We start from the raw sequence: 72,089 nt of genomic DNA, 5'->3' as shown, positions 1-72,089 counted from the left end.
ACTCCCCCTTTAACTCCGCAAAATTTACCGGAATAAATTTAAAACAAATGTTGTAGTTAGTAGTTAGTTTATTTTGAAAGATGTGCAGATCAGGGGATGGCGATTAATCTGATTATTTAAAGAAGCAAACACCCCCTAAAAATGATGTGACTAACAATTTCCATTAAGCTTATAAACAATGGTGGAAACTTGAGATGGTGTTTCCTTAACTTGACCCAATTAGAATAAAGAAGAAAAGCATTAAGTAGGTGTCACTTTCAGATAGGAAATACTAACTTAAGAAGTTGGTGAAGCCTCTACTTCAATAACTCAAGAGACCAACTTTTTCAATAGTTATTAAATTGTGGATGTAGTTTTTTTATTATTATATATTTTATCGACATTTTTATAGTTATTTTATTTTAATAAATTAAAAATTAATATTTTTATTAATTTTAATTTAATATATATATATAATTTTATATTTGATATACTAAAAAAAATATTAAATAGAAACTATTTTTAGTGACAAAAATAATTATTTGTTACATTAACTATTAGATACTATTTTAGAGAGTAAAAAAGTTATTGATAACTAAATTAATTTCTATTATTGATAAATAGTTTCTTTATTGGTGTATCTAATTAACTACCCAAATTTTAACTACCAATAATACTAATTTTGAAAATATTTATCAATAATAGAAACTAATTTAGATACCAATAATTTTTTTACTTTCTAAACTAGTATTTAATTTAGTCAATATAACAAGTAATTATTTTTGTCTCTAAAATTAGTTTCTATTTAATGATTTACTTGTAGTATATCAAATATAAAATAATATATATATATATAAATGTATATTAAATTAAAACTAATTAATAAAAAAAATAAATTTTAATTTATTAAAATAAAATAACTATAATAATATATACAATTAATTTCTATTTAATAATTTTTCTAGTAGGGATATATAATCTATAATTTGAAAGAAAATAATGGTTTTTTTGACCATGATGGGGTTATTTTTTTTTTGTTTTTACCAAAATGCGGTCCGTTTAAAAAAAATTACAAATTTAGGCACGACTTCTGCCACGTCATAATTTTTTTAATTTTTTTTAATTTATTGTTTATATATTGGGTAGTAAGTTATGTAATGTTAAAAATTAATTTGATACATAATTTTCTAAGAGTGTTAGTTTTAAGGAACAAAAAATTGGATAATCGTTTGTTACCCTCCCAAATGAATTTAGTAACATGCTTATTTTGAAGGCGCAATAAAGACATATCACAAGGTAGATAACGTCTGGATGCCATAAAAAAAATGCTTCTATAATTACTGTAATTATTTTCAAATAATTAATTAATTGTAAATAATTATATATATATTTTAAATAAGTCAAATAATACCGTAATTATTTTCAAATAATTAAATAATTTAAAAATAATTATATATATTTTAAGTAAGTCAAATAATATAAATAATTTGACTAATGTAGCAAATCACAAATAACAAAGTTATAAACAAATCATAAATTATGATTTTTTTTGTCTGAATTAATAATTATTTTTATCACAAATCAAATAATACATTTTTCGTAAACCTGTTTTTTGTTCCTTAAAACTAACACTCTTAGAAAATTATGTATTAAATTAATTTTTAACATTACATAACTTACTACCCAATATATAAACAATAAAATTAAAAAAAAATATGGCGTGACAGAAGTCGTGCCAAGTTGACACGACTTCTGTATGATAGGGCAAAAGTCGTGCCAAGTTGGCACGACTTCAATATGACGGGGCAGAAGTCGTGCTAAGTTGGCACGACTTCAGTATAACAGGACAGAAGTCGTGTCAAGTTGACACGACTTTAGTATGACAGGGCAGAAGTCGTGCCAAGTTGGTACGACTTTAGTATGACATGGCAGAAGTCGTGCCTAATTGGTACGACTTCTGCATATGAAATCGTCCCAATTAGATACGACTTGCCTAAATTTGTAATTTTTTTAAAACGGACCCCATTTTGATAAAAACAAAAAAAAAATAACTCCATCATGGTCAAAAAATTGAAAATAATATTAAAAAAATATAAATAATATAAAATACAAAGAAAATGTAACTATTTTATAGAGTAATATAAGCCCTTATTTTTAATGAATAAATAATTTATCTTTATTTTTTCTTTATTAGTATATACATAACAAAAGAATATTTAAAAAATTTAAAATATAACGGGGAGAATGCTAAATACAAATAGAAAAACACTTCTCAAGTCTAAACGCAAACACAACCAATCATCATTCCAAACATAAACAAGTGAAGTAGGCAAACCAATTTTGAAATGTACTAAATCTTTATAAGTATAACCTTAGGACAAGTGTTTGAACTCCACCGAATTATCTTTACCTCAACGAAAACAACACTTGTGTTCTTATGCTTCCTCACAAACACCTTCTCAGTCACCATTTCCAGAAAATAAGTTAGGCATTACGATTTTTTAATAGATAATTGTCACCAACACAAGCATTACAGGTGCATGCAGTTCATAAGTTCACAGACCACCAAAATCACCAACACGCTCGGACCAAACCGGTTAGGACTCGCAACCTTCAAACACAGAAATCGAGCTAAATATATAATTAATTTAATTTTGTATGTAGTAAATTATGAAATAATTACACAAATTTAATCCAAATAAAACCGTGTTAAACAAATTAATTAAACGCAACAATTATTAATTACTATTAATGGACCAAAATAATCGATTATTAATAATGACTTGAGATTATGATGATCTTTTAAGTAATCCAAACCCATTAACATATTCAATTATATTTAATCATAAAGAATTATTTGTCAAAGTTGGGTTGTTGAAAAAGTTTTACATTATCCATTATAGCTTAAGATAAACTATTATATCCAAAAACATGTGATAAAAATTTGTAAAGAAAATAAATATTTAAAACTTAACATAACCGATTAAGTTCATAACTTAAAAAAACTTATTTTGAATCACATTGATTATTTTTTGACATAATTGATTATTTGTGAATTCGATAAAAAATAGTAACGTTAGAGCAATTATAAATAATTTATTATAAACTTATCACAATTTATTATATCATTAAATGCCCATAAAAGGTAGAAAATTGTTTTAAATAAGTTCTTCTCAGGAGAATATTAGAAGACAAATTATAGTTTATAACGTGTTCATACTTCAATAACAAAGAACATGAAGATGAATCCTACACATGGACATCTTGAAAATCAGCACGTTTCATGCTCTGCAAACATATTACTATGCTATCAAAACTAATGAAAAATAATTAAAGCCTTGAAAGGTTGTGATAGAAAAAAAAAGGGAAAAGTTATCAGAATATAATTATAGTTATATGAATTCCTTCTCATTTATGGGCATCTTTTGTTTCCTTCATATATATAATTTCATCCATTTATCAAATATTATTCTTCTTATATGAAACTAAAATGGTTAAATTTAAAGAATAGAAGACAAAAAAATGGAGATAATTATATTACGTTCTTGTAACATATATATTTACCAACATAAAATATATAGTATTGTACGGTTTCAATAAAAAAGTTTGGTAATCTATTAGAAATATGTCAATTTTTTTTATCACTTGTGTATCATGTAATTGTGTGGATGTACCTATTGTATGACCAAAAGTTGTAAAGTGACATGAGATAGTCTAAACTATTTTTTATAACGATTAAAATATCTTCCAAATACTCTAACTTATTCATTTTATTCTTTATTGATAAAAAAATTAAATAAAATATTACTTTTTTATTCTAATGTTATATTTATTTATCATTTATAATACCAAATATTACTAACTTTTTAACTTACATTTCTAACAAATGCTACAAATTTATTTTTTATTATTATTTTTCTAAAGTTGATGACCATACATGCACTACAATAAAGATATGAAATTGAAACCAATTTTAGAGACAAAAAATAATTAGTTGCTAATTGGATTCTAAATGAGTCTGGTCGTTTTACTCTTAAATTGGCTAGGACTTTTTTCTTGGAACCAGGAGTTCCAGGTGGTTGGGGTAAATTCATTTGGTCTTCATCTATTCCGCCTTCCAAAACTCTAGTACTCTGGAAATTTTTTCACGGGCGACTTCCTACAGATCAACATATTCAGAATAAGGGTTTGCATATATGTTCTATGTTTTCGCTTTGTGAAAAGCAAGAGGAATCTATTCAACATCTATTTTTTGAATGTTCTAACGCATTGCATATTTGGAGTTGGGTACGAAAATTTTTTCTTACTTCTCATTTCTCTAATAAGGACGATCTACTTTCTTTTATTAAGAGTGATGGTAGTCCTTTGGTTAAATTGATTAAGCTTGCGGTGATAACCTTTTCTATATGGATGATATGGCGTATGAGGAATTATGCTAGATTTCAGGATAAGATTGGGGTTTCTAAGGCTATTTCGATAATTAAAGATTTAACTTGTCTAGTGGGAAATTCGTCTAAAGCTTCAATGAAAAATGATATGTTGGACTTCAACGTGATTAAGTTTTTCGGTATTAAGACTCGTAGTGGTAAAGTTCTTCGTCCTCTTCCTATTAGATAAGAATTTCCTTCACCAGGCTGGGTCAAAATTAATACTGATGGGGCTGCTAGGGGGTATCCTGGTCTTGCTACTTGTGGAGGTATTTTTCGTGGGAGTATAGGAGAATTTATTGGTGCTTTTTCAGCGTTTCTTGAAGTTCAAACTACTTTGGTTGCTGAGTTTATGGAGTTATACATGCTATGGAGGAAGCTCAAAAAATGGGACTTACTAATGTATGGCTTGAATGTGATTCTGCCTTGGTTTGTGCTGCGTTTACTGCTAGGACTAATGTTCCGTGGATGCTTCAGAATCGATGGAATACTTGTCTTAATTTTTGTGGGACAATCAGGTTTAGGGTAACTCATATTTTTCGTGAAGGCAATGCGTGTGCTGATAAGTTGGCTAATTTAGGATTTATTCATAGAGAATCTTTTCATTGGTATAATAGACTCCCAGCTAGTCTGTTCTTAGAATTCTTTATGAATAGGTATAATCTACCTATGTATCGTTTGTGTTAACATATGGGTTTTGGTCTAGTCCCCCCATATTTTTGTATTTTCTTTCTTTTTTCTTTTTTTAATAATATTTTTTTTCATGTGATGGCAGATGATTGTTGTTACTTGAGGTGTCAGCTTAGCTGAGATGTCAAGTTGCATAGTGATGCCTAACACGAAAACTTTATAAAAATAAAAAAAAAAAAAAAAAAATTAAAGACCATTTTAGAAACTAAAAAAAAATTGGTTTCTAAATTAGTTTATATTATTGTTAAATGGTTTCTAAATTAGTATCTAATCAGTTACCCAGATTTTAACTACCAATTATTTAGTTTCTAAATTTGGTAGCAAAAACTTTGGTTGTTAATTAGATACCAATTTAGAAACCATTTAATAATAATAGAAACTACTTTAGAAACATTTTTTTTTATTCTCTAAATGGTCTCTAATTTAGTCACTTTGACAACTAATTATTTTTTATCTCTAAAAAGTGGTTTTTATTTCATGATTTTGTTGTAGTGATATTACATATGATTATAATTTTAATTATTTTTTAAATTAACAAGTAATAAATTATTGTTGAATTTAAAATATTTCTTTAATATAATTTGTCCATAAATTTCTATTACTATATTTTATAATAAATATAACAAGTTTATATATATATATATATATAAACTTGTTATATTTATTATATATATTTATTAGGTTTTGACTAATATATATTTCCATTCATTTATGGTGTCCTACTATCTCTTTTTCCTTAAAATAATATTTTTAATATAATTTTATCTTTTTTTTTCTTAAAACTAATATTTGTTAACATCATTATCTTAAATCATAGTTACTTTTAATATATAATAATAATAGTAATAATAATAAGTCAAGTGTTCAATATAAGGATGTATTTTATTTATTAAAGAGTTTTTTTCTAACATTTTTTAATGACAATGTGGTCTAAAAAGGTTATATCTTTTATTATTCTTATAAAAATTATATTAAATAAATAATTAAGTATTTTGTTATGACAATTAAATAAAAATATATGTTTTTTATATTTATCATATTTTTCATGGAAGAATATTATTATTTATCTTTTAAGTTTATACAAAATTCTTCTCAAGTATAATATTATTTTAACATAATTGATATATATATATATATATATAATTGATATATATATATATATATAATTGATATATATATATATATATATATATATATATGAGATTTTCGTATCCTTATCAATAATTTATTTTATTAATTTATTTTGATTCTTTTGTTATTTGATTCTCTCATTTCATTTTTTTATATTTTTTTTAATTCTATTATCTAAGAATCAAATAAAACTTCTCACTCCCCTCTTTATAAAAAAAAAAAACTTCTTACTTTTCTCTCTTAATTGTCATTTCTTAAAATTATCAATTATAATATTAACTTTAACGTTTAGAGCTTCTCCCTTCTCTCACATCCTTTTCTCTTAGAGACGCACATTCTATTCTAAATTTATTTTTCTCTTTTTTGACGTTCTCATATCTTTTTTTTTTCTTCTATTTTTATGGTTTTGTTCCAATTGTTTCATCTTTTTTTTTTATATGTATTGTGTTTTTGTATATAGAGTTCAAAATCGATTATGATAACAATAGAAGAACTCAAAACTCACCGCATTACAACACCCAACTAGTAGAAATCTAAAATTGTAGAGTAAGCAAAATGTGTCCACAATGATGACAAAACACTTCTTTCTTTCTTTTTTCTATATTTACCAATATTCAATTAATTTATTTTTTTATTATTAATAGTTTGACATAATTAATCTAGAGGAAAACCGTTGTCGTAATTCTCATCGTTTTCCTCCAATCTCAAAGAGTAAGTTTTTTTATAGTGTATAATAATAATAATAATATTATAACAATAACAACAAATTCATAAAGAGGATTTTCCTCTTAAACTTTTTGGTATACACATCTATTTCTCAATTTTATCCTTATAATAGTATGGAGCCTAAATATTTGGTGATTGATTTATATTGCGTTAATCTTGAAAGATATCACTTCTTAATCTCCTTTATCTTTCTCCATAATAATCAATTCTACTAATAATTAACCAAAATAAATCACTCACAAGATATTGATGCATTCTTTTATATTATTAGGTAAATTCCTACACCTTAGAATATGTGATATACATCCGATTTTTTTTAAAATACCTTTCATTTCATTTAAAAAAAGATACATTTAAAAAAAAATAGGAATACAATTAAAAAAATGATAATTTTTGTGTGTATATTATGTATTATAGTTCTTTTTAATAAACAGAAATACACATATGATAGTGATAAAAATAAAAAATACGGATATATAATAATGACAAAAATAAAAAAAATACGAATACACATGTTAATATTTAAAAAATACAAATAAACATAAGTTTACGATGAACTAAAATATTATTATATGAATTTATAGTTCATTTTAATAAATACAAATACACATATGATAATGATAAAACTAATATTTAAAAAATACATAAACACATAAATTTATGATGAATTAAAATGTTTGAGTATGAATTTATAATTCATTTTAATAAATGCAAGTACATATATGATAATGACAAAAATAAAAAAATGGATACGTAGTAATGATAGAAATAAAAAATGTGGCCTACATAATAATAATAATAAATAAAAATACACATTAATATAAAAATTAAAAAATATAAATACACTGCCTAACTCATCCCATACAACCAGCTCTAATCTCTAGTCGATGTGGGATCTCCAACACACCCCTCACGCCGAGACTACCAACTCGTGCGTGAGACTATATATTATGGGTGGTCCGATTGCGGCCCGATAGCGGGTGACACGATAGGCCCAACACAAACACTCGCTAGGATAGGCTCGAAATGGCTCTGATACCATATTACGAAGTGGACTTTAAGCCTAACTCAACCCCATAAAACTTAATAGTTGAAATAAAAAATCAAATACATAATAAAAAAAATAAAGATACACATTAATAACAAAAATAAAAATGCGGATACACAGGCACACTCTTGCGCCTATTTTTTTATCGACAATAAAAAATAAATAAATGTGAACCATTTCAAGAGTGGTTCAACCCTTATATAGAACATAAACCTTAAGCCTTTCCCACCCAAACCAAACCGCTCTGCTAGACGCCTATAAACAAACAACCCACCTCACTAAACCTAGTAAACTCACCTAAAAAACAAACACCAAGAAAAAAAGTCAGTACACCATCCTCATACAAACCAGAGGATCGAGACACTAGTAAAAAAAAAAGAAGATTGAGACTTGACTATTATTGTGTAACTTAAATTTAAATAGCTCCTATTATTAACTAAAATTATTAGTACAAGTTGTTTATCAATTATAAATAAAGAAATATAATTTTATAAAATTCTTATTCGTAAGAAAAATAGTTTTGATTACATCATATACTTCTTACTTTTAAGAAAGGTAATTATGAAGCTATTAATAAATATTATGAGGAATAAACATAAGAGGTTTATATAAAAAAATGTTTTTAATACGCATTTAATGTGATATTTAATTTATCCCAGTATAATATTTAATAAAAGTATTTTATTTATTATTCTTCTCACTTGCTAAACTCATTTTGTAAACTTCGTAACAAACCTTGTTTATATTAATTAACATATAGCACCATATCTCATAAATACATAGTGTGAACATAATAAATATACCTTACTAAATGCTTTGAATTATTTAAAACCTAAATATTATGTTTTTTTTTTACTTTTAATGCCATAAATACTTGTTTGCTTGAAACAATAAACATATGTAACAAAAGAAAGCGAGAGAGTCGTGTTTGACTTGAAGAAGTTTGATTTCGGTTTTGTTAAATTGTTTAATCTAAATACTAAAAAAATTATTAAATAAAAATTAATTTTAAAAATAAAATTAATTAATTATTATATTAATTAAATTAGATAAACTAGTGTAAAATGTAAAAATAACGTTTATTTATTTAATACGTTTTTACGGTATGACGTTTTCATTCGAAACGCAATAACATTTTTAAAATTAACTTCATTTTCGAATGTGGCTATTTGTAATAGCCGTATTTTTAAATTAAAATTGTAATAGTTGTATTCTTAAATCATTTTTTACCTTAACTCTGAACTACGTCACTTACGCTTTCATACTTGCTTTCTTCTTTGGCGCTTCACATTTTCTCTCTTTTTATGCTCTGGTGTTCCTCTCTTCTTCTGCGAGCTTCATTGTCTTCTCGTGCCATTGTAAGTTCGTTTCGATCAACTTTCTTTCCTCTTCTCCAATGGTTTATAAATTTTTTTCGTTTTTTTTTTTGCATTGCTCGAAGTACCACTGTTTCATTGCCTTCGTCACTGCTTGTTTGGGTTTTTGCTTTGCTCCGTTGCTGCTGCCGCTATTGTTGCCGGTCTCGCGCCACTCTTCACTATCACTGTTGCCTTCACACACAAGGTTGGTGGTGTTTTAAATTTTTTTGATTTTTTTTAATATTATGAATTTGTTTATTTTTATTTATTATAATTATTATTTTTTAAAATTTATATTATTTTTTTTATAAAAAGCTTTCATGTTAGGCATTACTATGCTACTTGACATCTCAGCTAGACTGACACCTAAAATTTATATTACTTGTATTTTTAGGTTAAAATATAATTATTAAATGATTAGATGGTAGATAGATTTATATTATTTAATATTTATAATTAATTTAATGATTTTTAATTTGTATATTTAGTATTTATTATAATTTGTATTTATTATTAATTTATATTATGTTAGTTGTTAGTTTAAAATAGAATTATCGTGTTGGTATTCAGTCTGAGGATGTTCGACCCTCGACAATTGATACGTGCTGGTATTGAATCTGGGGTGTTCGACCCTTGGCAAACGTGAGATAGAATACTTATTGGAAAACACCTGAATGACTATTACAGAATATATTGGATCGAAGTTGGATTAATTTTGTTCGCATAAGTGATTAGTAAGAAAGAGGAGTAGAATAATTTATATAATTTGCGCAACAAAATGCGAATAATAGTGGTCATGATGGAGCAAAAATTAGGTGTCCGTGCATTAACTGTTTGAAAGGAAGGATACTGGATGTTAAGAAAATCAAGGAGCACCTTTTATGTGATGGGGTTCTTCGATCTTATACAACTTGAACATGACATGGTGAATTATTAAATTTAGCATGTGTTCTCGTAACTAGAGAATATGTGGGGTTCATCATGAATGATGCAGTACATGATGATCGATTGGAGGACATGATTCGTGACGTGAGAGTTGAGCATTTTGCAAAAGCGCATAGACATGGAAGTATGTCAAGCGATGCAGAGACTCTATTGTATCCTGAATCAACTAACTTCACACGGTTGTCAGCGGTGTTAAAATTGATGAATTTGAAGGAAATAAATGGATGGACTAATAATTTTTTTAATCTCTGAAATAATATCTAATTAATAAATATAATAACTAACTATTTTTAGTATTTAAAATTAATTTTTATTTAATAATGTTATAGTAATGATAATTATGATTTCTTTATTTTAAAGCATCAGTCTATCTAATTTTTAAAAACCTATAATTTTGGTTAAACTTTCAAGTATTTATTTAATTATTTTCTTAATTAAATCCTAAACTCAACATATTCATTTATGGTACTGTAAAAACGATTTCTCCAGATTTACATATATTTGTAGTCCCAACAAAAATAAGTAATTTTTAGTTTTAGTTCTTATGATTTCCTTTTAATCTTTCAAAATATTGAAACGTTGTTTTTAGTCTATGGTATTATATGATACTTATTAATAATTTATATTTAGTTTTTTTGAAAGTAATTTTATATCTATCTTATGGTGTCTCTTCATTAATCTTCTTAATATTTTATAAAATAATAATACATTTAATACACAGTTAATATGAAATTAAAGCATATAATACTTTTTATTCAAAGAGTAAATATTTAACACAGATACATTGCAATATAATATAAAATACAGGTTTTATTTATATCCTTAATGTGTTTTACTATGAATACTATGTGTGGTGGGTCATGATGTACATGTTGAGAATTTGTAGTCTATATACACAGAAAGCAAGATGCCATGACACTCAAAGGTATACAGTTTCTGTGATATGTTGTTGACAGCAGTAAAGAAAGTACTTCAAAAAATCTCTGTCTCCCAATTTGAACACATTAATGAATTTTGAAGGTCAATGCACGTGACTATCAGAAAGCCATTCTTCACCTTGCGAAGTTCATAGCAGCAATTGATAATGGCTACTCTTACTAATCAAAACATACACAAATTTAATATCTATACGTGGGACATGTTGCTGAGTTGCCTTCACCATTTTGAACAAGGTTTATCAATGTTTGAAGTAATGACAAAAATTGATCTAAACAAGTTTAGTGGCATAAGAATTTCAAGAGGTGCTGACTTTGGTGGGGTATGTATATATTTTTAGTAATATTGATAAATGGAAAAATAATCATCATTCACAGAAATTCAGAGAAAAGGCATATAAAAAATACAAACAAATGATTGACGCAACTTGATGGCCTTCACATAGCAAAATGATTCCCAAAGTCAATGTTTTCCCTTAATTAATTAACATATTCAATTGAGACCTTAATATGGAATATTTTATAGTATATATTATTTTTAGTCAATCTTTAAGACATACTTAACTGCCATCTAACAATTGTTATAATTAGTTAGCATTGTTAATGACTTTTGTGTACATAAATAATTCTTACCTTGGCAGCTACTTGAATCTATGCAAATTTTAAATGAATTTGATCAAGATTTCATTTTATTTTTTTAGTATTTCTCTAATTTATTCTTTTTGCTTGTAACACCTTTTAGGATTATATAGTTGGCTTTAATTGCAAAAACTTGAATCATATTTTGTTGTTCCTTGAATTTGTATTATGTGATTATTAAGTCGTAATCTTCGTTCAAAGTTTTATGTTTTTCTTAAGTCAATTTTGTCTATATGTTGAGACAATCTAAAATAGATTATAGAAGTTTTTGTTCAACAATCTGCCATTCAGATAACTTACGTCTGAAATCTCGCTTCATATGACTGTAACTATTCATTACATAAATTCTTCAGCCTTGAAAACGATTTACAATATTCAACCTGTGATAAAATCATTTTCAAAATTCAGGAATATCACTATCTACTATTGTTACAATGACTTGATTAATTCAGAAGACATGTGGAGATATTATGTCTCCTTCCAAATCATTAAGGCTGAATAATATTGATTACATTCACAAGGGATTTCAAATTATAACAAAAACTCCCCATATAAATTAATGATTATTAGTTATTAAATATCCCTCATAATTATCTTGTTTGATTTGAAGAGGGGCTAGTATAAGACAAATAAAATAAAAGATAGACAGAAGAATACAAAAAGTGAAGTCTTTGTTTTGATTATTAAAGGTTTGAAAATAAACGCTCTTTGTATTTATAATAATATTTATATTTTAGTTCACACACACACACACACATATATATATATATATATATATATATATATATAAATATTACCCATTTTAATTATTTTCCATTCACTTTCCAATCAGTCAAAACAAATAAAAAAAAGCATGTGTAAGTACTAGATAAGTAATTTTAAATTGCAAAATTAGAACATAAGGATTACAGATGTATAGGACAAACTAAATAATTCAACCTTAATTAAAATTTTGAATATATATATATATATATATATATATATGTATATCTATATATATATATAGATAGAGAGAAAAAGAGATTATATATATAAAGAGAGAGAAAGAAAGAAAGGAGTAAATGTCTGAAAACGTATGTGAAGTAAGAAAGTAAATGATAGAAAAAGAATAAATGTTTAATAAACAATAAATGATATTTAATTAGCGTTTAGTTTTATTTGTTCCTGGTTCAGAATATCTTGCTTTGGTATTAATTTTCACAATTACTTATTTTTTTTATGTAGAAATTATAAATTTAAGACATTTCTTAAGTTCAGTAAATAAAAAAAAAGTGTGCGTAAATTAAAATGGGTGGTGTGTTAAATATGTTAAACCAAGAGAGCCGCCTGAGGGATCAACGTGTAAGCGTGTGCATGAATGTCAATAGGAAAAGTTGAACACAGAGAATGACTTTTTGGTCATTTCACTCTATAGAATAAGTAGGTTTCGCACGGAAGCTCTTAATTTTAAGGTGGTTTTACCATTCCATCTTTCAATTCAAAATTGGTTTTCTCTCCCTCATAAGCAAACACAACCTAAGACAGGTTTTGTTGCATCCTCTTCTGTGCTTCTTCCAGATATACATAGACAGAGGCTTCAACTTCTTGAAGTGGGTGATGCCCTGAGAGGACCGTTTATCCGTAAAAAAAAGAAGAAATTGGTTTGCAGAAAGTCATCATCTAGTTTGAAGAGAGAGAAAGTAGTGTAATAGAAAAAGAGTGTTGTCTTTTGTTGGCTTCTAACTTCGCATTCAATTCCATTCTCACTTCCTCTCTCTCTTCTGTAACTCGCTACATGCTATTCGACTATAACCGCCTCCCTCTTTTACCGTAGAGGAAGGAAATGATCTCAAGAAGGCGGTTTCGCCATTGATGGGGTTTCCGAGAGCTACTTTAAGAGAGAACAACAACAGGAGGCAACATAAACAGCACCAACAGCATCAACCCTTTTAGGTTCTTCTCTTCTCATGGCTTCCAAGACCACCAACCCAGCAACAAATAATCAATTCGAACCACTCCCACCACCTCAGCACCGTCACCCTCATCCTCATCATTATCAGTTTCAACAACACCAACATCATCAAATTCATGACCATCAAATTTCTTTTAGAATGATGCAATCCTCTTCATCATCTTCCTCTATCCCCGGAAACTACCTGTGAGTTTTTTTTTTTGTTTTGTCTTACATTATTCTGCGTTTTTTTTTTGTTTCTTTTGTGGTTCAACGTGTGTGTTTATGTCAGCAGAGGCAAGGATTCCGGGGCTTATGACTTGGGTGAATTGGATCAAGCCTTTTTCCTCTACCTTGATGGACAAGCAGACCCCTCCACTGTTCAAGACCAAAGACGTGAGCTTTCTCGTAAACTCTCTCTCACACGCACGCACACATGGAAATTTCTTTCTTTGTTTTTAGCTTCTAACCTTCTCCAAATTCAAAAGAGGGACTTCTTCCCTCTCACTTTTCGTTCGTTTGTGAGATTCTCCTTGTTGGGTCACACCAAAAGCATGTTTGGCTGATTCGTATCTGCAGCTTCGTACTTCCTTTGACCAAATCCTTGCAGAGAAGGGAGGGGCAGAAGATGGAGCAGATATTTCCATCTCTAAAAAAAAAAGAAAAAAAAAGAATGAAAATTGATCCTCTCTTTCTCTCTCTACATTTATTTTAGTTTAATTGTTTTCTTGTTTTATTCCTTGGAGGTATGAGACCATGACATGTAACAAACCGGTGTCATGATCTCCTTCAAACAAAAACACCACTTGTACTGAAAAGGAAAACGAGTAGGGTATGGGGGTTCCTTCTGCCTTTACTTTCTTTGCTTTCTTTACTTTCTTCCTTTTTTCAGTTTGGATCGAGAGCTACAAATGCATGATAATTCTCGTACCAATTTAAATGCCTCACACCTCTTGTCTTTTGTGATCTCTCTTATTTTCACATTTGGGTCGTCTCTTAATCATTCTGTCCCTCCAAAAAACAGACCCTCTTTCAGTCTTTCATTTCTCTCACCTTCTCTCTGATTATAAATATTAACTTGCTTAGATATATTTACACATAATTTGATGTTGCTGAATTTCGTACATGTATGCGTCTCTGCAGAGAACTCATCATCAGGAATGAGGCCTCCGACTCTCAACATTTTCCCATCTAAGCCTATGCACGTAGAGCCATCATCGTCCAAGTCCAAGGTGTAATCATTATTGATACCTCACTGTCCATTTATATTAGATATATATACTACACTCTCACTCTCTCTTTCTGTTACTATTCCTTGCTTCATACATGGAGATAACTTTGGTCAATATTATTCATTGTAAGTAAATAATGGCACTATATTAATATCTTTTATATATTTATATTTGATTTTGGTAGGCTAACATAGAGTTAGTTTCTCCGCAAACAAGTGGTTCAAAGAGACCATCAGAGCCGTCGATGGAGTTGGCCAACCCTCGAAACGAAGGTGCTTCTGCCCCTCAACCACCCAAAGCTGTCAAGGTACGAACCTAGTGTGTATATATACATATATACGTGTGTGTATGTATATGTATATATGTATGTATATGTATATATCAGAGAGACAAATCTATCTGTTATAAATGACTAGGATATATTCTGAGTTTGGTAGCATCTTTGTAGCCTGAGTTTCTGACCTTAAATATATTCTTATTTTATCTAAAAATTTCTCCAATTAATCACCTATGCGTTTAATATGGCAGCGAGAGAGCAATCGCAAAGGTCCAACGTCAAGTTCTGAACAGGAAGGACCTAAAACACCAGATCCTAAGGTTAACTCTTCAAATTTTTTTCTTTCTTTCTTCCTTATCCATCCTTTTCAAGCTAGTTACTGATTTTTTAAATACGGATGCTAATATATCCGCTTTAAAACGTTGTGCACAGACACTCAGAAGACTTGCTCAGAATAGAGAGGCAGCTAGGAAAAGCAGGCTTAGGAAAAAGGTTAGTGATTCCCAAGGAAGATTATTTTAACTCAACTCTGTTGTTTTACACTCCTTTGGTAAGATTTTCTAAGGCCATGAGCCATTCGGTTTGTCTTCTTTCTCTCTCTCAGGCATATGTTCAACAGCTAGAGTCAAGTAGGGTTAGGCTTAATCAGCTGGAACAAGATCTACAACGTGCTAGAACTCAGGTAAGGGAGAATAAAACCACATATGCTATAACTGGCCATGACATTGCTAAAGTTTTCAAGTTCAAACATCTGTGGTTTTTACAACTTACAAGTAATGCGTGTTTCTATTTTTAGGGCATGTTCTTAGGTGGAGGTGCACTTTTGGGAGGAGAGCAAAGCCTCCCTGTCGCTATGAATACCATTAGCTCGGGTCTCAATCTCTTCCCACTAACAAGATGCTACATGTGCATGCTTTATTCTCTTACACTTTCCAATGTTTTTATTTTGCTGATAAATTTTAAATTAAATTTCAGAGGCTGCAATGTTTGACGTGGAATATGCAAGATGGGTTGAGGAGCACCACCGCATAGTGTGTGAGCTAAGAGCTGCAGTGCAAGAGCATCTTCCTGAGAACGAGCTTAGACTTTTTGTGGACAATTGCTTGGCGCATTATGATCAAGTAATGAACCTCAAGAGCCTAGTGGCAAAAACAGATGTGTTTCATCTGGTTTCTGGCATGTGGAAGACCCCAGCTGAACGTTGTTTTATGTGGATCGGAGGATTCAGGCCTTCTGAACTCATTAAGGTACATCAAATTATTGTAGCCAAATATGGTTCACAAATGCTACCCACGTGTCCTAGAGTCTTGAATCACGTAATGACATATTACGTGTGACAACTAGAAGAAAAAAAAAACACTTATATGTGAAATAGCGAGTGATAACAAGTTTCTCAGTATATTTTCTTTTTTTAAAAAAAGTCCATTTTTTGAAATTTGTGGGGTGATTTTATGATAACTTGGAAGTCTTGCGCGGGGAGAGTGGAAGGAAATTGGGGTGCGTTATTCACGGTATTCATTACAAAAAGTTTGTCTTATAAATGCTTGAACTCCATTTTGTCGGTGGGGTAACAAAAAAAAAACGAAGGGTATGAATTCAATGTCATCAATGGAAAAGATAAAAGAATCATGAAGGTTTCCCGTAGTGGGTAGAATTAGGCTTCATTCTCATATAACGCCATACCTTTAACTCCAATTCATGGTTAGAAGCGAGATGATTGAGAAATTAGCTAGTAAAGAGAAAGGGAGTGGCATGGGTCTTTATCTCTCATTTTCTTCTTTCAGCCTGTTGTTGATGGGAAATGGAGATAAGGTTCACGTTTCCATTTCCATCTCTTTCAATGTTCAACAGTAATCAATTAACAAACAACTTCTCTCTACCATAAAATCGTGTCATTTTATAATATTCTTCATACATTGATGATTATAGTATAACTATATTATATTAGCTTGTTACAACAAGAACCAACTTCTATAATCTACTCTCTTATAGTGATTTAATTTGTGTTTTAGATTATTCTGAGTCAAATTGAGCCTCTGACGGAGCAACAAATATTGGGTATATGTGGATTGCAACAATCGACTCATGAGGCAGAAGAGGCTCTCTCTCAAGGGCTGGAGGCTCTGAATCAATCTCTTTCGGACACAATAGCTTCAGACTCTCTTAGCTATCCTCCCAATATGGCTAACTACATGGGACAAATGGCTGTTGCCATGAACAAGCTCTCAACTCTCGAAGGCTTCGTTAGACAGGTACGTTGCACTACTTTGACTTAACGTGCATCTCCCAAATTTTTAATGTGCGGGTATATATATAGTAATGACATTCATCACACTTCACAATTAATATTAATATTCTCTACAATTGACTTTTTAATATTAATGAAAGAATATGTATTTCTTGCGTTATCTAAAAGAATGTAATATTTTATGCGTGTCAATATCATTACTCTAAAAACAAACATCTTCACCATGGACATTGAATTTGGCATTGGTGATTTGGTGAGGGAGTTTCGTGACCGTTTGATCTTGGTTGATTAGTTTGGTGGTCCCTACGACCATGTTTCCATAACCAAACCATGTTTCCATAACGAATCTCGTGAGGTTAGGTAACAAGAAGAATCTGTTGTTCTTTGGGTAGGGAAACCTGCCCCAACCCCATAAACTACTACTTCTATGCATGTCTCTTTCTTGAGGTTGTTAGATGGAATCTACTAACAAATTATAAAATCTGCAAATCAATTTAGAGGTACATTGGGGACTAATATGTTTATATCTCGAAATGGACTCTTTTTCCTTTAGGATTTCTCTGCTACAACTACTTTGATACATTATATGTACACCGGACACGGCCTAAATAAACATGCACCTTAATAAGGAAAATTACGTGCAACCAAATTGAGTTTTGTGTGTACTAAAGATTATCTCGATAATAGTACTAGTTAAGATTAAATACCCAAATATAAATTTAGCTTGTTTGATATAGTTTAGTACTAACGGATATTAAAAGCATACTTCAAAGTTACCATAATAAGAACAATAAAACATATATATAACTAAGGTGCAGTAAGTGTAATGCTGAAAGTTTAAATTATTTTGAACATTTCATTAACATTGAATGCCAATGTCAAAGGTTAGTGTGTACTAGTGATCATATGCACGTGAAACTAGGCAGATGAGTGGTCCCTCACCAATACAATTGTAATTAAAAGATATCTCTTAGCCCCATATCTGTGTGATGTCATGGTCATAGACGTTTGACTTGAAGACACAACACAGACCCTTTCCCATAACTTCCTTTTTCACTACTTCATACAAACGGACAATGTTGAGTCTAATATGGAGTTGTGTTCGCTTGGTGGACTTTGGGTTTGAAACGGATGCAACATATATGGTGTGGATCAGTTTTGAATGAAATGGAACATATGTTTCTTTTCTAAGTAGGATTTGACATTTGATTTTGGAATTTTATTATAGTTCAATTAAGTTAATAGTATTGGTAATCTGAATTTCTTTGGGAAAAACATTACACTAAACATATTCATTTATGTATGTTTTGTAACTTGTATTCAAGTTACCCAAGTTAGCTCACCACCTCTTAATAGTAATTTCAAGAGAAAAATAGATGGTTAATTAATTACAGGGAAATCAGAATACATCCTAATTGAATCAGATGTAAAACATCAAAACAATGGGAAACCGAAAACCAGAGGAATCTTTTTTTGGTAGATAGACTAAGGATAATGAGTTTTGCAACAACCTTTCCCTAATTCATCTAATCTCACCACTGGTTGTTTGACCACTTTTATTCTCTATTCTAGACTTCTTTTGGCCACAATGCTGACTTAAAATTACTCCTACATGGTCCAGGGTTTACTGTGATCATTATTCTTATCTTGTCACCATAAGAAATCCAATCTTTGAAAATATCGTCTCTGTTGAACAATAATAGTCAGTTAGTCACCCCCTTTGAATAAAATGCACAGACTATATACTAATTTTATAATATAATACTTTGTTGAGTTAATTCACGATCCCGTTACAAATCTTCTACCATCTTCCATGATGGGTTCTTATAAGGTTAAAGGATCCAAATTTTGACTACGAAAATTTCACATGCAGAGGATAAGTGGGTAGAGATTTCAATCTCGTGTCTATTTCTGACCATTATGATTTAATATTTTTTCCCAGTTGAAGTTACATGCAAAGGGTTGATTTTCTACCCACACATATATACATGCGTTTATACATACATTCACACACATACACAAAAATCAGCCCATATACATATTATATTATATGCATAATTCAAAATAACAATCAAAGTTTAAATGCAGTTCTTACTTACACAAGTATTTAACAGTGTTACTTTAGCTTTGTCTCGTGAAAATTATCTCCATTTCAGTAAATCAAATCATGAAATTCAACATTATTTTGTATCAAAAAGTGATTGCAATAAGATTGAGTTTTGTACTTAAAACTTGCAGGCAGATAATCTTCGGCACCAAACCATTCACCGTCTGCATCAGCTCCTAACAACGCGTCAAGCAGCAAGGTGTTTTCTGGCCATAGCCGAGTACTTCCATCGTCTTCGAGCTCTGAGTTCATTGTGGTTGGCACGCCCTCGCGTAGAATAGCAACTGCTACTTCATGCATGCGTGGCATAGTACTCCCTACCTAGCTACCTATATATATATATATATAATATAAAATATAATATATCATAATATGATATGCCCTTAATTTATAGCTTCTTAAATTTTCCTTTAATTATAAATTTAAATGTTCTCTCTTCATTCTGGTACCACCCTCTCTCTTTCACACTGCAGCATTGCGCGGCTGTGTAGATAGACAGATAATTAAATATAGAATTAAATGTTAACAACTATAGCTCTTGAGGTATTTTCTTTCTGCAAATTTCTGAAGGAAGCCGTTTATGTGAAAGAAGAGGTTGGGGCGAATTAATGAAGATCAAAAGAAGTTTTTTTTTTTTGGGTGGAAGTTTTGTTCCTCCGAGATAGAGCGTAAGACAAAGTTTTTGCTTTCCAAAGGTTGCATGCTTAGGCTGTTTTGTCTTTGCCATTGATGAAATCATATACACATTGGTTTAGTCATCAATTTTTATTTTTTTGTTATATTATTTGCTTTATAATATGTTCGATAATCGATTTTCTATGTTTTGCTTCATCCTATGAATCAGTAAATTAGGTGGTCCATTCTTTTATAAGGTTGGTTGTAACAGTCAATTTCAGAAGATAATAAACACGTAGGAGTTGCTTTTTATTTTTTTAAAAAACTTTTAATTCGAAGCGTTAGTTAGTGTTTTGTTGACTTATAAATCGGTTTTGTTAACTATTATTATTCAAAGGGCAATTGTCAAAATATTAGTGATTAAAAAATGTACTAAAAAACTTGAAGTATGTATATCATATAAAGTATTAAACTCAAATGCAGTTTTGTTCTACTTACATATTTGTTTTAAAAAAAATCAAATATACTTGTAATTTTGGTTTCTATATTTTTAACGTGTGATTTTTTAGTTTTTCTTAATGTTACATTTACGTTCCAAGTAGTGTTTGGATAATGATGAACCATGTCCATTAAAAAAAATGTTATATGTAGGTCCTATCATTAGTTAAACATCCAAAATTTAATTAAATTTGATAAAGATAGTTATTCTGACTTTCGGTGTGTGTTAAAATAATATTCAATCAATCACTACATTTAAAGTATTCTTCATCATAGAATTCAAAAGATTAAAAAACACATGGATTCGTATTGGAATCATTTTTCTATTCATAAAGATAATGCAAATGTTTTAAATTTAAGTCTATAGAGATAACATTGTTAGAGTCAATCACAACATCTGAGGTAGTTTTAGATGTTTGGAGTTCTGTTAGCAGTTTTGTTCTTAAAAGAAATCTTAAAGGGTTAAAGGAGAGATGTGTATTCAATAGTTCTTTTTACAGAAACTCGTAAACAGTGAGACTATTAGGTGTACCAAAACATAATCATTCATGAATGAAATAAAGAAAGGGTGTGTAAATGAATTGCATAGTTCCATATTGTATTTCTCAACAAATATTTTCCTATTAATAAATACGAAATAAGTTATGGATCAACAAACCACATGACTCACTCGGTCATTACCTATAGTAAAAGTTGATTGGAAACACAAACAACCCGAGGCATGGATGAACATTGGCTTAAGGACCTATCTATGGTATGTTGTTCAAGCCCTCTCCCAAGGTGCAACAAGAGCTTTTCGAGTGGTACTGGAAATCACAAAACTAGCATACTCTTAAGAAAGAATAACTCAAGACATGAAAAGAAAATGAGTGAATATGTTTTGGAGGAGATGAGAGATACACTTATTTATAAGTAGTGAAGACTTGACATACGCGGTCACATGCTCCCACAATCTCGAAAGATTATGAAAGAAAGGTGTAAACATTTAAGAAAAAAGGGAGACAACATTCGTGTAACGTGGAAGCCAATACATAAGGAAAGAAATAGGGAAATATGAATAAGGCTTTAAACATTTATACTAACCAAAGACAAAAAGAAAATAAATAAATAAACCAAGTGATATAAAGAACCTGGACATCCTTATGACACACGCATGGTGAAATCAACAAGATTTTGAATTTTATTATGCATAGAAAGTCCAAATGAGACTCGCAATTTCATTTCATGCATGCAAGGTCCACCTCTTTTGCTATCCTTTTTTAAAGCATATTGAGAGTCATTGTATATAAATCCTTTGATAGTGTGGAAACTAAGCAATGTGGGAGTATTTTTCCTTTTGTAATGCACTATTAATAAAACCCTACATATTGTAAAAGGCAAAGAAAGAAAATAGAAAATCACGGACCTCATATAAGATGTAATACATCAAAATTGGTATAACAAGTTATTTGAACCAGTCATAAATTAAGAAACTCAGCAAACTTAACACATTGTAGTTCGTATAACAAGTTATATGAACCAAAAACATTAATTGTGTACTAGTAATTATTGAATCACAATACAACTCCACAAATTTCGTTATCGTTATCTTGCATTTACAAGGTCATGTTTTTGCTCGATATTCATGAGTGTTCTAGAGATCTTGGCAAGATCTCATGCAAGCGAACCCACTTGACACTCATATAAGTGATTTCATAAAATGTATGTTGCAAATCATACAACACCCATAAAGGATATGAAAATCATTAAAAAAATTTGTATGAAGTTAAAATTTTGTATATCCCATAAAATTTAACTATAAAGTTTTTCTCTTAATGATACATATCTATCACTTTGACAAATTATAGGAATGAAAAAAAAAATTATTTGAAACGAAAAAGTTATTTAATAATTTTGAAATAAAAATATTTATTCAATTATTTATTTTATTAAATAAATAATTAAATACATAATTTTTTAAAAGATGAATAATTATACTTTTTTTCTTCTGACAAAAATTTACTATTATTATAATAACTATTGAAATAAAAATATATTATTAAATTATAAAAATATTTTTATTAAAAATTCTTATCAAAATAAATAATTTTAAAAAATAATTTGTGTGGAATTTTTTTATTGTGTAGGTTTTTTTTATTGGGAAGAATTATTTGAATTAAGAAAAAAGTAGTTATTTAAAGGGTAAATTTGTAAGAAATAACATTCTTTGCTTTCTTTTCAAATTCAAAATTCTATAAATTTTTTTAGAATTGAAATTTCAAATTTAATATAAGTAATTGTTAAATTTGTTATATATTAATATTATAAAGGATAAAATAGGAAAACAAAATGTATAAAAAAAATGAGAAACCTTTATATACAATTATAGATATTACTATATTAATCTTATTAATATCATTAATAATAATAATAATAATAAAATTATTAATAAAAATAATAATATTATTTTTATTATTCATTAACAATAATAAATAATACTAATAATATCAATAATATTAATAATAATAATAATGATAATGATAATAATAAAAATAATATTAATAATAATAATTTTAGTATAAATGATGATAAAAATAAGAATATTAATAATAATAACTATAATATTAATTATAATGATAATATAATATAATAAAAATATTAATAATATTAATATTAATAATAACTATGATGATAATAATAATAATATTAAAAATATTTAAAATAATATTAATGATATTAATAATATTAAAAATAATATTTATAATATTAATATTAATATTAATAATAAGAATATTATTCATATTTAAAATACTAATAATATCAATATTAAACTATATGACTTTTAAGAAAATTAAGATGAAAGTTTTTATAAAAAAAATTATAATATTATTATGAATGTTGATTTTTATTATTAATAATAGTAATATTATTATTAATAATAAAAGTATTATTAAAATTAATTGTACTGTATAGGTCAAATTGTTGAAGGGTTAAATGTCCGACAATAAAATTAAAAATTAAACAAAAATTAATAAATAATTAAATAGTGAAATATTGTAGTAATGTACATGAAATAAATTCAAATATGTGTAGTATGTTTAGTAAATATAAGGTTAAAAAAATCTCAATTAGGTCTTAAGTCTAATAAAGGATTACTATAAATAGATGATCAATTCAAGAGGTAAGTAGAGTGAATTTTATATGATAATTAACTAAAATCGATTTCGACTTTATCATCAGTAAATAATGTAGCCAAAAGTCCAAACCCAAATAATGTAGCCAAAAGTCCAAACCCAAGATTGAAGACCGAGAAGCCGACAATTCTAGAAGATAAAAGAAATGATTTATTTGGTGGCGTTAAGAGAATAAGTAGCTACGAAGAGCTATTATAAAGTGAACTTTAAGCCTAACTCAACCCAATAAAACCAGCTCATGGGGGTGAGGATTGTACTCACTTATATATATAATGAAATACTCTCATTGTGTGGGACAACATATTATGGGTGATCCGATAACGGCCCGATAGCAAGTGGCCAACAAACACTCGCTATGATAGGTTTTAAATGTAAGTCAAAACATGAATATACGTAAATTGAACACATGCAATTATGTTCACAAATAGATCTTATCATATCACGACTCTCACACAATCATACAATCAAGAAGGAATAGACACTTACCTTGATCCATGAGTGATCCTATTTGAGCAATTACTTTATCTCCTTTGTCCCAATCTATCTCTTGCAATTCCGTTCTTGTCACACACTTTCGTGATGGTTAACAGTGAGACAACTATTATTTGCAGAAACAGAACCCTATAACCTTTAGTACCCAACCTCCATTAGATGTAGGTTTTCATTAGGTATATCATCAGATATATATTTCTTACATTAACCAATGGGCCTTTTATTCTATTATTATTATTAAATCATATTTGGGCCCAAAGCCCAAACTCTAAGTCATGTGAGTCACTTTATAGAAATTAATTTACATAATTTCTTACATTCTCCCACTTGACTCATATGAGTTATAATACTTTCATGATTTAATAATTACATAAATGCGCATTTAAAAGGTCTTACATAAATTGGTTCTATCATTATTCATAATCAAGAATACAGAAATAATAAGAGTCATGACGGTTACATGTCATTTGAATCAACACATTTCCTTCCATGTACTACTATATCATTCTTTCTCCTTAATATGACTTTATAGTGAGAAATTCATAATAGGTTCAAACATAATGTCATTGTCATCAATAACAACATAATTTGTTTTCCACACCATAATAACATAATTTGCATGCATATACATAAAGTAGAAAACAACATAAATTTCAGAAACTTTATTTATCAATGAGCTCAGAGTGTCAAATAAGCATTAACAACATTCATAATTCACTAGTAGACATAATGCCCATATTTACAACATGACCAGTAAATATTTTGGACGGTAACCCTTTTGTTAAAGGGTCAGCAATCATAAGATCAGTGCTAATATGTTCTATTGACACTTTAGGTTTCTGAACTTCTTCTTTAACGGCAAAGTATTTCAATTCCATATGTTTAGCACCTTTGGAATACTTGTCGTTTTTAGAAAAGAAGACTGCTGCGAAGTTATCACAATAAATTTTCAGCGGCTTGGCAATACTGTCAACAATTCCAAGTTCTGAAATAAAATTCCGCAACCAATTAGCCTGAACTGTGGCCTCAAAGCATGCCACAAATTCAGCCTCCATAGTGGACGCAGTGATGACTGACTGCTTCGCACTTTTCCATGAAATCGCTCCTCCGGCTAAAAGATACACATAACCAAATGTAGACTTTCGTGTATCCACACAGCCTGCAAAATCTGAATCTGTATATCCAATCACCTCAAGATGATCAGATCTTTTATAAGTAAGCATGTGATCCTTCGTTCCTTGCAAGTATCTTAAAACTTTCTTTGCAGCTTTCCAATGATCCAATCTTGGATTACTCTGGTATCTACCAAGCATACCAACTGCAAAACTAATATCTGGTCGTGTACAAGTTTGAGCATACATTAAACTCCCAACAATAGATGCATAAGGTATATTCTCCATCTGTTTCCGTTCCAAGTCATTCTTTGGACATTGAATGAGACTAAATTTGTCTCCTTTCTGTATTGGAACAGGAGATGTCAAACATTTATCCATTATGAATCTCTCTAAAACTTTATTAATATATACTTTCTGAGACAAACCTAACAGTCCTTGTGATCTGTCACGGAATATTTCAATTCCTATCACATAGTATGGCTCACCCATATCTTTCATCTCAAAGTTATTAGAGAGAAACTTCTTAGTCTCACTTAATAGACCAAGATCATTAGTTGCAAGCAAGATATCATCAACATACAGAATCAGGAATATAAACTTGCTCCCACTGACCTTCAGGTATATACACCGATCAACGATGTTTTCCTTAAACCCAAAGGACACAATAATATTATTGAACTTAAGATACCATTGCCTAGAAGTCTGTTTAAGCCCGTATATTGATTTCTTAAGTTTACACACCATGTGTTCCTTTCCTTCTTCAATGAACCCCACTGGTTGGTCCATATAAACATCCTCTTCTAAATCCCCATTCAGAAAGGCAGTTTTGACATCCATCTGATGCAACTCAAGATCATAATGAGCTACTAATGCCATGATAATTCTAAAGGAATCTTTCTTAGAAACAGGTGAAAATGTTTCTTTATAATCAATGCCATCCTTTTGAGTAAAACCTTTGGCAACAAGTCGAGCCTTGTAACGTTCGATATTGCCATGAGAGTCACGTTTAGTCTTAAAGACCCATTTACACCCGACTCTCTTGCATCCTTCTGGCAATTCTATAAGGTCCCATACATCATTCTGTGCCATTGATTTAAGCTCATCTTTCATGACATCTAACCACTTATCAGAATTATCATCATTGACGACGTCTGAAAATGAAACTGGATCATTATCAATACTTAAGTCATTTTCTGACTCTTGTAGATAAACCACATAATCATTCGAAACAGCAGACTTTCTTTCTCTTTGAGATCTTCTTAATACTATTTCTTGTGGTTGTTCTACTACAGGTTCATTGTTCTCTTCATGATCATTAATTTGTTGTTCTTCTTCATCGTTGAGTGACTCAACTACATTAGGAACAACAATACTTGAAGTAAAGGTACTAGTTAAAGGAACTTGTACTCTAACTTCCTTAATCTCCACATTTTGTGAAGTATTACTCCCACTGGTTTCACCATTTTCAATGAACCGTGCATTTCCAGATTCAACAATTCTTGTGTTATGGGTAGGATAGTAAAACATATACCCTTTTGACTTTGCCGGATAACCAATGAAATATCCACTGATTGTTCTTGCATCCAATTTCTTTTCTTGCGGATTGCATATTCTAACTTCTGCCTGACATCCCCAAACATGCAGGTATCTCAAACTGGGTTTTCTTCCTGTCCACAATTCAAAAGGTGTCTTTTGAACTGCCTTACTAGGAACCCTGTTCAACAGATACATGGCAGTTTTTAAAGCATACATCCACAATGAAACATGTACAGTTGACTTACTTAACATGCTCCTAACCATATACATTAAGGTTCGATTACGCCTTTCTGAAACACCATTTTGTTGTGGTGTACCTGACATTGTGTATTGAGCACAAATACCACGTTTCTCAAGGAACTTAGCAAACAGACCAGGGAGTTGTCCACTTTCATCATACTTTCCATAATATTCACCACCTCTATCTGACCTGAAAATTTCCACCTTTCTATCTAATTGCCTTTCCACTTCATTTATATAAACTTCCAAGGCATTCACCGCTTGCGATTTTTCATGCAGTAAATAGACATAACCATAACGTGAAAAATCATCAATGAAGGTGATAAAATACCTTTCTTTATTGAAAGAACTTGCATCAAAAGGTCCACATATATCAGTGTGTATAATTTCAAGAAGCTGAGTACTTCTTGTGGCTCCCTTCTTTGTGTGTTTTGTTTGTTTGCCTTTAATACAATCCACACATACATTCAGATCAGTAAAATCCAAACTTGAAAGTATTTCATACTTTACCAATCTCTCCATTCTTTCCTTGGAAATATGTCTCAAACTTTTGTGCCACAAGAAATCAAAACATTCATTCACCAAACTTCGTTTAGTGCCAACATTATGATGCGAGGTCATAAGAGTTTCAGCATATAGCTTATCGAGATTCAATCTATATAATCCATCATAAAGAGTACCAGATCCAATAGACTTAAGTCTTGCCTCAATATTAGTCATTTCAATGACATGTTCGTGCATAGTACGAGAACCATCAAATTCCATGGTGGTTAATATACTCATTAATGTCCCAACAAGAGACTTATCAATAGTTTGGGAGCGTTCTTCCACAAATTTCATAATGATACAGGAACAATACTTGATCACACATGCTTAACATTAATACTTTGAGTCATAAACTAAACATACTATACAGATTCATAAAACATTCTATGTATACTAATGTTCTCCTTTGGGAGATTCATTAATACACAAAACATAATGATGCTAATAGTATTAACTTTATTTGGCAAGATGTATGCATTAACTAGAAACACTTGTTATCTCTGGATATACATGCAAAACTAATAACACATACTCACTACCAACAATCATATCCATTAATTATAAGGACAACTAATCAACCTTTGGGTGATCCATAATGCCCTATAATAATGAATTTCCATTTACCCATATATATAAATAATTTAGCATCCATTCTATAGGTAATTGGAATAAAATTTATCAGTAATCTGGAATTAAATAAAACTTAAAGATTTGATCACTTTGGTGATTACAAATCTATCATACAAATAATTCCATAAATAATATCATTAATTGAAATAAAATTTCATCATCCATAATTTGGAATTAAATAAAACATAAAGATTTGATCACTTTGGTGATTACAAATCTATCATACAAATAATTCCATAAATAATATCATTAATTGAAATAAAATTTCATCCATAATTTGGAATTAAATAAAACTTAAAGATTTGATCACTTTGGTGATTACAAATCTATCATACAAATAATTACATAAATAATATCATTAATTGAAATAAAATTTCATCCATAATTTTGGAATTAAATAAAACTTAAAGATTTGATCACTTTGGTGATTACAAATCTATCATACAAGTAATTTCAAAATTTCAATTTAAAATTAAATACATAAAGCGGAAATATAATTTTCCATTCCTCACTTTCAATCAATTAATTAAACTTTAATTTAATGAACATAATCATTAAAACTTTAATTTAATGCAAATTAAATTACATTTTAAAAAAATAATACATAAACAGAAAAATTAATTTTCCGTTACTCACTTTTAATTAATTAATTAATTAAACTTTAATTTAAATGTAAATTGCATTACATTATGACATAATAAAATTTCATTAAAAATTTAATTAAACTTTAATTTAATTCAAATAAAATTACATTATAAGATAACAAAATTTCTTTAAAATTACATTACAAATATAATAAAATAAATAAAAAAATAAAAATTTGACGTAAAGTTGAATTAAAAAAAAAAATTGGGACAAAAATGCTACCCCACATTATTCACAATAAAATGCAGCCAATGACGTAAGGTGCACATGAATTAACATAAATTATTAATTAAATTCAATAGGTGCAGGAATGAATTTAAGCTTTAATCTAAGGTGCAGGAAACGCATCATGCAATTGAAGGCAAGGTTTCTACATTAGTGTAAAGGGTTCACTTTCCCTTTCACATTTATCGTAAAACCTTTTGAATCCAAAAGCGTTTTACACCGTTAATAACATTGATCCATAAACCCTAATTTTAAAATTAGGATTCTTTAATTAGGATTAATTAAAATTAGGGTTCTTTAATTTTGATGGTTCAGGACAATTAGGAAACTATTATAGAGGAATGAAAATCTTAATTTATAAACCCTAATTTTAAATTAGGATTCTTAAATTGGGAATATTTTAAAATTAGGGTTCTTTGAATTTTGAAAAAACATTACTGGAGAATCACAAAAATGAGCAACAAGGCTCTGATACCACATGTAAGTCAAAACATGAATATACGTAAATTGAACACATGCAATTATGTTCACAAATAGATCTTATCATATCATGACTCTCACACAATCATACAATCAAGAAGGAATAGGCACTTACCTTGATCCATGAGTGATCCTATTTGAGCAATTACTTTATCTCCTTTGTCCCAATCTATCTCTTGCAATTCCGTTCTTGTCACACACTTTCGTGATGGTTAACAGTGAGACAACTATTATTTGCAGAGACAGAACCCTATAACCTTTAGTACCCAATCTCCATCAGATGTAGGTTTTCATTAGGTATATCATCAGATATATATTTCTCACATTAACCAATGGGCCTTTTATTCTATTATTATTATTAAATCATATTTGGGCCCAAAGCCCAAACTCTAAGTCATGTGAGTCACTTTATAGAAATTAATTTACATAATTTCTTACATTAAATGGCTCTGATACCATATTATGAAGTGAACTTTAACCCTAACTCAACCCCATAAAACCGAGAGAAATATTCGCGAACTTTAGGGTTAACCCAGTCATAACCATGACGAAGACTCCAGTTCTCTTCAACTTTCTCGACTCTTTCTTCAGCCTCAAGATCCACGACTTCATCAATTGAACTAATACCAGCACAAGCTTTATTCTTTACCAGCGATATATAGTAATTGATGAAGCAACCGAATGAATATTTGTAGTTGTCTAAATCATTCTTCCGATAGTCCCATTGCTCGTGTTTGAAAACCCTAAAAATTCATCAGAAATATAAACAAAGCTTGAGGAAAACATAATACCTTCTAATAGTAGTAATGAATATCTATCAGACGCAAGAATACAAAAAGTAGTAGAAGCAGTGAAGTATATCATTTGAGAACAAATATTTATATTATTTCTAAAACCTCTTCCAAACGAAAAGTCACAACATCACGATCGTTGAATTTGAATGCATCCAACGATCAAGGATTGATAAGCTTTCACAACAACGACACAATAAATTTGACATGACACACATGAAACGATGCAATCTTTTTGTACAAAAGTGCATTTAATATACAGAATCTCATAAATGCCAAAATCAAATATTTTGAAAAATTTGATAAGCATTTAAAGAACCATTTTGTCTTCTTTAATAGGCATTTTGTTGTTTTAAAATTCCTTATATCTGGGAGGTTAGTGTACTGTCTAGGCCGAAAGGTTGAAAGACTGACAATAAAACTAAAAACTAAGCAAAAATGAATAAATAACTAAATAGTGAAATATTGTAGCAAAGTTCATTAAATAGGCCCAAATACGTGCAATATGTTTAGTAAATATAAGGTACAAATAGAAAATTCTCATTTGGGTCTTAAGCCCAATAAAGGAGTATTATAAATAGGTGATCAATCCAAGAGGTAAGTAGAGTGAATTTTATTTGATAATTAACTAAAATCGATTATGACTTTATCATCGGAGCCCCTTACAGGTATACACACCTACCCGAGAGCTGATATCGAAACCAAAGACCGAAAGTTCCAGTTGATCCAGCCCGGCAAGGGAGAATCCACAAGTTATATTCAAGCCCAAGCCTAAATCAGTGAACAATGTAGCCGAAAATACAAACCCAAAATAAAAGACCGAGAAGCCGATAGTTCCAAAAGAGAAGAAGTTATTTTGTTTCTAGACCTATAAAAACATTAATATTATTTTTAATATTATAATTATAATTATTAATAGTATCTACATAATAGAGATCCATAAATAATTTACCTATAAATTTATCTATATTAATAATATTTTTATTTATAAATACAAATTTATAAGAAATTATCTATAAATCTATATCTGCAGTCTTAATTTTAATAATAATAATTTCTTAAAGATCTATCTACCGTTAACCCTAAATAATCATATATATATATATATATATATATATATATATATATATTAATTAAGGTCTTGAATTTAAAGTTTAAGTTTTAAGTTAAAATTTAGGCTTTAGAAATTTCATTTTAAATAAATATTCATATTATATTAAGAAGATATGATTAACCACAAATTATATACATATTAAACATATGATAAAATATTTTAAAAACTATATTATTAACCACAAACCGATCATTAAATAAATATTATTAAGGTGCAAAACAAAAATTCCATCCAATTCAACTTTCTTTTTTAAATTAAACCCTAAGCAATTCAAAAACTAGTTTTCTTTTTTTTTCTAATTAATATTTTTATTTCTAACGTGTCTTTTGCTTTTTCTAAAGTTCACACAATGGACATATAAATAAAAATTATATTGTATAACTTAAATCCAACATAAAATTTTACAAATATATACCATTATTACATTAAAAATATATAATAAATATGCCCTAAAATAAAACTCACATATATATACATTTATATTTAATTTTTTTAAAAGTTTCATGACATGAATAAATCCTCACAACAGAATTCCATCATCGATTGTGTAACTAGTTAATGTAACACTTACATGCATATATAGATGGTGTTTAAGACTTGCTATTTGATGACCTAATTGATTATGAACCAATCAAGAATGGTTTAAAAACACATATCACGAGAACCACACCGCGAAAAAACACACAAACAACACCACAACAAGAACAATACCAAGTTCCTTCACACCAACACTTAACAAAAAAATCGGTTCAACCTTCATCTACACTGTCCAAACCATGCAAAGAACCTAAACAAAGCCAATTCCAAAAATGAAAAACACTGGAAACACAAAAAGTGTTGGAAATCAGAACTTTAGAAATTTAGAAAACTGAACAGAGAAAGTGTGCACAAAATTGAACATATCTGTGACTATAAATAGCCCCTACACAAATGTAGAAAAAATAAATTTTACGCTTTACAGACCTACACCATAGTGACTAGAATCTCTCATAAAGAATAAGTCCTTATTGTAACAAACTTATTTGAAAAAGTAAACTAAAACAGAAAAAACAAAAATATAGCTAACATTCCCTCCCTTAAACTAAAACACATACTTAAACATATGTATTTAGTTTACTTCTGATGCATTAATCATTCCAAGCATACCACATAGTTTTTCAAATTGCTCCAACTTAAGTGGCTTTTTCATCAAATCTGCAATTTGTTCTTGATTATTGCAATACTTCAATTCCACAACACCATCATTCACCAAGTCTCTCAAGAAATGAAATCTCACAGGAATATACTTACTTTTTTCATGAAAAATTGGATTCTTAGACAACTGAATGGCAAAGCTGTTATCAAAATGAATTATAATACCTTCATCTTCCTCCATTCCAATTTTCTCCATAATCCTCTTTATCCATATACATTTACATGCATAGAGAATTGTTGCAATATATTCAGCCTCAGTGGTAGACAATGTCACCACTGGTTGTTTATTTGAAGACCATGATACAACTCCAGGCCCTATCATGAACACATATCCAGAAGTACCCCTTCTATCATCAAAATCACTAGCATATCCACTATCTATAAATGCCAAGAATTTTACATTGCTTTCTTCCTTCATATAGAGAATGCCTAACTCAGTTGTTCCCTTCACATACCTCATAATCCTTTTGACTGCCAACCAATGTGACATGTTGGCCTAGACATGTACCTGCTAATGAGACTTACAACATACATTAAGTCAGGACGAGTCACAGTTAGATACATGAGACTCCCAACTACTTGTTTGAATAAAGTTGTATCAACTTTAGTTCCTCCTTCATCTTTTGTCATCTTTGTATCGGGTACAATTGGATTTTTTACTGCATTACTACTTGCCATTGCAAACCTTGCTAACACCTCTCGTGCATATCTTCTTTGACAAATAAAAATCCCATTTGAATTTTGCAACACTTTTACTCCAAGAAAGTGCTTCATTCTTCCTAGATCAGACATATCAAATTTTGTCATCATTGATTTTTTAAATTCATTGAACATGCTCATATCACTTCTAGTGAAAATTAAATCATCTACATAAAGGCTTACTATCAAAATATTACCTCCTTTTGACTTGGTGAACAAAGTATGCTCACTAGAACATTTCTCAAAGCCTTCACGTAAAAAATGAGCTTCAATGTTGTTGTACCACGTCCTTGGTGCTTGCTTGAGGCCATATAATGCTTTCTTTAATTTGTAGAACTTTTCTTCTTTTCCCTCTTTAATGAATCCTTCTGGATGTTGCACAAAAACATCCTCCTTGAGATCACCGTGAAGGAAGGCACTCTTGACATCAAGCTGAAAAACTTTGCATTCACACTGTGCTGCTATTGTAAGTATTACTCGAATGGTGTCAAGTCTTGCTACTGGTGCAAATACTTCAGTATAAACTACTCATAACGTTGTACATAACCCTTGGCTACCAATTTGGTCTTATATTTCTCCACATCCCCCATTTCATTAAGTTTGGCCTTAAAAACCCATTTAACTCCAACAATGGGCTTAACACCTTTAGGCAAATCCACTAGTTCCCAAGTCTTGTTCTTCTCTATAGCTTCAATTTCTACTTTCATAGTCTCTCTCCACTTCCGGCTCTTGACTGCCTCTTCAAATGAGAATGGATCATCTGATGTAGCTATCATCATTGCATGCATATCTTCCTCTTCTGAAAGACCTTCACCTGTTTCATAATCCTCCATCTAGACTGGTTCTTTTCTTATTGTTTCACGCCTCACTTCTACTGCAACTTCTTTAGTGTTTACTTCATTTGGAATAAGATATCTAAGTTGTTATTGCCATCTGAAGCATTCTCAATATTCTCCTCCTCAGTGTGCTCTTCAATTTTTTCTATATCATCTTCTAACTTCAATTCTTCTTCAGTTCTACCCCAATCCCAACTTTCTTCGTCATCAAATCTCACATCATTGCTAATGATAATCTTTTTAGTGGCTGGATCATACAACCTATAAGCTTTGGATTCATCACTAACCCCCAAGAATACGCAATTACTCTTGGAATCCAACTTACTCATTTTCTGGTCTAGAATGTGAACATGAGTTACACACCTGAAGATCCGAAAATAATCCACTCCATGCTTCCTCTGGGGTTTGTTCTTTTACTACTACTGTTGGACTCTTCTTTTGAATATGCACACACCACTTTACAGCTTCAGCCCAAAACATTTTTGAAACTTTCTTCTCAGCTAACATTGAGCGCACTGTGTTCATAATTGTTCTATTCTTCCTTTCAACAATTCCATTATGTTGTGGAGTGTATGCCATTATCAGCTACCTATTTATACCTCCTCTATTTACAAAATTCCCAGAATTCATTTGAGTTGAACTCACCTCCTCTATTTATTCTCAAACAAATTATATGTGCACCAATTTCCTTTTCAATACCTGTTTTGAAATTCTTGAGTGCAACAAAAGCTTCTGATTTCTCATGTAAGAAATAAACCTAAGTTTTTCATGAAAAATCATCAATAAAACTTATGATGTACCTTTTATCATTGTTGGTGTTGGTTTGATTGGTCCACACAGATCAGAATGCACAAGTTGAAGCTGCTTCGATGCTCTCCATGAACTATGCCTTAGTATAGATTCTCTGTGTTGTTTTCCAGTCAAGCAAACTTCACATAATCTCTCGGGAACATTGAGCAGAGGCACACCATTTACCATCTTATTGTATGAAAGCGTTATAAATCCCATATAATTCAAATGGCCAAAGTGGCGATGCCACAAATGTGATTCTCTTTTAGAAAAAACTTTAGCTTGAAGACACATAGAATTCTTTGTTGATCCCATAGATGCTAATAGATAAAACATTCTATTTCCACTCATGTTAGTTTGCATAATTAACCTTCTTCGAGGATGATAGTTTTTACAAGTCACTTGTTGAATAAATATGGATAAACCTTTCTCCTAAAGTTGTCCTACGCTTAACAAGTTGTTCTTCAATTCAAGTATGTAAAAAACATTTGAAATTACATGAGTGATGCCATTCACTTGAAAATGTACGCTTCCCTTAGCAACCACTGCTATTCTGGTGTCATTACCAAGCTTTACGGTTTGTTTAAATCCTTCCTCCAGCTCGGAGAACCATTCTTTGTTACCAGTCATGTCATTGGAGCATCCAGAATTAAGGAACCAAACTTCTTCACTTTTGATTTGATCAAAGTCGGCATACGACATTAATAGAAACTCTTCTTTTTCTTGTTCAACATAGTTTACTTGCTTCTCCCAATCATGACACTCATATTGATAGTGTCCTTATTGATGACATTTAAAACATTCTATTGTGGCTTTATTTTGGGATGACCTTCCTCTTCCTCTACCTCGAAATTAGCTTTTGTCCCTTCCTCTTCCTGACTTATCATAAGATACCTTTAAGGCTTGTTCTTCCTTCTGACACCCTAGCATTCTCTGTTTGAGCAAGCAGACTTCCATGGAGCTCATCAATAGTCATAGCATCTAAATCATTTGACTACTCAATTGAACATACAACATAATTTAATTAGGGAGTCAAAGATCTTAAAACCTTGCTTACCATTGTGCTTGATGGCATATTTTCACCATTCACCTTCATCTTGTTCACCACTATTAGGGTTCGTGCAATAAAGCTATCAATCTTTTTTCCTTCTTTCATATTCAACATTTCAAACTCCTTTCTCAAAGCCTGTGGTTGTGCTCTCTTCACCTTGGTAGATCCCTGGTACTTCTGCTTCATCAAATCCAAGATTGCCTTTGACGTACTTTTATCAAGAATAGTTTCCATTATCTCACTTGTTGATGACGGAATCCCTACACTGACCATATTCCACATGTTTATGCTTCTTAAGAAATTCTCCATCAACATTGACCAATGGTCATAGTGACCGTCAAACTCTGGGGTCACAAATTTCTTAGGTTGTCATTCTTCACTCACCCTCACACTCGTATTTTAGTCAGGTCCATTTCCTAGCTCTTGATACCAAATGTTGGAAATCAAAACTATAGAAATTTAGAAAACTGAACAGAGAACGTGTGCAAAAAAATTGAACAAATTTGTGGCTCTTAATAGCCCTAACACGGAAACAAAAAAAGTAAATTCTACGCTTTACAAACCTACAACGTAGTGGCTAGAATCTCTCCTAAAGAATAGGTCTTTATTGTAACAGCCTTATTTGAAACAGTAAACTAAAACAGGAAAGACAAAACTATAGCTAACAAAAAGAAGTATAATTGATTATGTTGGCAGCTAATCGATTATCCTCGTGTCTTCTACCGCATGCAGCCTTGGAACCTTACCTTGCCAACGCCTTGCACCACTAGGACAATTGCCTTTGTTCACACCACCGAGTCCACACACTTTAGAGATAGAACATCAACGAAGAACGAAGTACCAAAGCTTAATCAACACGAAAGCATCATAACACCACATATCCAACGAGAAACACCATGAACTACCAAAGGTGAGCAAACTTAGTGCATTCACCCATTTTTAGTGGCAAATTGAAACAGGTTCAAATGATTCCTCTGTACTTTTAGGAATCTCGAATTCATGCAACACGTTCAAAATCTTTGCCAAAACTTGTGCATACACAGTGAAAAGAACGAGGTTACTTTAGTATTCTCGTCTTTGGAAAATTATATTTTTGCTTATTTTTTCACACCTTGCTTATTTTTGCTTATTTTTGCATCCTCCTTTTTTTGCAAATACCTAGATACAAACGCTTGCCACTAAATTTTTCCATCCAAGTGAATAATACTCACTTGGATACAAACACAGTGTAAAGGTTTTCTACTTTGGATCTTTAAAAGAAAAGACCAAGATACTTATGGTTGATATCCATGACCGACCTTTGAGAGATGTTTATTAACCACTTTCCAAAAATTATGAACCATTTTTTTATTGGAATAATCAAATACCAACCCCCAAGTAAATAAGAGAAATATCTAGGTTATGCAAGTAATATATTATAACAACTCGAGTAAATATGAGATATATAGGTTATGTTAGTAACATATTATAACTTAAGTATTGAAATATTGTATGATAACCCATATTCTATAAATAAACCTTGAACTATCATATGGAGATGATAATATACTTACATGTTTTGGTCAAGCTCTCCTAAAGACTTTTACACAACATTTTGGCACTCATTTGTTGATCTAATTTGGCAAGTGTACCAACTCATAAATAATAATTTGTCTTAAAAAACGGATATCAAATCCATAAAGAACAACTTTTTTGAAAATTTTAATATGTAAAACTTACTAGATATTGAAATATGTACAATGAATTGATTCAAGAGATATGAACATTGTTTGAATAAAATGTGCTTGTAATTTAAATAAAAAGCAGAATAAATTATTATGAGAATTTGATTGATAGAATTGGGATTGAAGTTAATCTTTCTCACTTGTTTGTATTTTGGTAAATAAAAACATACAACATTCTTAATTGATATTGATGCAACAAAAAGAGTCATTCAAATTGATTCCTCAAGTATGAAATCATTAAGATTATCTTGTTTCCTCAACTATTTAGCAAAAGTTCTTATCATTAAGAAAATATGTTATAAAGCATTTGATATATTATAATCTATTCCTTGTAATAAAACACATTAAGTATTTTTATTTAGGTCAGATCATCAAAAATATTTCCCAGTCAATTCCACAAATCTAAATCAAGTATAAAAATTCAAGCTTTAAGTATAAAATGAAAATAATAATATCAAATAAAAATATAATATTACATATAAATATCACCTCAATACATATAAATTTGAAACGATTACATTCAATCCCAAAGGAAATGAATTATCCACTCATAGTAGTCATTACATGCACCAAAAAATTATTGAAAGCAAGAGAAGAAGATTCATAACGTTTCTCGTTGACAGATGTCTCCTAGGGTTTCTTTTCTCCTTTCTCTCTGCCTTACCCCATCTTTTAACCTAATTGGACTTGGACTAAGTGACATATCTAGTCATAATATATCAATTTGCATCATTTCTCCTTAAATTCGGGAAAATAACACAAAAGTGGGATTAAATAGTTCTAATAATCTCATAACTCCAAAATATATTATTGAATTCTAATATTTCAAATTAGGGTTGAGTCATAGCTTAATCAACAATTAAAATCAATAAATGTCTAACTATTTGCATGAAATTTCACTAAATAATGACACTTATCATCATTATAAAAGAATTAAATCATATCCTACCTCCACGAATCTTAAATAATTAAAAAACAATGGAATACCACCTAGTTCGAGAAAGTGGTGACGCTCATTCCTTGTAACAAATTATGGACACTGTAAATGGTCCAACATGCACTAAAGCTACTTCGTTGTGAGGTAAAAGACTCTCACCTTTGTGTTGAAGCTAATTAAAACCTCCAATAAAAGAATGAATATTACAACAAGCCATAAAGACTCAAAACCCATCTGAAAATACCTAAATTTAATCTGAAAACCACATAGAGACTTTTTAGCCTCTATTGCACAAGATCATGAATGACAGGATTTAGCCTCATTTCATCGTCGTGAAGCTCGGCCCGTTTAAGAGATCAGGCGACCCCAAAAACTATCACAAAATCTTTTACAAGCGTTAATGTCAATAGGTTAGATATCGTGCTGCAAAATGTTCATACGAACATTATCTAATACAACATTGGATTGGTTTAACAATTTATTTGATTGATCAATTTCATCCTTTGAAGACTTCTCCAACTCATTTTACCCAAAATAAAGTTAAACATCCCGCTATATTTACAAAATTAGATCCATTTTAGAGACTAAAAAAATTATTGATATCTTAGTTTCTAATATTGATAAATGATTTCTAAATTGGTATCTAATTATATACAAACTTTAGAATCTAAATAATTGGTAGTTAAAATTTAGGGAGCTAATTAAATATCAATTTAGAAGCTATTTATCAATAATAAAAACTAATTTAGAAACTAATAATTTTTTTAATCTCTAAAATAATATCTAATTTAATTAATATAAAAGCTAATATTTTTTCTCTAAAATTGATTTTTAATTAATGATTTTCTAGTAGTTAATGTAAAATAAAATGAAAAAACCAGTTCATGGACTATGTTTTGCAACATTGCAATTAAAAATTCTCCGTGTGACAACAAGATCATAAAGGAACTCCAAGCAAATTCATCCAATGAGTTTCTTCTACAAAATTAAAGAGACATAATGACAAATGTGAGATTTGACGCCTCTTTACATATTACAACAGAGGAAGTAATCTAAATTTAAAAAAGCCTATAAAAGATAATGCTAGAAATTTTCCAAGCGAAAATAAAAACTTAGAATATTTATTGGATGAAATAAAATTAAATAGTATTAATCATATTAATGAGAATTAAATTAAAAAACTAATATTATTTATGCATGAACTAATAATTATTTTTTTAATGATAAAATTAAATAATAAAATATTTTTATTAATATTTTTCTTTTGATTACTAATTAAAATAAATGTCAAATAATAAATTAGTACTTTTTTATAATCATAATATATATATATATATATATATATATTTACCATATAGAATATATGACTTGAGTTTATAATACAAAAGAGAAGACGATACACCAAAACGTTAGTGTTTTTTATTAACTCTAGCTAATTTAGCATAGAAATGTAAAATATTAATTAAAAATTTATATATATATATATATATATATATTATTTTCATAAATAAGATAGTCATATATAATGTACTTTCAATTTTAAAAGAATGTGAAAAATAAATTTATATTATTATTTAAATAATTTTATCCATCGTGTTTTAGTTTATAATTTTTGCTTTTCTATTTATCTATTTTTCTATGTATCTATTTAAAATAAAATAAAATAAAAACTAGAATATATCTATATGAAAAGGAAAATCAAACCTATTTTATCAAATTTATTATAACTATTTATTAATTTAATATGCAAATAAAATTTGTACATATTTAAATATTATTTAAATTATATTGAAAAAAAAAGTTGAATTAAAAGAGGTGAATTGAACTTTAAAATAATTTTGAAAATTTTTATAAATGAACTAAAGATCAAATTTGATCCAAAGAAAATTTTTAAAAAGGCAATTTTAGTTCTAAGAAAGGTTATTCTTAATGTTTTTTTAATTTTCACCAAGATGCAATGTGAGTTTAATTCATATATAAGTTGTAAGAGATTAGGGAGAAAACACTCTTAGCACTCTAATCCAAAGCGACAAGAAGGAAAAAAAATGTCTCTTTTAGATGAAATTTGTAATTATATATTGTTTTTGAGAATATTGAAGTTTGCATTTTGGTTTTGTTTGAATCATTTTTATATAATTTTAGAAAAATAACTATTTTTAAGAATGATTGTTTTTTGACTAATTTTGCCCTCCAACAAGACAACTGGCGGCCACAGCTGCATCCAATATCTAAACAACTCTCTTTTCAACCCCTTTGTACTTCTTTGACCAATCCAGCTACTTCTCACATTAGGCATACACCAACTAAGTAATATTAATAATAATAATAATAATAATAATAACCAAGTAACTGGATGTGTAACTAGAATAAGACTTTTATTATAGTAAATATGTGAGAAACTCTAAAATAGAGCATTCAATTTATTCGGTCTATTCTTCATTTTGTTTATTATTTATATTGGATTTGTAATTATTTTCTTAAAGGTTAAATTCTTCATTCTTATAATTACCTTGTTTTAACGATTTGTAGTCTTGATTATTTATTTTAAAATTTATTAGTTTGTCCATTGGATTTGTTTTCATATTTGTATTTTCTTAAAATGTTTCCTAATTTATTTGTTAATATTTTATTATTTTTAATAATAAGTCTTGTTTAGGTTGAAATCCTAACTATCATTATCGTTGCGTTAATAGTTTAAATTTATTGTGTGATTAAGATTTAAATATTCATTATGTGATTAACCTTTAATAACCAATAAAAATAAGAATTGAGTTGATTGTAGAATTTTTGGGATTCATATAACTGACCCTTTAAAGGATGTTATATTTGTTTTGATAGCCAGAATGTAGTCCAGAAAAAAAAAGAGTTTAATGAAAAGGGGAAAACATTATAATTATAAGAAATTCTCTGGCACCACCATACATTATCCCTGCACTTTATATATATATATATATATATATATATATATATATATTATTTGTGATAATTAGTAATAAATATTGGTAGTTAAAATAAGTTTTGTAGTATTTTTTATTGATAATAATTTATTTTCGTTTGTTTTTTTTTATTTTTTTAAAGTTATAAAACAAAACAAAAAAAAACTGAAGAAATAAAAATGGACTATAAAATTATCTTTGTATTAGAGAATGTGAAATACAATAAATCTTATTATTAATTCTCACCTATATTTAAATTAATTGGTTTCTTGCCTACCATAAAAGGTTTTATAAAAAAATAAAATTAATTACCCTCTCAAACTCTAAAATTAAGAAAAGAGGTGCAGTTGAAATTATTTTAAAAAATAAAATTATATTTCATTTAAGATTATTTAAAAAAATAAAATTGACTTTTCATAATTAATATATAATTAATATAATAATTAATATATAATTAATATAATTAAGATTGAAGTTAAGGGGATAATTGATATAATTAATATGGAAGTTAAGGGGAAAGAAAGTATGGAGGTATTGGGAGAATTGGGGTTTGGCGGATTATGGGGAAGTGGTATTTGCTTCATGGATGAGGACGAAGGCATTAGGGAGGTTTTCGTCACTATAGACATCAGAGGAATCATAATATTATTATTAAATTATCCCAGCGCATGCATTAAATTGCAACGCTCTCCCAGATCTCTCATTCATTCTTCATTCTGATACCACCCAAAATGGTTACTGTGTTTAGACTATGCTTTCTCACGCTGTTGTTCTTCTCCCCAGTTGCATTCTCTGAACTGTGCAACCCAGAGGACAAGAAAGTGTTGCTGCAAATAAAAAAGGACTTCAAAAACCCTTACCTTCTAGCATCATGGAACCCAGACACCGATTGCTGTCAATGGTACTGCGTCGAGTGCCACCCTCAAACGCACCGCATCACCTCCCTCCTCATTTCATCCTCTGTTCCCGATACCAATTTATCGGGCCCAATACCACCTTCCGTCGGTCACCTCCCTTACCTAGAGACCCTCCGATTCCACAAGCTTCCTAAACTCACTGGCCCAATTCAGCCCACCATCGCCAACCTCACTAAACTCAAGGAGCTCTATATCAGCTGGACCAACATCTCCGGCCCAGTACCCCATTCTCTGGCCCAGCTCATCAATCTCCAGTTTCTCGACCTTTCCTTTAATAACCTCTCCGGCCCCATACCAAGCTCGCTTTCCCAGTTGCCTAACCTCTTGTCCCTGCGCTTGGACCGGAACAAGCTCACGGGCCCCATCCCGGACTCCTTTGGGTCATTCAAGAGGTCTGGCCCAAGCCTTCTGCTGTCCCACAACCAGCTTTCGGGGCCCATTCCGGCTTCTCTGGCCCACATAGACCCACAACGCATAGACTTTTCAAGGAACAAACTGGAAGGCGACGCTTCCATGCTTTTCGGGAGAAACAAAACGACGCAGATGGTTGACGTTTCGAGGAACCTGTTGGCGTTTGATTTATCCACAGTGGAGTTCCCCACCAGCTTGATATCGTTGGATTTGAATCACAATAACATCACTGGAAAGATTCCTGTGGGATTGACCGCAGTAGGTTTTCTGCAGGGGTTCAACGTCAGCTATAATCGACTTTGTGGTGAGATTCCGCAGGGAGGACGACTGCAGAAGTTTGATGTCGATGCATACTTTCATAACAAGTGCTTGTGTGGATCCCCCCTTCCCAACTGTAACTGACTGTTCACTTCACTCTACCCAACTTAATGCTTTTATTGTAGTTCTAATTCAAATAAAAATACTCGTTCCAGATGAATTACATAAAAAACCCTCTTTCTGTACACAATTGAAAGATAATGTCAACCTTTACATTCACCCAGGTTTCAATTCTTAAATCACTATGCAATGGATAATGTTCATCTAATTTCATGTTCTCTTTCTTGGCTTCTAAATATTTCAGACATTGTTTTAGTGCCATACTGCAGTTACTCAACAAAATAGAAACAATAAAAAAATTGAGATAAAAAAATTGAAAAGACAGTATGACATACACTTTTCTTAAAAGACCTTAAAAAAAAAAAAACCTTAAAAGACGTTGGACAACTCCTATCGATTCTAAAAGTTCGTATAAATTTTTATTCTGATTATAAAAATAAAAAATAAATATTTCTTTATTTCCGTATCATATCATCTTTGATGCATAGGACAGATAAGTAAACATTAAGCCATGCACATTTTACAATAATTGTAGTACCAAAAGTTGAAAAGGTGTCATGTTTATTTGTTATATTGTAGAGCCCATTCCATTTCCAATATTTATTTCAGAAAAAATAGTTGAACACTAGAAAGAAAACAGGTTAGGAAGATAAATAAGTGATAAAGATAATTGTTAAGGTAATGAGAGCAGAAATACATGGCCTGTTTATTGTGTGAATATTGTTTAAGCGCCCAATAACGTATTAATAGGATAACTTATTTATTCATCCAAACAACTTCTACAATTACTAATTTAAACGAAACTCTACACAAAAACAAATCCATGTGGGTTCAAAAACTAAAAAACGAATGATAAATTTTTCCTTTCAAAATATCAGTACCCTTTTGCAATGAAATTAACTCTCGATACAAATCATTGACATTTTGCCTGGTTTTTATGTCGTTTTCAATTGGAAGAATATCTAAAACTAGTTCACCATTAGTATTAGGTTTGAAAATTTGCTGGAAATAACGCAAGGAAGATGTAATGATAGCAAGCTGAGTCCAGAAAAGTGATTTTAATAATTTCAAAACAACTATATAATAGCTTCTAGAATTTCTTAAGATGACATTTCTCTGGTATTTCATCAATGTCTACAACCGTAAAACTAGATAAAACAAACCAACTCAGTCAGGCAATCAAAACTTACAAAATACAGAATAATATGGGGGAAATAACTAGGAAGCATGACAATTAAAATTTGGATCAAGATCAGGCGTCTGCAATGGTCACCTCAACCTCAACACCAGGTTCAATCGTGATCGAGGTAATCTGCTTAACAACTTCTGGTGAACTGTAGAGGTCAATGACTCTCTTGTGCACACGAAGTTCAAATCTGTCCCATGTGTTGGTACCTAAAACAAGTAGCAATGTCATGAACTCAAGGGACAGTATCACTCATTCAACAATAAACATTCACTGAACACAATACTTCAAAATCAAATCACCAAGCTAAGCAACACATCAGTATCACTGTTCCAAAACACATGAACCTCATACAATTAAAAAAAACCAGTGCAAATCAAGAAAGCACTGCACCAAATCTTTTACCCCAATAGATGTCAGTTTCAGCTGCAAGAACGCCCATGCTCACAAATCACACAAAATCAATTGCAAGATAACACATGACAAAACAGCCAAACCGGCGAGCCATTTGCATAGGACAGACAGTTTACCATATAATGTAACATTACAATTTGTTGAAGAACGTTCTGATTTAAGAACCTACTATTATTCAAAACGTCCTTTCATGTTTATACTGCAATTTGATTTGCCTCGGTGTCCTTTCATCTCAAACTTAATGTTTTTTAGAATGAAATAAATAATAGATCATCAATGAAACATTTCAACCATCCCTTATTCACTTTTTATAAATAAAAATCAACTTTACCAAAAAAACATCCACTTTACCAAAAAAACATCAACTTTTGTTCTGTTTTCCTTCGATACCCTCCATCATCCATACTTAACACCAACCCAGACAGTTTGACAAGTCCAAGATCGAATAAAGGATGCAGCTTTACAGAACTAATACTTCCGCCATATGGGATAATTGATACAACACTTGTACTGTATTACAATTATAATACAATTAAGCACCTCATTTGGAATAAGCCAGTTAATTTCTACGGTTACTAATATTTCACCAGTACCAATACTTTGGGTCACTACTTCATCGAATCATCATGACTTAAGGCAGCCATATTTAAAATTAAAACTAGTATTAAAGCAAGATGGAAGGACACTAAAGCAAACCAGGTTGCAGTGTAAACATGAAAGCAACAGTATAAGAATCATATAATAAAAGGGACAAGTGAAGCACATAATAACAATAATAAAAAGAAGGGGAAAAGGTAAAATACCTTCACCGCAAGGGGATTTCCTTGTAGTGATGTTAAGAACCTTAGTTGGCATCCTAACAGGTCCCTTAACCCTGAGGCGCTTGTCCTTTGCACCGCGAACCAAGTCCGTACAAACTAACAGTAACATCAACATTGAAACATAAGCCTAAGGATTGTAACAAGCACAAAAAGGAAAAGTGGAATGAATTGATGCATACCCTTCTCGAGATTTTTGACGTGCTTGGAGGAGAGGGTGATCCTTATCTTGTGGATCTGTTCCTGAGATTCCTCCAAGCCGGGCTTAGTAGGCTTCATCGCAGCGTACGCCATTGTTCACAACCACGAAGAAGAACGCTGCTGCGTGTGAAGGTGAGAAGGAAGAAGGAGTAGAAAACCTAAAAAGAGTGCTTGGGTTTTCAGGGCAAAATATGTGTTAAACCTAACGGGTGAGGATGGTCAACCCGGCCCATCTAATTGGGTCCAATGTCGGCCCATCTTCAGTTTCATTTTGGTTCGGTGATTATACCCTCTTAAAAATGCATATGCTTTATAAGTGGTTACAAAATGGTTAGGGTTGGATTTCCAGCTTTTGAAAATGTTTGACGAGACAATAATACACGTTTCAGATAAAAATAAATAAATTATTTTATTAATAATTCTTTTTAACCATTATACATACTGTTATAATTTTTTAACTTATTTGGAGTCTGCACAATATTTTTTTTATCATATACTATATGCTGCTATTCAATTGTCATGTTCTCTTATAATAAATAAAAATAATTGAAATAATATTTATAAATTAAATTTTAACTTATTAAAATAGAATATGTGAACACACATGTAGAGATAGAGATAATGTTTGTGTTTTTAGTTGTTTTAAAAGAAATTCATCTCGCTTACTTAAGTTGTTCAAGCCTTAAAGGATTGTTTCTTAAACAATAAATTAAGTAGAATAATTTGTGTTTTTTTATTACAAAAGATGAATGTTTATTATATTAAAATAAGAATAAATTACAGATAGTTCGTTATATAAATATTCCCTTACCCTGTGATTACTAAAGAGAAAGAAACAGAGAGAAAATATGTAACAAGTAAATGACAAAAAAAAAGGAAATAAGAAAAAAAAAATATAGTGAATATAATAGTTGTTTGACATTTAATAAAATAACTCAAAAAAATATTAACATCATAACATTGAATGTCTTATTCTTAATTTTAAAAATTAAGAAATTAAATGTCTTTAATTTATTAATTTTAAAAATAAGAAGATCAAAATTATATTTTACATGTTAGGTATTAGTGGGACACAGAGAAAGAAAATTAAGTTTAATATGAGTAATAAAGTTATATTATTATGAAAATTTTAAGTATTATAGGATAGAGGAGAGTATATATGAGATCCATGGAGTTATAAAGAGCATGCAGGCAGATACGTGGAGCATGTTGTTACAGGCTAACCTCCTCCCGTAAACTCATGGTTGAAGCAAGGACAACCTTGAATTTATTTCCAACGTTGAGGACGAAAAGCAAATTTATGTGCATTATATTGACAAAGATTAGGATAACAAGCACAACCAAAAACTTTAAAACGAGTGTAATTAGGTGTGGTGTGAAAAAGTTTGTAATGGGCGTGTCACTGTGTATAACAGTGAAGGGAAGCACATTAATAATATGAACAGAGGATATAAACGATTTAGCCCAAAATTTTAAGGGAAGATTAGCATGAGCAAGTAAAGATAAACTCACATCCACAATATGACAATGCTTGCGCTCCACTAAACCATTATGTTGATACATATAAGGGCACGTTAGACAATGATGAATGTCATGCTGATGAAGAAAAGGTGTTAAAACAAGAAATTCACGCGTGTTATCAGTTTGCAGATTACAAATTTTATGACCAGTTTGATTTTCAACCAAAATTTAAATTTTTTTGAAAGCATTTGAAACTTGAGATTTGGTATGCAAAACATAAATCCACATGAACCTAGTATAAGCATAAAGAAAGACACGTAATATTTGGCTCCATTGGAAAGATCAGGGCCCCAAACATCGGTGTATATAAGTTGTAAGGGTGCAGTATAAGCAGTTGAAGTAGTGGGGTAAGGAAATTGATGACATTTAGCATGCACACATGCAACACAAAAACGAAGTTCATGTTTTACAAAAATATTATAAGATGAAAGAATCTGTTTTAAAGATTTAAAATGACAATGACCAAAACGTTGATGCCAAAGATTGATAGTAGCGTTGTCTCCAGTAAAGGAGAGGGAATTGGCAGAGTAATTTGAACAAGACTTTAAGTTACGAAAAATATACAGGCCATCTTTAAGAGTTCCTTGAAGAAGAACATGCTTCGTATCCTGATGCACAACATAACACATATTAGGATAAAAAACAAAGAAAACATTGTTATCACAAGAAAATTTGGAGACACTGAATTTTTTTTTGGTGATATCAGGCACAAGTAGAAGAAATAGAAGCAGAACCAATATGAGAAATACACAAACCTTTTCCATTACCGATTTTAACCGTGTTAGAACCTTCATAGGTCTGTTATCTAAATAAACAAAAGGAGAGTTGGTGATGTGATGAGTGGCACCACTATTCGGGTACCATAGAGGATCTTCCACAGTGGAAGGAGCACCTAGGATGGAGGCTTCTCTGGGAACACAGTTCTGGGTAGACAAGGAAGAAAAATTAGCATGCATATTATTGGACGAGGAAGGAGTATACCGTTGGCAACAAAATTCTGCAAAGTTGCCAAGCTTTTTGCAGATTTGACAGACCGACCTGGAAGAGTTCCACGAAGTCCAAGATTCAATGTGTGTGGGTCTGTAGTTGGAATGATGAGACCCTTGATTCGAAGAAGTGAGCATGAAGCTACGACCACCATGAGAGGAACCAGGTTTGCGCTGGAATTTGGCAGTAGTGGAGCGCGTAGGAGTCCAAGTAGCAACATCAGAGCAATAGGAGAAATAGTAAGATTATCAACATGGTGATGTTTGGCAAAGTGTTCTTCTTGGGCTAATAGCGGGGCTTCAATTTCATTGATGATGTATGATTCTTTACAAGACATGATTGATGCGACAAACTAAGCTGAAAGACCATCTAAAATTGTCTCAACGTGATCTTCAACAGAAGTATGGGCTCCTATGGCAACAAGCAAATCCACGATTTTCTTGATATCTAAAAGATAGGTAGTGACAGAACGTTCATTCTTGGGATTCTTGAGACGCAACCTGAACTTCTTGATCTGGACACGTGTGTTCGCAGCGAAATAGGTATGAAGAATGTCCCAAATTTGAGCAGAAGACTGAATACCCACTATCTTGGTGAGGAAAGGTGTGGTCATAGATGCTAACATCCAAGCCATGAGCAAGCTATCTTATTGTTTGTAGATGGTAGATGGTAGATGCAGGATTGCTGCATGTAGCAGAACCATCTTCAACAGGAATAAGAGGGGAGGAACTTAAGACCCATCAAGAAATTTGGACAGAAGTAAGCCATCTATTGTGACAAGAACCTGTTGCTTCCACAACAAAAAAAATTTCTTCAAACAGATTGAGAGATCGGTTTGGTAAAGAAATGGAGGGAAGAGGAAGAAGAATATAAGGATGAAGATGAAGAAGTCATGAAGCTAGTGAAGGTAGCAAAAGGCATGAGTGAGAGGAAATAAAAATAGCTATAAATACCATGTTAGGTATTGAGTGGGGCACATGAGAGAGAAAACTAAAGCGGATATTATTATGAAAAACTTAAGTATTACAAGATATATATATATATATATATATAAAAGAGACTCATGCAGTTACACAGAGCATGACATGGAGCATGCTGTTACGGGCTAACAAACTATATTTAAAAGAAAAATATGTTCACATATATTGTAATTTATTTTCATTAAATTTAATAATAATTTTTTAAATATATAATCATGGGCATATGGCTAACCAACACTAAAAATAAAATAATGAACCATTATACAATTACACAAGTAGAATGAATGGTTATCACAAGGTGTTGTCCATAACTGACTCAAAGTCTCGGAAAATCCATCCATTTTTTATCACCTTGTTTATTCTCTTCTAACATGGCACCCAAAACACAAACAAGTCAATGAATGGATATCATCACAAATTAAAACTTTTAAAAGAGATTACAACAGTTAAATCCCATCCAACAACTGTATCAGTTTTTTCACAAAATTCAACCCCCATCCTTTTTAACTTCAATGTACATATTTTCTTGATGATTATTTACAACTCCTTCCCTCTTCATTTGGGGACGGATATCTGAGGTCAATTATGCATGTTATTAGTTAGGGTGAGAATTGGAAGAGAGGACCAATGTACCAATGAACAATGTAAAAAGCAAGTTTTTCTTCATGTGCAATAATCCTGTCACAACTGAGACTCTTTCCATGGTAATCTATCAAGACCATCTTTAATGGCTCTTCGAAACTCATCATTGTGGAGAATGAAGGATGAGACATGCCCACCTGTGACCCATCTCACCTCAGAACCTGGCCAAGCTTTCTGAAGTTCCAGGACTGAGTGCTTGGGGATGTATCCATCATCCTGCAAAACAATGTTGACAATAATTAAGAGCAGAAATCAAGTAGCAAATGCAGACATCTCAATAAAACAAGACTTTGTAGACAGCAAAGTGCCCATTCTGGGGATTTCAGAAGGCTCTGAACTTGTGAGATAGGGATCAACATTTTATGTTACTTGCATTTTATCCTAGAGTACCAGTTTTTAATTTAAACCAAATGTAAGAAAACCAAATTTTCTTCCAATAAAGCCCGTATAAAAACTAAATATATAGCAGTGTACAAACTTAAATTCTCTCTCGGATTAGGTATTCTTTTAACTTGTTGCTTTGTTGTCTCAACAACAGCCATACTCAGAAACAGAAAGAAACAAGGCAGCAGAAAGTGGAGGTGTCCATGTAAAAAAACCTCATTTATTTAATAGTTGATGCACATTTAACAACATAAATCATGAAAAGGATCTACACGGCCATATAAATGGAAAAGAAATTTAAATGAATGATTGTTAGATCTATGTTTCTTCCAATTTTCACTAAAACACATTCATAAGGTGATGATGAAATCAGGAACTTACAGTGGCGGCAACAAAAATTACAGCACTTGGGCTTTTGGGAACTGGAAAACGTGTGACATCTGTGAGAGAGAGAACATTTCTCATTCGTTCTCTAACATCCTCGAGAGTCATTGCAACCTTCTGGGCTGCAAGATCCTCCCTCAGTGCTTCCCAGGCAGTGCCATGCTTTAAAATCCCCTCACAGAATGCCACAACGGCAGAATGTGGAGACAGAAAAGGTAGCGTTGCTACAGGTGTAGGGTGAAGTGATCCAACCATGGCAGCATGTACTCCTCCTGGAGTACATCCAAATATTGCAAATATCATATAAAAGGACAAACCAAGAGATTTGAAAAGTTCAAACTTGTTTGATTTCGCCACTTGTGGGACTACCACTGTTTTGTTATCTAAAGACTTAGTTCAAGCAATAAATTTTACTTCTCTGTAGTTTAAAAGAAAATCACTGTAGCTGTGTAAATCATAATAATTAAACAGGACTGTGAACATAAAAATAGTGAGCTCCTTGCACGGGTTCAGACAAGCCTTACCCATACTAAGTCCACAAATACCCATCTTGCCAAAACCTTTCTCATAGTCCAACCAGTGTAAGAGACTGCGTGCCTCTTCAATGGTTGCTCTTCCTAATAAAAGCAAGTCACTAACACACAAAAGTTTTGCACCACGCTGCAGCACAGGCCTCCTTTGTCCATAAAATGGACTGCAGTTGCACAACCACAAATACAAAGCATATGTAAACGAATAGTTTAAAAAAACAAAAAAAAGTATGGTCCTTTTGGTTTCAGAATAAGATCATGAAAAGTGTTGTTGACCTCTCAAGTACCATGGTTGCAATGTTTTCCTTCATCAGTGGTCCACCAAGACGCAATCTTCTCTCAAATGTATGGTCTCCGGTTCCTGCACAATGGGGATGGGAGAATATCTTTTAGTTTTAAAGAAAATGGAAAGATCTCAAAGACTTGGCAGAGAGAATTTAATATTCTGGGTTTCAGTAGAAGAAGTTCTTCTAACATAATGAGCTTATCAAACTTTTAATATAAATAGTAAAACTAATCAAACTCATATAACCTTCAATGCAAATAATTCATGAAAGGAATTAAAGATCAAATAGTAAAACTAACAGAAAATGGTTTAGTGATGGTTTTCTTAAGTTTGCCCTTCAACTAAGTAACTCTTGTAAGAAGTGAAATTCCAAAGACCATAATCCTTTTTCCTACTTATAATGGCTGATCCAACCCATCCAATGTACTGTTCACTGAATGAGGTCCCCTTACGATTTTGTCAAACCACAAATTCAGATCATTGTTGCCTGTAAACAGACAAACAATACATAATAACTTTCAACATACTATGTTAAGTAAAGTAGGTCTTTGCAAGGGACGTGACATGATAGGGAAGAAAGATGTTAAAGATCTTCCATCGCCTAGAAACATAATCAAATTATAGTATATAAGTGGATTGAAACTTCACTTTATAAATCAAGTTTCATGAGGGTGAGATAGACTTAAAATTTTCCTTCTAAGATGAATTTAAGGTTTATCCTAACAAGATGTTGTGTCACTTGCTATTGGGCCACTAACAGATCACTTATAACTATCTATTTTCACCTTCCAAGTAGGTTGAGTTTGGGAGGCACAAAAAATAAAATGTTCAAAGCACAGATTAATTTGTCTATAGGGAAATGACTAAAGATCATACTATTACAAAACAACTATACAGTTTCATTCTAAACACTTTTAATAAGAGTAAATTACAATGACAGATATTTGGTCAAATTTCTCTCAATACCTCAGTTTTTTACTCTTACACAGACCCCTTATTTATATGAAAAATATTACACTGAGACTTTTTATCCATAAAAATGAACCCTTTTAATTGTTTGAAAAATATGATACTGTGTACCCTTCCAAGTGAATTTGTTATAAAGGTTAACAAAAAATAGATACATTGTAAGTAATCTCAAGAAATCACATGGAAGTAGTGCAATTTACTCTTCAAATAATGGTTGCATTAGTATATATTGTAATCAGGGCAACCAGGCAAAAACACTTTATTTTATCCTATCACATTTTCATAATTTAACAATTACTTAACTTGTTTTCCCCATTTGTGTGCCTAATCAGCAATGTCGTTGTTACCTGCAAGATGAACAACACAGGCCATTCTGTTGGGGGACACAGACTTGGGCATGAGGAATGCAACCCTTGCAGTGTGGCTCTCGGGGGGCAATGCACCTAGCAGTTGCTCCTCACAAGGGGTTCTGAATACCCCTTCTCTCAAACTCGCATTCTTTGTCTCCCAAACGGTTCTCCAAACCGGTTCAATCAACTTCGGAGGCCAATTCTGCCCCGCCACTTCCGGGAACAATTGATTTATCATCTTCTCCAGCATCTCAAGTTTCGTGCCACCCCACCCTCGGGAGAAAAACGGGGTGCTCATCTTAGTTCGGTGCATGAATGCTCCATAAATGTGGTCCAACACATAATGAAGCATTCCCAGATTCACCGTCACCATTGCTTTCCCAGCCCAATTGAAAAAAAAAAAAACACTTGAGATGAATCAAACCCGGTCAGGCAAAAGGGTGTCGGATGACGGCAGTGATACACGAAAAGGAGAAGAAGAAGATGTTGTGCAATGTGGAATATTGGTACAGACAAGCTAGATCTGAAAGACCAATGTTTTTACCAAAAATATCAGAGATGTCCACAAAAAGATTGATTCGTTGGTAAAATAAAAAGCGTGTTGCTAGTGGCAGCTAGAGAAAAATTGAAGGAGAACAAAAAATGGAGATTGTAATTGTGACGGGATCCAATAAACGGAGATGGAGAGAGGAGAAAAAAAGAGATATGGATGATAGGTGAGAGGCAGAGAACCAAACTGACCAAACCAAAATATAATACTGTGGGCAGAGGTTCATTAAAACTACTACTGACTTCTTTTCTTTATAGTTTCTGTCAAAAAAAATTTTGTTTATTTAGAATAGGCGGTTCGAATCAAATAATTACTAAATAAATATTACATCTATTCTTATAAAATCCATATCTTTAACAATACATAGAAAAAAAATCCATATCTATAGTTTGTATTTTTACTTTATTTTTCATTATATTTTAAAATTAAAAAATAAATTATAACAACATAAAAAAATATTTTATATTTATATTTTATTTCTAATTATCTTTTAAAATTAAACTATCCAGTTTATCTATATAATTTAAATTATACAAATATTTAATATATAAATTACATAATAACAATTAAATTTATATAAATAAATATTTCATATATAAGTTGTATTTTAGATTTAAAGAAATAATTTTTGTTGTGATATATAATTATTTGTGACTAGTGCTTAGTATTTGAGTTTATGCAATTATTTTATTACTAAAATTTATAAAATAAAAATATGTGTAACATATAAATATATTTTAGGATCGAACGGGAGCATGAACTAGTTCTTTAGTCATTCGACATAAGATGTAAATATTATATTAAGACAAGTATATAAGAAATAATACATGTTATTTAAATAAAATATTTTAATAATGTTATTGAATGTTATGTTAAGATTGAAGATTTAGAATAGTTATTGCAACCCAAAACAATGATGAGAAATAGAATAAAATTGTGTTATACAACACAGGTTTGGATGATATTAATTTTTGAAGATTCATACTGATTTTATTTTATAGTCATGTAAACTATAAATTATGCGTCAATTAACATTTTTACTCACACTAACTATGTGAGATCCTGTAATGCAAGATTTTTAAAATAATATTTTTTTGTGTATACTAGATTACAATTACATCAAACACAACAATATATTGGTTACCTGGAAAGTTATCGACATGTCCCCTAGTCCATTGGGGTGACAAGATTTTACAATGCAAATCAACAATGATACTACACCCGATTGTTTAGACAAGGATGATAGTTGGTCACAATGGTGTCCATCTATTTGTCCTTCAAAATAATCACCTAATAATATTAGTTTGGTTTTAAAATTGTAAAATAAATTTTTTAACACGATAAAGATCACCATGGAATTGTTGTGCCATCTCCATGTGTTTGAAGGAAAATCACGACAATGACTTTCGTCACCTATGTGATTTACAAATTCTTGTGTGTTGATTGGATCTTCCGAGTTCTGATTTAGGATAACAACTTGGACATTATGTGCCAGTCCAAGAACTATGTTAATGTTGCAGCTGCACTGCATCATTGTATGAATGTTGTAATAATATTACTTGTGTCAAAATCAATATCTTCTCATTGCTGCATTGGAAATCCTTTTGTACAAGATAAAATTGTCACTGAACTTGCACTTACAAGATATTCATTCTCATGTTTTGGTTCTTAAAAGGTGATTTTTTCTTATAACTAAAGTAATCTCATGGATTCAAATGTGTAAAGCACGCTTTTATTCATTTTTCTCGCGAGAACTTGTTTTAAGGTTGCCCTTGCACATAAGTAAGATCATTGTTGCGTAGGTGGGAACATTAACTCACCATAGTTACCCTCAACTACCATTATTTGAAAAGGTTTCATTCATCAATACTTGCATAAAGACTATGTTTGCTTACACACCTACATGAAACTCATCTCTAACTATTGCATTCATTGTTTTCCTTTGTTCTTCAACTGCATGTTCAATACGTTCCATGTGTGTAAAGGTATTTAATAGTTTTTCATTTACTAAGGTTTTCAAATCTCACTACTACTAACTTGTGTGTTTAAATGTGGTCTAACATTACATGTTATTTGTGCATTTTTCATAACTTTTGTCTTCCTTCCAGCACATGCATTTTATGTTATTATTTTGAATACCATACAACGTGGGACATTGTCTTTGTTTGTAATAAAAAGATAAAGTCTACTTATGCTTCCATTTGTACACATGATTAATGTATATCAACATTGGTATATAATTATTATGTTTATAATGCAGATGATGAACGACATGGAGAATATTTTTCTTGATGGCATTTCGTTATTTGAACAATGTGAGAATTCAAACATAGTTAATAACATAGATGTTAATAATGACGATGAATTGGTTCCTATAGTTGTAAGTCTTTTGATAAGGTTGATAGTGTTAAAAAAAATTATCGACAATGTGCTATTTCCAAGAATTTTTTCATTAGAACACGAAGTTCAAAGAAAAGATCCAACAATCCAATAAGGTACTTCGTGTTGGTTTGTGCAAGAGTAAGAAAATATGTGTTTCCCAATCCAACCGAAGTTAGCACCTATCCAACTCAAACTAATGAATTTCCAACTCAAACAATTGTTGGAAAAAGAAGGGGAAGTGATATATTATGTCGGTGCACGAAGAACATTCACATGACCTTAGCCTAATAAGTCATAGTTGTTTCAGGGGAATAGAAAAATCAATTTACAAACAAAGAGAATGTTTGATATAAATGAAGAGTTCGTGGTAGAATAAACAAGAATTTCGATTGTTTGTTTTTGCAGCTAGTGGTGATGGTAATATCGAATTTGTTAAATGAGATGTCTGGAATTATTTCATGAAACAAAATAGAGCTTTGGGAAATAAAGGAGATGGGAAAGCCCTTTTAACTCATTTCTCTTGTATGAGGGAGCTTCATCACCAATTTTTCTTCGTCATAGATTTGGACATTGATAATTGTATTTGTCATGTTTTTTTAGTAGACGCACGAAGCCATACAACGTGGGAAAGCTTTTGGGATGTTTTATACTTCGATACTGCATATTTGACGAATAAATATGACATTCCCTTTGCACCATTTGTTAGTGTTAATCCTCATAGGCAATCTATTTTGTTGGGATGTGGATTGTTGTCTTCGGAAGACAAAAATGTTTTTTTTTTCTTTCAAACTTGGTTGCGTTGTATGTCACATAGGTCTTCCTAAGACATTGTGACAAACCAATTCAGGGCAATGCAAAATGCAATTGAAGTTGTATTTCCTGATGTGCTTTCCTGATGCACGTCACAGGTGGTGCTTATGTCACATCATGAAGAAAATACTTGAGAAGTTGCAGGGGTATCATAAATATAAAGAAATCAAACGTACAATGAAGACGATAAGTGTATAAGTGCACCAATGTTAATAATTTTTTATTAATCTAGAAAAATTTCATTAGTCAATATGATTTAAGTAATAATGTTTAGTGATGTTGAGTGTCATGTTTTCTTAAAATATTTTTTGGGCAGAGATGTCAACAACGCAGAGGAGCGAGAGCATGAACGCCTTTTTTTATGACTATATCAATTCAATGACAACCCTCCAACAATTTTTGCACTAATATGACAATGCACTATAGAAAAAGGTTGAACTGGAATGCAAAGCGAACTTTGCTTCTTTGAACATTGTTATTCCTTGCACCTCCCAATCTAGCATTGAAAGACAATTTCAATCAGAGTACACACATGCCAAATTCAATGAAATACAAGCAAAATTTCTATTGAAAATGAAATGTGTTGCTCATAATGTCTTTGTTGAGAGACAAACTTGTCGATTCAATGTTGTTGAAGGGTTATTCTATAATGAAAGAACTAACTAAACACATAAATTTAGAAGTGAGTTTTAACTATGATAACCTTGATATTTAGGACAACTATTTGTTATTTTAATTTAAGAGAATTTTGTATCGACATTGCTTGGTTGTCCTTGAAAAACAAAAGTCATACAAGTACCAATGAAATATGTGTTAAGCAAATGGAATAATAATGTTAGCCAAAACACAAACCTACATACAAACTTAAATAAGAACATCATACGGGAACAGGACAATTATCCCAAATTAATAAATTGAACAAATTGATCAATATGATAACTTGTGAAAGAAGTTTGGTGATATAGTTGAAATTCCCATAAGAATTGGAAGAAACTCTTCGATGTAAACTAACTCTTGTCAACGAAAATCTTCCCTTTTCTTTCCTAACAAGATATTCATACATTTAAAAATTTAACTCTCTCCTTCAGTGACTAAAACACAATTTCAATTTTCTTTTGCCCAATTTTTTTTTTCAATGATGAAAACACCTTTTGCCATCTCATCAAGTCCCGCCACATCACAGTTGTATACTATGGGTTCTCAACGTCATTTTCGTGTTCCTAATTGATTTTGCCTGCAATGTAATTAGTTACAGCAAAGAGTGGAGCTACCTTTGGGGTATCAAACCCAACCAAGATTTCCTTGGAATCCTCCACCAATTTCCGAGCAATCTCCTTAGACTTATCCACCCCCAAAACCTTGGGATATGTCAGTTTACCAGCCACCAAGTCCTTCCCCGCAGTCTTCCTCAATTTCTCCGTCGATTGAGTAACATCAAGAATATCATCCACAACCTGACCCATCAACCCAACGCAACGACCAAACATCCTTAATCTCTCAACTTCCTCGTCCGACCCACCCCCCATTATTGCCCCCAACACAACCGCACCTTCCAACAACGCCGCCGATTTGTGAAGGTGAATCAATTCCACTCTCTCCAAACCCTCCTCACTCGACAACCCTTCCGAACTCACATCCATCACTTGTCCCCCCGCAACGCCTTCCGCGGCCATTGATTTCGCCAATTCCACTATCGCGCGAACCACGCGGGTGGGACACACGTTCTTCGTCGACGCCGCCACGTGCTCGAACGCGCGCGCCTGCAGCGCATCGCCGGCGAGGATCGCCACGTTCTCGCCGAAGACCTTGTGGCACGTCGGCTTCCCTCGCCGGAGGTCATCGTTGTCAATGCAGGGCAAGTCGTCGTGGATGAGCGACATGGCGTGAACCATCTCGACGGCGCATGCGGCGGGTAGGGCGGCGTAATCGAGGCCTCCGACGAGCTCGCACGCGGCGATGCAGAGCACCGGACGAATCCTCTTGCCGCCGGAGAGGAGCGTGTAGCGCATGGCTTAGTGGAGCTTCTTGGGCTCCCTCAGCTCAATGGCTGCGTCCAAGGCTCGGTTCACAGTGTTAACCTTCTGCAGCATGTAAGCTTTGAAATCGAATTCAATTTCTTCTCTTCTCACAGTGTTTACGGATTGAGTGTGAAAAAGGGGACTGAGAAGTGAACGTGTATTCGTCTTCTTCAGCATAGACCTCGGACGAGCCCATCTTCCAGGATTCGCAAAACTCATCTTTGGTGTTTCTAAAGATTCCTCTATGCTACAACAAATACATTCTTTAGCCTCAATTAAGATTATAGTTAATATTTTATTGCATGCGAATTTCACGAGTCAATTATTTTATGGCTATAATTAAAGCATTTGTTGTTTTGTTTTACTATCATATTAAGATCCACTAACATATTTTTGCTGATAAAAAAATCATTAATATACGAAACACATATTGATGGCGAAGAAATTGAAGCTAAAGAAGAAACTCCAGAAAGGCCAGAGAAATTGCTTTGAAGTCAGTAATGGAGTACAACGAAATGCACTACCAACTTTTTCCAAATGTTAATTTAAAGAGAAAATGAGTAGATAAAGGAGAAAAATATCTAGAACTAGATAAAGACTTCAAAATAGCTTGATTATATTGTTGATGTCTTATATTAGACCATGTGTAAAAATAATACTGCTGGAGGAACATAAGCAAAAGATCTTTACAATTACGAAAATTGTTTGCTAGGGTGTTACAAGAGGTTCCAAACATAGTAAAGGGACCCATTTATATTTTTTGGATGTTAGAATCTTAACTATCAAAGAGGATAAGATAGCTTTTCTTTACTTCATGGACAATGAATAATCATGGATTCCCATACTTAAGATTGAATTTTTTATTTATTATAATAACAGGAAAATTTCAATGTTGAGGATGAGAATGATACACTGGCTATGAATAATGGTAAGAAGCAACACATGCACAAACACATGAAAGAAATAAAAATACTTGCATCTTTGACATGACATAATATGAATGGAAATAAAAAAGTCACATAGCAGGGAAAGGGTTAAGCCTTGGAATAGGGACACAAATCAAGGGGTGAGCCCTTGGAAGAGTGAGGCCAGACTTCTCTTCCATGTCCACCTTGTCATTGCCACCATTAACCTTTAACTGGAAACACTGAATGATAGCAGCAAGGTTCACATGCAGAATTTGTAATGCCAGAGATATACCAGGGCACCTTCTTCTTCCAGTTCCAAAAGGAAGAAGATGAAAACTTTGTCCCCTTACATCCAATTCACCATGCCCATTTCCCTCTTCATCAATAAACCTCTCTGGCCTGAACTCAAGAGGGTTTTTCCACTGATTGGGGTCCCTACCAATAGCCCAAACGTTGATGAACAATCGAGTGTTGGCTGGAATATTATACCCACACACCACTACACTTCTTGATGACTCTCTAAAAAGTAATGGACCAGCTGGGTGAAGCCTAAATGTTTCTTTAACAATGGCTTGCAGGTAAGGAAGGTTCTTAATGTCTGATTCTTCTACGATTCTACTCTTTCCAACCACTGCATCTATTTCAAGCCTTGCCTTCTCCAACACATGTGGATGGTTCATTAACTCTGCCATAGCCCATTCTATGGTTAGTGATGACGTGTCTGTCCCAGCAACAAATATGTCCTAAATGTTGTCATTAGAAACACACATGTTAGTGATGTTTGCATGAAAGCAAATCAAGAATGGACACCTACACAATAGGACTGCAAACTTTTATGCTTTCCACTCGAACAACAAAGACATCATTAAATCTTATTTCTCAAATTCAGCTATAAGCAATAATTTAATTTTTCTATCCCATTTAATAGTATTTTTTCAGAAACGCAAAGATGATGAAACAAAAGTGGAGTTGACAAACAGACAACGACGGAGCACAACAGTAGATGAAAACACAACATATATTGGTGAGAAGGAAGAAAAAAGAAAATTGAATATTTGTGAAAGTAGAGTAAGCATGAATTTGATTTTGATCCTGAATAAGACTAGTGTTAGTTATTAATTGAACTAACATAGTAAATATTCATTGTAACAAGTCAAATTTTAACCTATTATGTTATTTTAGATAATAATTAATATAATAAGTCTTATTATATTTACAATAGCATTTTTCAATTACTATAATATATGAATTAGAATCATCATAATAAATTGCTATTAGATATAATTTTTTTACTAGTATTTATAAATATTCTAGCTAAAATCTTTAGACTAATCTTTTATATCTTATTCTTCAAAATCACTTACCCCTTCTCTTGAATTCATGGTCTATTTATACACATCATGCTGCCTCTTTTACATGAACAGGACTAGTGTAAATATAGTCATTTACCACTTTATTTCAATCACAATTCCTTATTAGTGTGTTTTCTTACTGTACAAATATCAGTCTCTAATATTCTCTTTAAGCGAGTATCATTATTTAACTTTTCTGTACAAATATAATTACTCTTTAAGCATGAAAAAACTACAGATTTCCTTTATGGACTTACCAGGATGAAGGCCTTAATTTTGTCTTTGTTGAGTTTCATTTCAGAACTTTCATCTTCGAAGATGTCCAATAAAACATCAAGCATATCCTTAAACGGACGTGTTCCACCGGTTTGGTTGTTGTTCCTTCTTTCCTCCTCACGCCGCTTTATGATTCTGTCCAACACGGCATCAAACCTGTCCCGAGTTTCGTTGAGCCTCATGTTGAATCCCTGCAAATCGAAACGCTTCAAGAACCAAATGGAGTCCGATATGTTGAACTTCCCCACAAGCTCTGCGGCATCCGCCACCAGCTTCCTCATCTCTTCAACGTCCTTCTCGTTTTCAGTACTCGTCCGACTCACAGCCATTCTCGACACGATGTTATTCGAGAGTGTCATCAACTCTCCTCCAAAATCCACGGCCTCACCAGCCACCCCTTTTTCGAGCACGCGTTGGATGAATCTCTTGTTCTCTTCCTGCCTCACGGGAAGGAGCTGCTCTAACATGCGGCTACCGAGAAGTTCAGACATGCACAGTTTCTTCATGAACTTCCAATAGGGTCCGTAAGGCGCGAAGAAGAAGTCTTGGAATCCGTAGGTTAAGGCCTCAACGGCCACGGTTTGAACTGGGCGGTTGGAGAAGGAGGATTCGTGAGTTTTGAGGAACTCTTTGGCTGCTTCTGCGGTTGAAGCCACCAAACAAGGGACTGAGCCGAGGAAAAGGTGCATGATGGGTCCATAGCGGATTGAAAGCTTGTGAAAATCTTGGTGAGGTAATGGGGAGAGAAGGTGGAGGTGGCCAATGATGGGGAGGGCCATTGGACTTGGTGGAAGGAGCGTCTTGTTTTGTTTTGTTCGCAGTATGAATACAATCACGATGGTGGAGATCAAACAAACGAGTAACACTTGAAAAGCCATACCTTGAGTATTATCAAGTGTTCTTTTTTGTTGATTGTGAATTTGTGAGGTAGATTACAGTGAGAAACTTAAATAGTAATAGACATCTTCAAAGTCTAACCATCTACACCTTCAGATCTTTCCACTGGCTTTTGTTTTGGCGAGTGAGGAATTTGGCAAATAGACTTTGGACAAGGGGTATGGGAGATATATTCTTATGAAATTATCTAAAATGGAAAAAATAAGTAGCATTAATGACAGATAAGTTGAGACCAATGAGTTTCATTGAAGTCACAACTGCAAGAAATGGGGCTAAAGCAAGTTGCTGCGAGTAAGGCCTACTTTGGATTGCGTATCTATTTAATTTATTTTATTTGAGAACTAACTTTTTTATTAATATATTTTAAAGAGTGCCTATTTTTGAACCGTTGTAAAGTAGGATTATTTTATCGAAAACGTTTATTTGACCGAGTAATTTAGTAACAGTCATATAAACTTTGAAAAATCAATGATTGTTAAATGGGAGTGTGTTATCCTACACTTATTGTATTTTATATGGTGTCAAAGAATATTTTTCTATTATAAAATTCAGTTTTGCTTGGCTATGCCTCATCTACCATATGCCTTCCATTTCTTATTTTGAACTTAAAACAACAAGCTGGAAACCAAATTTTGACTTATAACCACATTAAAATCATTCCGTGACACCAAAGATCCTGTTTATGATTAATACGCATGACGAAGAAGTCAAACATGATATTTCTTAAACAGGCTATAATAAATTTCTTTAGAAATAATGAGAATAGTAAGATCTAGCTCTTTTTAAGTGTTTATTTTGTTGTTCAGTACATAGCAAAGGTTTGTATAAGTGGAACGAAATCTTAATTCTAATTGAATAACAACATAAGTTTGGAATAAACCTTGCTTGCGTTCATTTTGCAAAGCATAGACAGGGTCTGTGAAATTTATGATGGTGAATACTACAGATAAACAAGAATGAGCCAAAATGTGAATTTTCAATTTGAAGTTTTTCCTTTCTGACCCAATCTTGATTTTGTCTGATCACTGTCACAGGGGAGGAAAAGGATTAAGCCTAGGAACAGGAACACAAACCAATGGATGAGCCCTTGAAAGAGTTATCCCAGGTTTCTCTTCCATGTCAACAGTCTCATTGCCTCCTTTAACTTTCCATTCAAAGCACTGAATCATAGCAGCAAGATTGGTCTGTACAACCTGCAAAGCCAGTGAGGTTCCAGGACAACCTCTTCTTCCACTCCCAAATGGAATCAGATGAAAATATTGTCCCCTCACATCTAACTGGCTCTTACCATTTTCCTCTTCACTAAGAAACCTCTCTGGTCTAAACTCAAGTGGGTTCTCCCAGTGTTTGGGATCCCTACCAATAGCCCACACATTAACAAACAACTGAGTCTTGGGTGGAATCTCATAGCCCCAGATAGTGCAGCTTTCAGACGATTCTCTGACAATTAATGGACCTGTGGGGTGAATCCTCAGGGTTTCTTTGACTATAGCTTGTAGGTAAGAAAGGTTGACAAGGTCTGACTCTTCTACTAATCTACCACTTCCAATCACAGCATCAATCTCCTCCCTTGCTCTCTCCATCACATCTGGGTGGTTAATCAACTCAGCCAAAGCCCATACGATTGTCGAGGCTGCAGTGTCTGTTCCTGCCATGAACACGTCCTTCAAAATTTAGAACTATACCATCAGTTTTTCATGTTCGACAAATTCTGGATCCAACACAAAAACTACTTAAAATTGTCAGTTAAAATCAGTTCTGAACCTAAAATCAATTATTTAATGTAAAAACACACATGTAAACATTTATCTTACATCAATTAACTGATATTTTAACATAATTCTGGATCATCTAACGTCAATCAAAGCATACAACGGGTCGTGAGTCCCTTATTTGCATCATAGCAATACGGTAGAGTAGAAGTCATTAAAATCTTGTGACAGAAAGTGACTTACCAAGATGAAGGCCTTTATGTTCTCTTTTGTCAATTTTATGTCAGAGTTCTCATCTTCATGTATGTCCAATAATACATCAAGTAGATTCTTGATTTGGCCATCTCCTCCACTTCCCACTTCCTTTCTCTTCTTCCTTTCCTCTTGATGCTCCTTGATCGCCCTCTCCATCATGGTGTCAAACCTGTCTCGAATTTCCTTGAGTCTTTTCCCGAACCCCTGCACATCCCAGTTCTTAAAGAACCAAACGAAATCTGACACATTAAACTTCCCAGTGAGAAGAACAGTGTCTTGCACCAACTTCCTCACCTCTTCAGCTTCAGTGTCATCTTGAGAACATGTTTGGCTCATAATCATCCTCGACACAACATTATTCGAGAGCGTCAAAAGTTCTCTCCCAACATCAATAGCCTCATCCGCCTCCCCTTTATTGAGCACAAGCCTCAGAAACCTTAACGTCTCTTGTCTCCTCACAGGAAGTAGCTGACTTAGCGTGGGACCCCCCAGAAGTTCCGACATGCATATTCTCTTCATGAATTTCCAATAAGGTCCATATGGCGCAAAAGAGAAGTCCTGGGAGCCATATGTTAGAAAATCAACTGCAGAACTTTGCGGGCGGTTGGAGAAACGGGTTTCGTGAGTTTTAAGGAATTCTCTAGCAGCTTCGGGTGTGGAAGCAATGACACAAGGCACAGAGCCAAGGAAAAGATGCATTATGGGTCCATAGCGAGTAGAGAGCTTGTGAAGAGCCTGGTGAGGTATTGGAGCAAGAAGGTGGAGATGTCCAATGATGGGTAAGGCTTGTGGACTTGGTGGTCTATTACTCTTGTTTTGTTTTCTGCTGAGTATGGCTCGAACCACGATTGTGGAGACTAAACATGTGATGAAAAGCAGGATGTAGTCTTGGTAATAATCAGCCATATTTGATTTAAATGTTTGGGAAGTTAATGAAAATATGGTGGTTGGCAACGTATATAAGGAAAAGACTTCTTCCTATTAACACAAACTGCTTAATTAATTTCTAGTTTATGTTTGCTACTCTTGTCTGTTTTGGAAATGGACATTTATGTGATGCTGGCCGGCAACGTCAACGTTTCAGTTTTCGGACTACGACATTGTGACCAAGTCCAGCCTCCAATCAAAATGTCCCCTGAGAAAGTTCCTTTCGTTGAAACATCGTAGCTTTCCATTGTACATACACCAAAGCACAAAAACAGCAGTTCACGTAGTTGTTAAAAGTGACTGATATAGTTTTAATTTTATGAATTTGGTATGCTTTCATTTTCTTACACCTATTTTTTATCAGGTTGAAACTGAATACCATGATGCATGATAGATTAAATAAAAGTGTCCATTTTATTTAGTTTTGTCCTGTCATCTGAACACTTTTGCACTGATTTTTTGTTAGTAAAAGTTTTTTTCTCTGATTTTATTTTCTAGGAAAAGTTTCTTTTACACAGAAAAAAAATTAAGGAAAAACATAAATTTCACACTTCAATAAATTAATATTTTATTTTATTTTTTAATTGAAAGTATTCTTATAAACAGTTGTTAAATTGTTAAATGTATGTTTTTTCCTATTTATATATAAAACTAAAAAAAAAATCATAAAATAGAAATCAATTTTTAGATAAAAAAATAATTAGTTGTTATAATGACTAAATTAGATATCATTTTAGAGACTAAAAAAATTTTAGTTTCTAAATTAGTTTACACTACAAAAAAATATCAGTATTATCTACGGATTTTTACCTATGGATATGAGTCTGTAGGTAAATTCAGCATTACCTACGGATATTACCTACGGACATTATCCACAGATTCTAAATCTGTAGGTAAATCCAGCATTACCTACCAACTATTACCCACAGATCTTATTACCTACCAACTTTTACCTACGGATCTATATTACCTATCAACTATTACCCACGAATCTCTATTACCTACGAACTATCACTCACACATCTCTATTACCTACCAACTACTATCATAATAATTATATACATAATATTAAAAATATTATTATTATATGAAGAATTATAAAATCATAATTAATATTCATAAATAATAATAACAATAACTAATAAGTATACATATTATTAATATTATAAAATTAATAATATTAATAATATTAATAATAATAGAATTAATGATATTAATAATATAACAAAATTAATAACATTAGTAATAATAACATTAATAAAATAAATACTATTAATAAAAATATTTATAAAATTAAAATTATTTATAATATTAACAATATTTATAATATTTAAAAATATTAATAATATTTAAAAATATTAATAATATTTAAAAATATTAATAATATTTAAAAATATTAATAATATTTAAAAATATTAATAATATTTAAAAATATTAATAATATTAATAATATTAATTTTTATTTTATTAATTATATTAATATTGATAATCATACTTATAAGTATAATAATAATCCTAAGATGACGACTTGACTGATATTTAAAATAAACTTTTCTCAAAAAGTAAATCATGTCTACTCACTATTATAATAATATTTTATATTAAAAAATAAATTTTCTATGTGAATATTTTTTATTATTTGTAGTAGCAACCTATCACTATTTTATTTTCTACTTTCGTTACATACATTTCACATATCTGTTTTACATTGTGTTCAAATCCGAGTATGACAATTTAGGAGGGAGGGACGAGTGGGTGCACTCCTATTTGATTCGATGTTTTTGAAGGTTCCTAAGCGGATGAGGAGTGGGTGGAAGCGTTTTCGCTCTTCACAGAAATGAAGAGGATTTGCGTTGATTCCGCGTAGGCACAATGCATTTTACTTTGATATCTTTGCATGCATTCTAAATACAGTGGTGGCAATCGTGCATGCATTTTGAATACAAAGGTGTCAGTATTGAATGGGGAAATGGTGACAATGCTTGGTGGAAGTGGCAGAAGAGAATCTTGACCACTTTTTTCATAAGCTCTAGACCTGTGAACTAACAAGAACCTTATCAGTGTAATAAATATAATTAGGTTTTGTAAGAGTTCTGCTTGTTGTGTTCAGAGAAAGTGAACATTGTATCATGAGAGCTAGTTTGTTGTTAAGGTTAGGGTGTTGAATAAACTTTAAATTTTATTTTGTGGATTTTTAAATTTAGAAGTTAATGGAAAATAAAAGCACTAGAGTTTCGATAGATGAAAGGTCAAGAGTTGTTACTGGGGTTGCTAATGTCTGTTTTAGAAGAGCTTGCTAATGTCTATAAATAGATTGTTCTCTCAATTGTAAGATATACAACAGAGAAATAGAAGAATAATGGTTTTTCAAAAAACAGAGTGTGCGTGTTAACTTTGGCGAAATTGATTACTTTTACATAGGCTGAGGGAGTTGTTCAATTATCTGTACTTGAGCAACAAAGAAAGAAAGAAAAATTCACTTGATGCAATGAGTTTTTGTTGATTTTTTTTACGAGAATTAATTTGTTGTACATTGTGGGAACAGAGAATCAATTTTAAAATTTTTCACATAAACAACAAAGTCGATTCTGATGTTTATTTTAAACAAGCAAAATCAATTTTCCAATTTTTCCAAACGATGTAGGTTTGGTTTTATAGTATCGATTTTGTAGTTTTTAAACTATAACAAGAATTGATTCTCATTGTGTGACAGGTATTGGAATAGATTTTGGTTTTCCTATAACTCCAACCAAAATCGATTTTATGACCTTATAATATTTATGTTTTGTTAGTGTATTGTTTTTCAATTGGATCTTGGTTGTATGGATGACAATACAGGCTGATGCACCCCGCATAGGCTTGCCTCGCATAAGAGATAACTCGCGGACCGGCCTGTATAAGAAAAATATTTTTTTTTCAAAAATTAAAATATCATTAATTATAACAAAAACTTATTCCTTGTTGCTCAAAAATTAAAATTGTATCCATGTTTCAATTGATTCAATTAAGATAAAAATATGAATTCAAGTATGAGAGTTGTTAAAAGGCTTGATTAAAAATAATTAAAGTTTTGTTTTGCATTTATTTTTCTTATATATGTATGTAAATGTATAAGAGTGTCTTATCAAAGTTTTGTTACAAATTTTTTTAATGAAGATGACTAATTTCTTAACTATCTTATTCAAATCTTTTTTTATATTATTTTTTATTAACGAATTTAAAATATAAGATTTAACTTAAAACTAAATCCACTTCACTCTTGATATTAACTCATTTAGACAATTAAAATAAAACATTCATTTTTTAGTATATTAAATTCATTTTTTTAAAAATAAAATAAAATAAAGATCATATTGCAATAATGGGTGAATGAGGTATGATTTTTTTTTTTTGCATAATAAAATTTTATTCTTTTATTTATGCGGGTCAACCCGCCCACCCCTTATTGGGCTGCACGATTACGAGTTATGTGGAGCGGGCCTAAACAGGTCAATGAGCTAAATTAGTGAACCCGCCTCACATTAGCATCCCTTCTTCGCATTAGCATCCCTACTTAGAAAGTCGACCCAGGAGGACAAGTTGGGAATGGAAGTGGTCACGCAAGAGGGTTTCCCACCCTGGCATGATTGGCTGCCAAAGGTTGAGTGTTGATGAGAGGAGTGTGATGGTTCCAAAGTTAGGTGCTCGAGTTTTGGGAGATCACGATCTCAGCATGTGCGCTTGAGCGGAATGGTGGTGGTTTTCTCTGAGTTAATGGTGACGGCAACCGAGGTGACTTTCTCCATGTTCTTTGTGCAACGCCTCATCTCACCTCTGCTCAACGACATGGTGTTTTCTGCTTAAATATGGAGGTTAGGTTGAGCATAAAGAAGGAAAGGAAAAGCAAGTGGAAGGTGTAGGTACCAATGTAGACTTTAATGTCAGTGGGTCGGGACTTGAGCTTTAGAAGAATGGAGGTTTCAAATATGATGCCCAACTCATCGAGCGTTTTGCAATCGCTTATTTCATGACTTTCTAGGTCGTCGAGGGTGCGAGAAGTTTGACATTTTGGACAAAAGGACTAGTATAAGGGAAATCCCTCTAATAGATCGGAATCATGGAGACCATTTGTGACTTTGAGAAATTTTCCTTTGAATGTCTTATAGGAAGATTGGAACAGGAATAGACACCATTGAGGGAAGCCTATGAGGTTCGTTTAGAGGGGCTAAACTCGAAAAAAATAGAAGAACACATTTAGTGTAGGGAAAATGAATGAGTGAGTGCAAAGGATTTGAAAGGCTTGGACAAAGGCCCAATTATTAGGATGAAGTTGGGTCGGGGCAACGTTCATCATGTTTAAAATACCTTGCTCAAATAGTGATAAAGGAAGGTGAATGCCCAGCTTAGTAAAGACGGTTTCGTAAAAGAAGCAAAAAGGTTCTTCATCTCAACAATCTTTACAAACAGGCTCATCAGAAGAACAGGGAATGACAACAACATGTGTTTCGATACCAGAGCGAATCAAGGTTTGGCCATGACGAAAATGTTTGACTCGTTTAGAAGAAGTAAAAATGGAAAACTTGTGAAGGATATCGCGTTTGGCTCAGGGGTACAAAGAGATATAGTCCATTACGAGGTTGTGGAGCAAACAAAACGGAGTGTGCAAATCAAGAAATGTCTATTCGGGGCTTTGTGAGTATTGAGACCTGATTCTTGTGTTTGGGTCGAAGGGGAGGATGTGTTGAAAGCTTGTTAAGCCTCATCGACTCACGCATGAGGCTGATGGGTTGTGAGGTCATGGGCCGATCCATATACGAGTCGAATGAGGTGGGCTGATCAGGTCGGGAAAGGATGAGGTGGCTTGTTAAAGCCTCATTGGCTCATGCCTGAAGCTGAGAGGCGGTAAGGTCATGGACCGATCCAGTTAAGTCTGCCATAATCTGACACCAAAAGGTTCACAACGTTACAAAATCTTCACAACTCTCGGTAAAATAATCGAAGAAAGTTACGAAAAGTTATGAAAGAATTAAGTCACATACAAGAGGAGAAGGGTTAGAGGGTTCTATAAGAATGAAGGGAAACCGATAAAAAGGACAAAACACTAACATTGAAAATCATTGTTTATCTTGGATGCTCTAGCTAAAGATCATCTAGTTAGCTAGCTAGAATAGATACCAATTTATATGTGACAAACACAATCAAATGAGTAAATTAGCCACATATCAAAAACCAACTTGTGCTATACAAGGGATCATCAACACTGCAAAACACTTTAACAATACAAAATTAGAAAACTCACATTTAAGTCATCCACCCACACACTTTCATATCTACTTCAAGAATTCTAGGATCACCACAACAGCTACTTCTCACCACCACGTCCTCCCTGCGCTAATAACTCTACTTTACAAAGATTCTTCACACAAATTGGAGTATCAGTAAAAATCGCAAATGAAAAGAATGGGAGCACGAGAGTTGGGGAAAAGAGGGAAAAAGATTTTTGAGAACGAAAAATGTCGCGTGGAAAAAAAATGAGTAATGACTCATATTAAAACATATGGTCAATAATTTTTTACTTTTTTTCTTTCATAATTCCATTAACGTTAGTCTCACTGACGTTATATTTTTTCATTAGCATCGGTGAAACTTGCAGTACCTACTTTAAAAAAATAATTGTTTAATATTAAATAAAAATAAATTTTAAAAATAAAAATAATTAATTATTATATTAATTAAAATAAATATTATTTTAAAAATTAAATAAGTTATTAATATTTAAAATATTTTTATTATTAAAAAAATTATAAATTAACTTTTAAATTAGTTAATAAATAATTATTTTTTATTTAAAAATTTAATTTTTATTTAATAATTTTCTTGTAATATTAATTAATATTTATTCATTTCTGTGTGTTGATGAAACTAACACTAAAATATTATTACTTAAACACTAATTTCACTTTATGATATTTTTTATTACTTTCTATTTTTGTTTTTTTCTTCTTACGGTTAGTGTAGACTTCTCTCTGACATTAAACTTAATCATTTAAATATTTTTTCTATTAATTATAGAATTGGTGGTGTGTCTGATTCTTATAGGGTTTACTTTTAGCCGATTCTAATAGGGTTTATTTTTAGCCGATATTCTCTTTTGACAACTAATCTTAAACTTTAGCTACCATTCACACACGCAACATATAATATATGTGGGTAATGAAATGTTAAAACTCATATATATATATATAAATGAAAGAAATAATTTATAATTAAGAAATAATACTTTGACAATTATAAAAGTTATATATAATTTTTAATATGATGAATTAAATATAAATATATATAATAAAATAAATTTGTAATTAAATAATATTAAAAATATTAAAAGTTGTAATATGATGGTATAAAAAATAGAGTTATCCTTTATAGTTAGATTCAAATCCTACAGCAAAAAAGAATAATGTATTCAGACGCTACATACATATACAGGATAGGGATTTATTCTAAAGTAGTATATTTGTTTATTTTTATTTTCTGTTGTTTGAATATTTTTAGCTGTATAAATTTTCTTTTTGTGGAGCCTCTATTTATATGTAGTTATTGATATTGATTATTAATATATATATATATATATATGTGTGTGGAGCCTCTATTTATATGTAGTTATTGATATTGATTATTAATATGATATATATATATATATATATATATATATATATATTTTGTAAAA

At 31.5% G+C, this 72,089-nt stretch overlaps 7 protein-coding genes across 8 annotated transcripts; 2 read left to right on the top strand and 5 right to left on the bottom strand.

Moving 5' to 3' along the window:
• The first annotated feature begins 13,326 nt into the window (after window positions 1-13,326).
• On the top strand, window positions 13,327-20,120 carry LOC137814116 (bZIP transcription factor TGA10-like). 2 transcript variants are annotated; one of them, XM_068616686.1, is made up of 11 exons: window positions 13,327-14,015; window positions 14,104-14,204; window positions 14,952-15,040; window positions 15,225-15,347; window positions 15,569-15,637; window positions 15,750-15,809; window positions 15,922-15,999; window positions 16,114-16,189; window positions 16,293-16,564; window positions 17,330-17,569; window positions 19,804-20,120. In XM_068616686.1, exons 1-11 carry the CDS (start codon window positions 13,825-13,827, stop codon window positions 19,951-19,953), a joined length of 1,449 nt encoding a protein of 482 aa, XP_068472787.1. In that variant the 5' UTR covers window positions 13,327-13,824; the 3' UTR covers window positions 19,954-20,120. The 2 variants fall into 2 exon arrangements, with proteins under 2 accessions (XP_068472787.1, XP_068472786.1); XM_068616685.1 differs by having other exon boundaries at window positions 14,101-14,204.
• A 22,375-nt stretch (window positions 20,121-42,495) lies between these two features.
• Window positions 42,496-43,852, top strand: LOC137814106 (polygalacturonase inhibitor-like). Its single transcript, XM_068616677.1, has one exon. The coding sequence runs from the start codon at window positions 42,670-42,672 to the stop codon at window positions 43,666-43,668; it is 999 nt and encodes a 332-aa protein (XP_068472778.1). The 5' UTR covers window positions 42,496-42,669; the 3' UTR covers window positions 43,669-43,852.
• An 831-nt stretch (window positions 43,853-44,683) lies between these two features.
• Window positions 44,684-46,531, bottom strand: LOC137814115 (small ribosomal subunit protein uS10y-like). Its single transcript, XM_068616684.1, has 3 exons — window positions 46,245-46,531; window positions 46,048-46,161; window positions 44,684-45,039 (listed from the first exon to the last, which is right to left on the bottom strand). Exons 1-3 carry the CDS (start codon window positions 46,354-46,356, stop codon window positions 44,897-44,899), a joined length of 369 nt encoding a protein of 122 aa, XP_068472785.1. The 5' UTR covers window positions 46,357-46,531; the 3' UTR covers window positions 44,684-44,896.
• A 3,614-nt stretch (window positions 46,532-50,145) lies between these two features.
• LOC137814114 (uncharacterized) lies at window positions 50,146-54,073 on the bottom strand. The gene is made up of 5 exons (XM_068616683.1): window positions 53,294-54,073; window positions 51,968-52,052; window positions 51,686-51,855; window positions 51,159-51,433; window positions 50,146-50,609 (listed from the first exon to the last, which is right to left on the bottom strand). The coding sequence occupies exons 1-5, from the start codon at window positions 53,667-53,669 to the stop codon at window positions 50,433-50,435; spliced, it is 1,083 nt and encodes a 360-aa protein (XP_068472784.1). The 5' UTR covers window positions 53,670-54,073; the 3' UTR covers window positions 50,146-50,432.
• Window positions 54,074-57,918: 3,845 nt separating this feature from the next.
• On the bottom strand, window positions 57,919-59,451 carry LOC137814113 (heterodimeric geranylgeranyl pyrophosphate synthase large subunit 1, chloroplastic-like). The gene has a single exon (XM_068616682.1). The coding sequence runs from the start codon at window positions 59,045-59,047 to the stop codon at window positions 58,259-58,261; it is 789 nt and encodes a 262-aa protein (XP_068472783.1). The 5' UTR covers window positions 59,048-59,451; the 3' UTR covers window positions 57,919-58,258.
• Window positions 59,452-59,901: 450 nt separating this feature from the next.
• Window positions 59,902-62,794, bottom strand: LOC137814112 (cytochrome P450 93A3-like). The gene is made up of 2 exons (XM_068616679.1): window positions 61,574-62,794; window positions 59,902-60,707 (listed from the first exon to the last, which is right to left on the bottom strand). Exons 1-2 carry the CDS (start codon window positions 62,468-62,470, stop codon window positions 60,072-60,074), a joined length of 1,533 nt encoding a protein of 510 aa, XP_068472780.1. The 5' UTR covers window positions 62,471-62,794; the 3' UTR covers window positions 59,902-60,071.
• A 443-nt stretch (window positions 62,795-63,237) lies between these two features.
• On the bottom strand, window positions 63,238-65,570 carry LOC137814111 (cytochrome P450 93A2-like). Its single transcript, XM_068616678.1, has 2 exons — window positions 64,445-65,570; window positions 63,238-64,153 (listed from the first exon to the last, which is right to left on the bottom strand). The coding sequence occupies exons 1-2, from the start codon at window positions 65,360-65,362 to the stop codon at window positions 63,518-63,520; spliced, it is 1,554 nt and encodes a 517-aa protein (XP_068472779.1). The 5' UTR covers window positions 65,363-65,570; the 3' UTR covers window positions 63,238-63,517.
• Between the last annotated feature and the right edge of the window lie 6,519 nt (window positions 65,571-72,089).

The sequence above is a fragment of the Phaseolus vulgaris genome, chromosome 1, assembly GCF_000499845.2.
Source record: "Phaseolus vulgaris cultivar G19833 chromosome 1, P. vulgaris v2.0, whole genome shotgun sequence".
Classification (NCBI taxonomy): domain Eukaryota; kingdom Viridiplantae; phylum Streptophyta; class Magnoliopsida; order Fabales; family Fabaceae; genus Phaseolus; species Phaseolus vulgaris.
The sequence above is the reverse complement of the archived record's forward strand: the minus strand, read 5'-3'. Positions and strand labels throughout refer to the sequence as shown.

Coding starts and splice junctions, on each gene's coding strand:
- LOC137814116 (XM_068616685.1), top strand. CDS start 13,825: ATGGCTTCCAAGACCACCAACCCAGCAACAAATAATCAATTCGAACCA. Junction 15,041..15,224: donor CATCATCGTCCAAGTCCAAG/GTGTAATCATTA, acceptor TGATTTTGGTAG/GCTAACATAGAGTTAGTTTC. Junction 16,190..16,292: donor TATGAATACCATTAGCTCGG/GTCTCAATCTCT, acceptor ATTAAATTTCAG/AGGCTGCAATGTTTGACGTG.
- LOC137814106 (XM_068616677.1), top strand. CDS start 42,670: ATGGTTACTGTGTTTAGACTATGCTTTCTCACGCTGTTGTTCTTCTCC.
- LOC137814115 (XM_068616684.1), bottom strand. CDS start 46,356: ATGGCGTACGCTGCGATGAAGCCTACTAAGCCCGGCTTGGAGGAATCT. Junction 46,162..46,244: donor CGTCAAAAATCTCGAGAAGG/GTATGCATCAAT, acceptor TGTTACTGTTAG/TTTGTACGGACTTGGTTCGC. Junction 45,040..46,047: donor GAAATCCCCTTGCGGTGAAG/GTATTTTACCTT, acceptor TACTTGTTTTAG/GTACCAACACATGGGACAGA.
- LOC137814114 (XM_068616683.1), bottom strand. CDS start 53,669: ATGGTGACGGTGAATCTGGGAATGCTTCATTATGTGTTGGACCACATT. Junction 51,856..51,967: donor GCAACCATGGTACTTGAGAG/GTCAACAACACT, acceptor GTGCAACTGCAG/TCCATTTTATGGACAAAGGA. Junction 51,434..51,685: donor TATTTGTGGACTTAGTATGG/GTAAGGCTTGTC, acceptor GATGTACTCCAG/GAGGAGTACATGCTGCCATG.
- LOC137814113 (XM_068616682.1), bottom strand. CDS start 59,047: ATGCGCTACACGCTCCTCTCCGGCGGCAAGAGGATTCGTCCGGTGCTC.
- LOC137814112 (XM_068616679.1), bottom strand. CDS start 62,470: ATGGCTTTTCAAGTGTTACTCGTTTGTTTGATCTCCACCATCGTGATT. Junction 60,708..61,573: donor AAATTAAGGCCTTCATCCTG/GTAAGTCCATAA, acceptor GACAACATTTAG/GACATATTTGTTGCTGGGAC.
- LOC137814111 (XM_068616678.1), bottom strand. CDS start 65,362: ATGGCTGATTATTACCAAGACTACATCCTGCTTTTCATCACATGTTTA. Junction 64,154..64,444: donor ACATAAAGGCCTTCATCTTG/GTAAGTCACTTT, acceptor TAAATTTTGAAG/GACGTGTTCATGGCAGGAAC.